At 39.1% G+C, this 72089-nt stretch overlaps 1 protein-coding gene across 5 annotated transcripts; it reads left to right on the top strand.

The window, feature by feature from the left end:
- The first annotated feature begins 16545 nt into the window (after positions 1-16545).
- LOC120472098 (NACHT, LRR and PYD domains-containing protein 3) lies at positions 16546-42394 on the top strand. 5 transcript variants are annotated; one of them, XM_089117451.1, is made up of 17 exons: positions 16546-16589; positions 18658-18733; positions 19262-19354; positions 19543-19630; positions 26752-26862; positions 26982-27092; positions 27210-27320; positions 27445-27555; positions 27676-27811; positions 28198-28417; positions 28496-30260; positions 32298-32471; positions 35386-35559; positions 35639-35812; positions 36283-36456; positions 36641-36687; positions 41265-42394. In XM_089117451.1, the coding sequence occupies exons 4-17, from the start codon at positions 19560-19562 to the stop codon at positions 41783-41785; spliced, it is 3900 nt and encodes a 1299-aa protein (XP_088973577.1). In that variant the 5' UTR covers positions 16546-16589; positions 18658-18733; positions 19262-19354; positions 19543-19559; the 3' UTR covers positions 41786-42394. The 5 variants fall into 5 exon arrangements, with proteins under 5 accessions (XP_088973577.1, XP_088973576.1, XP_088973578.1 ...); XM_089117450.1 differs by lacking the exon at positions 19262-19354; XM_089117452.1 differs by lacking the exon at positions 19262-19354 and having other exon boundaries at positions 18658-18739.
- Positions 42395-72089: the final 29695 nt, after the last annotated feature.

Here is a 72089-nt window from a genome sequence, read left to right as displayed (position 1 = left end):
CAGGCCACAGCTACTGATAGCTCGCGAGCGGCGTGTTGGATACCCCTGCTCTAAAACAATGTGAGAATAATCATTTTGAGCTTGTAATATGTGTTGTGTCTGAACGCGTTCAATGAACGATAGTTCATGAACTCGTTCATTTGGGCGAACGTGAACTGAACGTAGCCTACTGTATTACTGCCTGATGAACGTTACAGTGACTCGTTCATTCTAGTGTCTGTGAACCGAGGAGCAAAGAGGCGTCGTAAGATCATTTAAAAGGCTTTTATGAGATCGGTGAGGATGGGAAAATCTTACATGTCTGTGCAAACTCTGCCCGTCGATAAAATGATTGTTATCTGTGGTTGTATACTGTGGCAATAATAATAGCCTAATAATAAAAAAGAAGCTCGCAGCAACATATGGAAAAAAAGAACTAACTAGTTCATTTTTGAAATATGAACTGAACTTGTTCATTTTAAAATTTGTAAACTGAACTTTGAACTAATTCATGTAATGAACTTGGCCCAACCGTTTGATAAGAAGGTTTGCTTTGATATGTGCAAAGTCAGTAATTTGCCTGAGACACTATACATGTGTAGAAAGAATTATTTGTATTTCAAAAGCAGTAATTGTTTTTCTAAGTATAATAAAAGGAAATGTGCGGGGAAAAAACATTCAATATAATAGTGTTGTATAAAGAAAATAAAAAGCAATTATGACTATCACAAAGATGTTGTGTATAAGAAAAAGACAAAGAAAGTTTGTAAAATTAACTTCAACTGTCAGAAGGACAGCTCATGAAGAACCAATCATGTACAGAAAGGAATGTTTAAATTCAGAGGAACAGTTCAGAAGAAACATTAATAATAAAGATTGAGAAGATTGGATCAGTTGTGCTCCATTTTTGGAATACTTAAATACATTTTTTTTTTTTTTTTTTTTTTTAAATACTTGATGCGGCCCGGCCTGACCCAGACTCTATCTCCAGCGGCCCCCAGTTAATTTGAGTTTGAGACCCCTGTACCCTATATATATAAATATATATATATATATATATATATATATATATATACTGTATATATATATATATATATATATATATATACAGTACTGTGCAGAAGTCTTAGGCACACTAGTATTTTCGCCTCAAAGAAATGGTTTTAAGCCAGTTATTTATATATTTTGTTGTAGTGTCTCAGTAGGACATATCATATTCTGACAACAGCCAATGCTCCAAACGGAGGTCGGATCTCACCATCATCGTGTGCATCTGAAATTATATGAAGAAATAGAAAAAACAGAGACTAAGACCAGAAGAATTGAAGCAACGTTTCCAAAGACGCTTGAAAAAACCTGAAAAAAACTAAAAAGTACTATGTGCAATACCTGGACAAAAGTTTTAAACTGTTTTAAACGTAAATGGTACTAAACACCTATTGATTTGATTTAGTTAACTGTTAAAAGTTAATAACAGTTAATAATAGTTAACTAATAAAATGAATTGATAAAAAAAAATCTATTTATGATTATGACATTATTTTTGAAAACATTCTCATTTACATCATTTTTACACAAGTGCTTTTTCACAGTACTGTAGCTTTGCAGGCAGGCAGGCACTACCTTCGAGACGTTGCCGCAGTTCTTCTGGTCTTAGTCTCTGTTTTTTCTTTTTCTTCATATAATTTCAGATGCACACGATGATGGTGAGATCCGACCTCCGTGTGGAGCATTGGCTGTTGTCAGAATCCTTGTGCATTCAAAAATTTCACTGGATTATTATTACAATTAATGGCACAATTAATGTCTGGAAATGTAAACTGATATTTCCTACTGAGACACTACAACAAAATATATAAATAACTGGCTTAAAACCATTTATTTGAGGCGAAAATACTAGTGTGCCTAAGACTTCTGCACAGTACTGTATACAGTATATATAGTATAGTAAATAGTATATAGTACATCACTTACATGTTTGTTAATAAAAAATTCTGGAAATATGTGAAATAACTGTGTTTCTGTTAAAAAGCTTAATGGAAATTTCTACTTTTGTACTTTTTTTAAATTAGGCTGTTACATTCATTTTATGGTCTTTGTATGGCAGCTATTGCTGACAGTCATTGACTGTTTTTTACTATGTTGTTTTATGACTTTTTTACAATTGAGGCATTTGATCATAATAATGCATTGTTTTTACAGTTAGAGTGTTTGATCGTAATAATCCAGATAATAGCTATAAAATAACAGTATTTTTCTGTAAAACATTTAAGAAAAATATCTGTAAAATGTTGTTTTTGCGCTTAATTCAATTTACAGTAATTCAAAGGCATTTGTTTGGCACCATTGCTGCCAGTCATTTGACCCTTTTTTTACTGATTTTATTTTTTACAGTGTAGACAATCTTTGGCTGAGTTAGAACTATTTGAAAATCTGGAATCTGAGGGTGCAAACAAATCAAAATGTTGAGAAAATCGTCTTTAAATTGTAAAAAATGAAGTCCTCGATTTTGCTGCATCCACTCACAAAAACACATTTTTTATGTATTTATGGTAAAGTAAAGGTAAATGAAACATGATTTTTACTTAATATCCTAATGTTTTTTTGGCACAAAAGAAAATTTGATAATTTTGACCCATATAATGTATTGTTGGCTATTGCACTATAAAAACATATTGTTGGTTTAACTTAAAAAAATAAGTAACCTGGCTGCCTTAAAATTTTAAGTTCATTTAAATGGAAAAATTGAGTTAATGAAGGAGATTATTTGACAAAAGAAAAAATGAAAAAAATGTTGTGATTACAAATCATGAATATATATATATATATATATATATATATATATATATATATATATATATATATAAATTAATTAATTCATTTATTTTTTTTGTTAAAGTGCACAAATATACTGTGCGACTTATGACTGGTTTTGTGGTCCAGGGTCACATATTTGAAAGTGACACTTCATCAACAACTCAGTTCGCATTTTGTATTTCATGTATATTACTTTGTTAATTTTCTTGAATTATTGAGAAGTTCAAGCATCATTTGATATCAAGATAAATGTCAGTGTGCATGTCATTGTCATACACCAGGTATTAAAGTCCTGAGATCGTCTTAATGGCATGATATAATGGTCCATATCTCTACTCAGATATGGGTTTTCCCTCATATTAAATTTATGCTGGTTTTTAGTTTTTACCTCTGACGGCTGTATGGAGCAGTATATGTCTCGTGAATCAGCCCATTATACTATGTGTTTAATAATATGTTATTTACTGCCTGTGAGTGGTCGGATTGGACTTACGGAGGTTCATTTCACTCTCATTTGTGAAGGAGCATGTGGTCCCAAGTACATAAGTGCAAAATTTGCCACTGAAAATGGAAATTAGACCTGATCCAGTGGGCGTGAAGTAAGTCGTCAAATTTCCAAGATTGAGAGCCTGTCATTAAATGTGCAATTTATGGCAGGCATTACAGGCACACTTTCTGATTTCTGGAATGACATAAAGCAACGTACACGGGCAAACTGAATCTGGGTGAGCAGAAACAAAGGAAACCATTCAGAACCTTGTACAAAAATGTAAATACAAGTCTTAAATTAGACCTGGCTTCTAAAAAGCATTGTATTGTATCTCTGTAGCGTTTAGCCCTGTAGTGTTATTAGGAAGAATGTTTAGAAAGGACTTCTGGTTTGACGGACATGTCATTGTCAATAGGCAAAGAGAAGTTGAGCCTCCGTCATGAATGTGTTGGTTTATCTGTCATTGCTTTTTCTCTTTGCCCTCCCTTTTCTGACATTATCATCCCAGGAGGAATTGCTCTATTCTTCAAGCTGTCTATTTGTGCTGATGGTTCCTGATCCCCCTCTCTAAATGGAGGTAAGGAAAGGGCAGTAGAGTCACAAACAAAAACCCTATTTATACGGTACACAATGGTATCAGGCTAGCCATGCTGATGGAATGACCCTAACAGTGTGGAGGTGAGACATCACCGTCAGCAGCCTACGCCACACTCGTCTGAATCCAGCAGATGTTAGAAACCACCCATTTGTCTGTTTACTTACTTTTATAGTTATAAAAAAATTCTCATATTTGCATTACTGATGTAAAACAAAGTCTCAATATTTAAATCGTATTATTGAAACATGGGCGTATCTATAGCACAAATTTAATTTCTCGTACTATTTATAAGCCAAAAATAGTTTTTGTGTGAATATGATATGCACTTTATGGTGTGTAATACACACACACACACACCCCACACTGTCACAGTCCTCGTCTGCACCATTCTGTCTTCGTCATCTCACTACACTTCCCAGGATCCTCTTGTCTCCACACCTGAAGTCACTCCCTCAATCATCTACCTGTTCATTGTCCTGTTCATCTGTGTCACCTGCTTCACCTTGTTATGTTTAATTCATGCTTGTATTTAGTTTGGTTCTGTTCAGCCTGTCCTGGTTGGTTGTTGTGTATGTTATATGGAGTTTTGTGAGTGTACCTTCTGCCTGTCTGTACCTGTTTTGATTTTGAGTAAATCTTTGCATTGGAGCCTTTTGCCTCAGTCTCTCTTTACCTACACTACAACCGTGACACACACACCTAATCCTACCCAAATCATTTGCATGCAAAAACTATTTTTGGCGTATAAATGGTACGAGAAATAAAATTTGTGCTACAGATATGCCCTTTTATTTCATTCCCCCCCTAAAAAATAATAATAATTCACGTATTAAATTTATCAGAAGCTTTAGTAATATAGACATTTTATTTGATGTGCTATATTTTTATACACTGTCAGACTTAGAAAATTAAATCCAAACAACACTTTAATAATAATACTCAAGAACCAGGTAAATAGGCAGGAAAACACACTGAAAGTCTATGAGCAAAACTAATCCAAACTGGACATAACAGTTTCGATTATCTTTTTTTTTTTTTTTTTTTTTTTCAGTCTTCTTCATGTGGGAATGTGTGTGACTGATAAGGCCTATTCTGGATGGACCCACTTTAGAACACTAAAGGCACGAAAAGGATACTGGTAGCCATGACTCTTTCTCATTGACACTGTGTGGACTTTCTATGGGCTTGGTTGATTGCTAAGCACCAGTTTGATCTATCCTCAGTTCTGGAATTCACTAGCAATTTCTGTGAAAAAGGGGTAAGTGTAAGTGTAACTTTTGATAATTATTGTGTACCTATAATGTACGTATATGTGTAGGTGTAAGGTAACAATATGTAAAATTTGGGTAACAACCTAGCCTGGCTAATGTCAGACCACGTCTCATTGACATTGAGACATGGTCAGGGAACCACATGTTCATTTTCTTGTATTTGAGGCATGGTTTACGAATACCCAGAACCATTTATTGGGTGCTAAAAATGTCTATCAAATGCACCTGTATAGCTCATAGCCAATCGTTTCAATTATACCAGATGACTTATGTAGAACGAAATGAATTAGATGAGGAAGAAGTTAATGGGTCAGAGATTTATTTGCGTTGCGTTTGCTAAACTAAAATATAACAATATCTAAAGGCTGCATCGAAAGGTAACTTAGCGTCTGCGGCCATTTTTGATCCATAGGTATAAGCAAACTGCTTCGGTGTGTCACATAGACTTCGTCATCGTCTTGCTGCTCCCTCCTCATTATGTGATTGGTCCCCTCGCTGAGGTGAAAATTTGGTCTATGGTATCCAGACTGCCTAGCAGCGTGAATAAAATCGTGCTGCGCGAAGGCAGTATGTGTAAACCCAGGCTAGTAACAATCAGGAAAATTAACAAATTTATTCTGTAAGTATTTTTTCAGGAGCGACAGATGAATCAACCATCCAACACAATTTCAGATGACAGATGAATACAGAAGGATTAAACCTAACCTTAAATCTAGAAGAAACCGTTCTGTAGAGTGAATTGTTGCATGTGTACAAATGAACCTAGCAACATGTTTCGCCATTTTAGGAGATCTTTTTGCAACACCTACTGTTTGAAATCTATGCATATTTAATATTTAATACATGCATTGCATTTAAGTGTACAATAATTCAAATGCATAGTTTCCATATTTCACAGCTGTGTAAGTAAATGAAGGTTATTGTTTCAATGCACTGTAACTACTTTAATTGCCCTGCTTCCTCAGGTGATTCTATCCCTTTACTAGAAAAAATGAAACGTGTAGTGGAGCGCCAGCTATTGCATGTAGCAATTTGCAGCTGTGGATCAGAGTCAAAGACCAAACGTACTCCCTCCGGGGGTCTGCAGGTGAGAACATCTCAGGGCAAGAGAAACTGAAATTACAAATTCCCAATGAAATGAAATTTGCCACCTTTGTCAGTGATGGACCCTCTTGACTTTTTGAGGAAGACTTGTGAGACAGATGAAAAGATTCTTTGCAATGCAGAATTGGTAGAGACAGAGATGGTAATACATATTTCTAAGCATGGTAAACTGTTGCATGGCATCGACGATGGCAGCACACATAGAACATTAAAAATTAACATTGAAAAGTGCCAATTGTCTGTGACTTCTCTTATAAAATAGCATGTTTTTTTTCAGTGTAAACTCTAAAAATAGATGAATCTAAAATAACGTTTAAGATCAAACATGTTGAAGATTAGCTGATGGGCTGTCAATTCTTTAAATAAGCTATTCCCTCACAAAGTGGTTTATTCAGTGTAGTGAAGCCTCTCCTCCATTGACAAACATAAAATAAAAAAAAGGCCTATTGTCATTACGCTGTTTTTGGCCAAGGTTTCAGGCTTGCCATCAGGGTGGCTTATAGGATGTATGTGCAACAGCTGGAGAATACCCATAATGCAGTTTCTGTGCTGAATTGAAAATGGCACCCACAGCTGAATCATCCATCCCTCCAATTTCCAAACTGCTGGACCAATGTGTCATCTTTGCTTTGCTCCCGTTTGCCTGTGTTTTAATCATTGTCCTTGGTTACTTATTGCAATCTTGTGTGTTACTATCCATTAGTTCCCTTGTTACCTTCCAAAGGATCCTACTGCTAGGAATATTGTTATTTATTTTCTATTATGTTTCAGTTGAGCATTATTTATTTAATTTCACTGTGGATTATTTGGTAAATCAGTCGCAATTTCTTCCCAGGCTTTGCAAACAGACTTTTACGATAAGGACTGTACAGTAATGTCACTCACAACATTAATAACAGTAATTAAGAGATGGAAAAGGGAAGAGAAAGTGCAGTTCTAGAGAGAATCTTTAATTATTTTGCACAACCCCAGCCTAAGAATGTAAAAGTTTTTTATGTAATGGAAAAATACAAATACCAACAAAAAATAATGTTGTCCATGGTTTCAAAATGTATTGTGGCTGTATGAGATGGCCTGCCTGAATGAATATGAGATTTCCCGGCATGAAATTATGTTCCAATCCAGCCCTGTTGCACTTTGATTGGCCTATTACGTTATTAACGCCATGAATCCCGTCTCTCACGTGTGCATTCTGCATCCACAACACTGTGATCGACATGACACTTCCTTTTTTTAAAATATAGGAAATAATGAATACAAAATGGGATAATATGCAATCTTCTCACTTTACCAAAACACTTCTGTCACGGCAAATGATGGCCAGGAAGCAATGTGCAAGTAACTCAGTTTATTAATATATATAACTGGTCAGACAAGGGTGGACACAGGGTGGAGCGCAGGGACGTCGATGATCAACAGTGTGGTGATGAGAGGTGAGATGACGAGGTAGATGACTTGAGTAGATCCAGACACGGAGACGAGAACACGAATGGAATCAGGAACGAACCAAGGCACAAGGACGAGACGTCAACCAGGACACAGGAACTCACAACAAGAACATTAAACAACGATCTGACAAAGAGAAGACAAAACAGTGAGTATATATAGACCAGCAAACGAGCTGCAGCTGGTAACAGCAAATGAAACCAGCTGCGCGCTGATCAGCGCTGATAGATCAGCCGCGCCCTCTACTCACACACCCACACACGTATAACAACAAAGACACGAGACACGAAGAACACAATGATTTCGTGAAACGTGACAGTACCCCCCCCCTCCTAGGAACGCCTCCTGGCGTCCTCAGACTCTCTTACCTGTTGATTGTAATCATCAATAAGAGAGTGATCCAGAATGTCTCTAGCAGGTACCCAACTTCTCTCCTCCGGACCGTAACCTTCCCAGTCCACCAAGTACTGGAATCCGCGTCCCCTCCGTCTAGAGTCCAGAATACGATTGACCGAATAGGATGGTTCCCCTTCTACGAGTCGCGGCGGTGGGGGAACCAGGGCTGGCGGATTAATGCAAGAATAAAACACGGGCTTGACTTTGGATACATGGAACACGGGATGAATTCTCCTGTACGCCAGAGGAAGTTTGAGGCGGACTGCCACCGGACTAACGATTTTGGTGACAGCAAATGGGCCAATAAATTTAGGAGCAAGTTTATTCGAGACGGATCGGAGAGGAATGTTCTTGGTTGAAAGCCACACTTTGGAACCGACGACGTATACGGGAGGCTTCCGCCGGTGGCGATCGGCTTTGGCCTTGGTGCGTGCCCCCACTTGGAGTAGAGTCTCGCGGGCTCTAGTCCAAGTGCGGTGACACCTCTGGACGAAGGCGTGAGCGGAGGGGACCGCGACTTCGGATTCCAGACTAGGAAAAATTGGTGGCTGGTTACCTACACTACACTCAAACGGAGTTAGGCCCGTAGATGACACCGGTAACGTATTGCGTATTGTGGGCGTACTCCACCATTGACAGTTGCTGACTCCATGAGGAAGGATTCTTGGAAACCAAACATCGCAACGTTCTTTCCAAATCTTGGTTGGCTCTCTAATTGCTCATTGCTAATCTCTCATTGCTCTGGGGATGAAACCCTGAGGACAGACTAACAGTCGCCCCCAGTAATCTACAAAATTCTCGCCAAAATTTGGACACAAATTGGGGTCCTCTGTCGGAAACCACGTCTATCGGGAGGCCATGTAAGCGAAAGACGTGGTCTACAACGGTCAACGCTGTCTCCTTGGCTGAGGCAAGGGAATAAAATGGGCCGCCTTCGAGAACCGGTCCACCACGGTCAAAACTACCGTGTGCCCCTGAGAGGGTGGGAGGGCGTTAATGAAATCTAGCGCAATATGGGACCAGGGTCTCGAAGGGACCGGCAGCGGTTGAAGTAACCCATCAGGGGGCCGATTGGAAGTCTTACCAGTGGCACAAACTGAGCAAGCCAAAACAAAACTGTGAATGTCGCGAGCCATAAGTGGCCACCAGAATCGTTGCTTCACTAAAAATTTAGTACGACTGACTCCTGGATGACAAGCTACATTGGAAAAATGCCCCCACTGGATGACGTCGGACTGTAGTCCCTCCGGCACAAATAAGCGGTTTGGTGGACACCCGGGCGGAGGCGTTACCCCTTCTAAGGCCGTCCTGACCTTCGACTCGAGCTCCCATGTGAGTGTGGAGACAAATAGATTCTCGGGTAAAATGCACTCGGGAGTAGACGAGCGTTCGGAAGGATCAAAAATGCGCGATAAAGAATTGGGTTTTATATTTTTGGAACCCGGGCGGAACGAGAGAGAAAAATCAAAAAAAGTGCCCACCGAGCCTGCCTGGAGTTCAATCTTTTGGCAGTTTGAATATATTCCAGATTCTTGTGATCAGTCCAGACAATAAAAGGTACCCCCGACCCTTCCAGCCAGTGACGCCATTCCTCCAATGCAAGCTTGACTGCCAACAACTCTCTGTTACCAATGCCATAGTTACGTTCAGCAGGAGATAAACGATGAGACAAAAACGCGCACGGGTGCATCCTATCGTCTAAGGGAGAACGCTGGGATAGTACTGCACCTACCCCCACCTCTGACGCATCGACCTCCACCACGAACTGCCGTGAAGAATCAGGGGTAACAAGGATTGGGGCTGAAACAAAACGGCCTTTGAGTTTGGCAAATGCATTCTGGGCTGCGTCTGACCACCTGAACGGAGCTCGGGGGGAGGTCAAGGCGGTCAGAGGCACGGCTAGTTGGCTGAAATTGCGAATGAACCGCCGGTAGAAGTTAGCGAACCCCAGAAACCTCTGTAGGGCCATACGGGAATCTGGACTTGGCCACTCCACCACAGCCTTAACCCTCTCAGGATCCATACGCACTCCCTCAGCCGAAAAAAAAGGGACAGAGTGTGCATGAAAAGCGCATTTCTCCGCCTTGACAAAAAGCCCATTCTCTAGCAGCCTCTGAAGCACTCGTCTGACATGCTGCACATGTTCCTGGAGAGAAGAAGAAAATATCAATATGTCATCCAGGTAAACATATATGAACTGATCGACCATATCTCGCAGCACATCATTGACCAGTGCCTGAAAAACCGCCGGGGAGTTGGACAAACCGAAAGGCATGACCAAATATTCAAAGTGCCCCCTAGGGGTGTTAAAGGCGGTTTTCCATTCATCCCCCTTCCTGATGCGGACCAAATGGTAAGCATTACGTAAGTTGTGAAGACCGACGCTCCCTGCAACCTCTCGAAGGCTGAAGACATCAATGGCAAAGGATAAGTATTCTTTACCGTTATGTTGTTCAACCCTCGGTAATCAATACAAGGTCGCAGAGAACCGTCTTTCTTCCCCACAAAAAAGAACCCCGGAGAAATATATTTCTCCATAGCCTCCCTTTCCGGAACCGAAAGAGAATACAACTTGCCCTTAGGCGGAGACTTACCTGGCAATAAGTCTATAGCACAGTCATAGGGACGATGCGGAGAAAGAGAAGCAGCACGAGACTTACTGAACACTTCCTTCAAGTCTTGGTACTCTGCGGGCACGTTTGACAAATCCACTGTCTCCTCCTGCAACATAGGAACAGAAACAGACGCACAGGCAGACACAAGACAAGACTGATGACATTGATTGCTCCAGGACACGACAGTGCACTGCTGCCAGTCCACATGGGGGTTGTGCTGAATGAGCGACGGATGTCCGAGAACGACGGGTGCTAGAGGTGAGTCCATAATATAGAATGACAGTCTTTCAGGATGATTTCCAGAAGTGATGAGAGTGATGGTTTCCGTGGTGAATTCGCTAGTGGGGAGCTCCTGACCGTTGAGTGCATTAACTGAAATCTTGTGTGAGATGGGTTTGATGGGAACATGAAACTTAAGTGCAAACGAATAGTCCATAAAATTACCTTCGGCTCCCGAGTCCAACAGTGCACGACAGTTCTGGGTGTGTGTTGACCATCTAAGTCTTACCGGGAGGAGCGTAGATGTTGATGAGGTCTTCTCAGCAGAGATCCCACCCGATAGTAGCCTCATAGTTACTATCGGGCTTGGCCTTTTACCGGGCAGCTGTAAGCATGATGACCAGTCCCTCCACAGTAAAGGCATAGTCCATGGGACCTCCGCCTTTCCTTCTCCTCCCGGGAAAGATGAGCTCGCCCTACCTGCATGGGCTCATGATCGTAAGTAGCGCTGACCGCATCCGCTCCGCTGTACCGCTGACTCTCGGAACCACTGGCCAACCGGCTGGGCAGACTTCTTCTCTCCGCTCTGGTCACACGAGCATCCACCTTTAAGGCCAGATCAATGAGTCCATTAAGAGATGTGGGTAGCTCCAGTGTATAAATCTCTCTCTGGATGCGGTCAGCCAGCCCATGCAGGAACATGTCCCACTGCTCCTCTTCGTTCCATTGACACTCAGCTGCTAAAGTTCTGAATTCAAAGGAAAAATCTGATACAGACTTATCTCCTTGACGTAGATCCGCAAGAATTCTAGCTGCCTCTCTCCCGGCCACCGCCCGATCGAAGACTCGCTTCATCTCGTCGGCGAGTGTCTGGAACAAAGCACAGCATGGGTCTTGGTTTTCCCACACTGCCGTCCCCCATAGTGCCGCCTTCCCAGACAATAGCGTCAAAACGAACGCCACTTTAGATTGTTCAGTTCAGTGCTGTCGACGAAATCCTGAAGAGACGCTGGTGATCCACCTGCTGCTTCCATAACCCACACCCTCTACTCACACACCCACACACGTATAACAACAACGACACAAGACACGAAGAACACAATGAATTCGTGAAACGTGACAACTTCATGCTTGCAATTAGTGTTCTTTTAATTCAGTCAAAGGCCTATCTGTGGTGTTCAGATTTTCTAAAGTCAGGTCAAAGTTCACCATAATTGAACTTTCAGATGCAATAAAATAATAAAAACTTGTCTGCAAGTTACTAGACATTTGATCCATAGACTTTCATTCTGGATGCGGGAGACCAGACACACAAGCTCAAACTAAGAAGTTAGTAATTTGTCGTCATCTAGAGTCATCTAGTTTTGCTCACCACTAAAGTAAAAGTTTATCTGCACATTGCACTTTGTTATAGGAACTCTTGTTACTTTAAGTTTAATAACCAGTTGTCTTTCTTGTCTAGGGGGAAGCATTTCAATTATCCTATAAATGCATTAAAAAAAATATTATTCAAAGCCAATTCATTTCCAAATTCAAAAGCTGCTGTTTGCAAGTTCCAAATAAATGTTCAACTCTAAAAGGGCACTTCAGCACAGCGTCTTTACAGTTTTTTTCGATTGCTAAACGACAGTGAGCACAACTGGAGATAAATGTGCAAACTATAACTCCAGTCTGCATTACCAACAGTCACCTGAGCACAACTCTTAACACACGGCTCAAAACAGGCTCAGTGTGCACAACACTATGCACAACCCTCACTGACAGCCCATTCTCACTCCCAAGGCGTCACCTAACTGACGCCTTGGGAAGCATTTGGACATGCTTCAATATCTGATGCTTTAGGCGCCCTTTAGCGTCAGTTAGATGACGCCCTAGGATCGCGTGTACCCTACCCCCACCCACCCCACACCTAAACCTAACCGCGTCCTCTAACTGACGCTTTCCTTTAGCGTCAGTTAGATGACGCTGTAGGATCGCGTCATGTAAGTGACGCTAAAGGGCGCCTAAAACGTCAAATATTGAAGCATGGTCAAAGGTGACGCCTTGGGGTGAGAATGTGTTGTCACTGAGATAACACACACTGTCACTCAGAACACACTGAGAGAAAAAACACTAGCATCAAACACCAATACAGAAAATACTAACTTTTCATCTTTACAGTTTTAACAATTTCAGTGTCTTCATACAAAGTAATATTTTCTTCAAAGAAAAGAGTGACATTTATATGATTTATTTAAATTTTTAGAACATAATTCTTTAAGGTAAATGAAAATTAGCAGTTTGCTTCAATAATCTGTAGTAATTTACAGAATTACAGTAATGAGAAAAAAGAAAGATAAACTAAAAGTACACACTGTAATACTTTAACCCTGCCTCTCTCAAGCATCAGGCCACAAGTTTTTAGACTTTCAGCTGAAATTGTTTGAAAATCAGCAGTGTGTGAAAGGCACAAGGCTGAAATTTATTCTGTTTTGAATGTGTGGTTCACAGTTTTGACAGCAGTGTGTTAGCATTTGAACAAAGTGTTGTAAATCCACAGTGTTGTGCAGGTTGTGGTTAAAGTCATGGGATAAGTGTGTAGAGTTTTGAAAACTATGTTCAAGCAATGAAAAACAAACCAGAGTTTGGCACCTGAACTGCTGCTGTACAGACTGTAGTTAGAGTTTTACACATGTAGCTCCAGTTGTGCTCACTGTGGTTTAGCAATCGAAAAAAAACCTGTAAATAACATGCGACTGCTTATACCTGCGACTGCTAATAACTTCCCGTTTGAATTTAATGCTTTGTCACACATAGCCTAGGCAGGGTTGCCAACTCTCACGCATCTGGCGTGACACTCACGCATTCAGCCTCAATCTCACGGTCTCACGCTCAACATAGAAATCTCACGCTAAATTAGACATTCTTCTGGGCTGTATTTTTTTTTTTGTATTACTATAAGCAAGTTCAGGCTCTTAACTACTGACTGGACGCAGAGAAAAATCGCGGAAAAAGATGACACCGACACCGACAGACTAGAGAAGTTTACTCCTGATATGGAGCGTTTTGGCGCTTTTAAATGTGACAGAACGCAGTAGCGCGTCAGTTCAAACGGCACGTGATACAGTTGCCTGGGCTACAACATCCACAGGGCACGAGCAAAATACTGTATCTGGTAATCTCCCGCTTTATATTAACAAACTGTCAACACGGGCTTTTGCGATGCACAGAGAGACGCTGCGCTGCCTATGACCTTGAACGTGAGTTGAGAGCGTACATTTGCACTACGTGCCTGTCTTTTTAGCAAAAAAGATATCTTTCACTAAATATCTACAGTGGCGTAGGGCGAGGGCGTGAGGTGCTGATAGCAAACTTTGACGCGTTCGACCCGAGTTCGAATCCGGCTTTACTCTCTCTTCTCATCTGGTGTTTTCTCCAAAATAAAAGCTCAAGGGTTTATTTCTTGCAAGTGAAGAAATTAGGACAAAACTATTGTAATTTTCCTATACAATAGTGTAAGTAAAATGTACTTTTGAAATATTCATTTTCATTTATACAGCAGCCTACATTTATAAACTAGGCCTATATGGATTTTACGTAATAGGAATAATTATATAAATCATTATTACATTATTATAATAATCGTTTATTGCATCCTAAAAGAGACTGAGACTTTATATCATAAAGTCTTTATATCATAGACTTAATATCATAACTAAAAAGATGTTTGATCCCTCTTTAATGTCCAGGTACAAGTCGAGGCTTTTGCTTTGTTGAATGTCACAGTTCATGATTTGAAGCCGGTTAAAACTCTTAATTTTGAGCTCTCAAAGTGCACCAGATTGATGCATTTAACCTTAAAATGTACAAAATTTTCTTCCGGGGGAGCATGCCCCCGAACCCCCCTAGAAGAACAGAGGTGTCAATATAGTTTTAATAAATCAAATGGGAAAGAACAATAATTTATGAACTTTACTCCCAACTGTTTTTTTAATCAGTAAAACTGTTAGTCTAATGCCAAATTAAAATTGGACAAACTATACATTGTGCCCTACAAGATCTTGTGACCCCCCCCCCCCACCCCCCCACACACAAAAAAAAAATCTCACTCCAAGCAAAACTCAAAAGTTGGCAACCCTGGGCCCTAGGTGACAATATAGGAAAAAAAATTAGGAAATAATACATACAAAATGGGATACTATAGAATCTTCTCACTTTGCCGAAACACTTCTTGCAATATAAAGTTTGTGTTCTTTTACAGTTTTTCTCAATTGTTTACACACAAATTCTGGTACCTGAGACACAATGACCACAACATGTAACTCAACAACCCCCTGAACCAATTCTGCTGAACTACAAGCACAATTCCTGCTTTACACTCAAATTGCAGTTCTAAAACACACTTTTTTCAAAACACTACACACAAATTCTCTGCATTTGGCACAATTTTCATGCAGAAAATCTCGTTTTCACAAGGAACACACTGCCATTCAGATATGCACACTGATTCGTCACATGGGCAAACACATGTCACACAATTTTACAATTAGCAATCAGAGCTTTAGCATAAAATACCAAAACCGAAGAGAGGATGCAGCATAGGTATTTATTTATTTATTTTACTGTAACAGCATAAAAAAAATTCTGTTGTTTTGTATGTAGACCACTGTATGTGCAACTTTGTGTTGGGGTGTATGAACTGTGCGATCTATCTCCCATTGTTTTTGTGGGAAAAATAAAATATATTTGTTACCGTGTATTTGTGTGTTCTGGGTATAAAAAACAATATTCTCAAATATTTTACAACACACTTATGTATGTAATGTCTGTAGTAAGTGTAACACTGAACAAAAAAGGACCAAGTCTGTCATTGTGATGAATGGAAAAGAAGTGTTTTCCATTCATCGTAGTGTCTTACATGAGCACTTTAGTGTTCAACTGGTTCTTATAAATGTCTATTCATATGATGGTTTGTGTGTGTCATTTGAAAACAAAATAACATTTTGAGAATATATAACATTGTTTTGAATGTAAAGTTTAATTTTGCACTAGAATTGAGGGGTTTTGCCGATTGTGTGTGTTTTTAGATTTGTGTGTAGAGTTCTGAGAGTATAAGGCATACTTGCAGGAAATGTGTGTAAACAATCGAGAAAAACTGTAATGCAGTCAAACGCCAAACTGTGGTGTTCAAATTCTATTGGTCATAGATATTCTCGTCATGCAAAGTCAGGTCAAAGTTCACCATACTTGAACTTTCAGATTCAGTAAAATAATAAAAACTTGTCTGCATTACTAGACTTTTGCTTCAAGCTGAAACTAAGAAGTTAGTAATTTATCGTCATCTAGAGTCTTCTAGTTTTTCTCACTAAATCTGCACATTACACTTTGTTATAGGAATAACCTACTTTAAGTTTAATACACAGTTGTCTTGTCTTCCTTGCCTAAACCACATGGGAAGCATTTAAATTATTCTAAATGCATTTTTAACAAAAAAATAGTCAAAGCTAATTTCCAGCTGTTACTGTGAGCAAGAGTCTCGAATAAATGTTCAATAAAAGGGCACTTCAGCGGGCCTACTGCGTCTTTAATTAACTCCTCCCCGTTCGAATTTAAAACTGCGACACACTATAAGTGAAAGTGAAAGTGCCAGTACCGCGAGCCTAGCCTACGTGTCGGTGAGTTAAAAAAAAAAAAAGTGTTTCTATTGAATCATTATTGGTTTAATCTATTACTAAACTACTAAACTACTATCCTCTTACTAAACTACTATCCCCGCTGATGTTTTTATGCTTGAAATGACAGTCAGTAACCTATGTTTTTAAATAAGCCAACAATGGCTGCATATTACATCTTTCGCTTGACGTGCATTTTGTAAAGATTCAATAAGTAGGCAACATATTTGGTAACCTTTGTGTTGTAATGATAGCCTACAGAAAGAGGTCACTACGCGCCCTCAGTTGGTGGAGACCGTAGGTTTATTAATATATTATTAATTAAGTTATAGGCATATAGGCTACAACGATTTAGTAAAAAATGTCAAATATATTTGTATTCATGGCCATGCATGTCGCATTGAGAGACCAGAAATGATCGCATAGGGTCCGTTATTATAACCAACAGTTTAACTAGGCCTACTTTAAATTGGCTCGTAAATGTAGCCTAGTTTAGATAGTCTTCTGTTCAGAGATGTAACAGTCCTACAAACCAGTAGCGTGAGATATATCCAGCTGCAGACCCGCAGCACCACCAGTTTCAGAACCCCAGTGCCAGAACCGAAAGTGAAAGAGGGGCGGAATTATTATTGCATTATAGTTATTTTTGCAAGAATGTAAGGACAAAATGGGCCTGAGAGTGAGTTCCTTATTTGATATATTGTAAGTTAAATTTATACAAGATTGTTGTGATAAAACATAGTGTTGAATTGGTCATTTGTTGTATACATTTGTATTGTTTCGTTTAAAACAATGCCGAATTTTCTCTCTCTTTTTTAGATTTTGATTTTATTATTTTACACGAAAAAAATGCACGCTGAACATGTTCTTGTGAAATAAACTATATTTTATAAAAAAAAAATGTAAATTAAACAATCAAACCCATCTTACAAATACATATCTTCAAAATCAAAACAATTTAAGATTTTTGTAAACACAATAAATAAATAAATAGACATAAAATAACACAGAGGTCTAATCAGTTTGTGTCGAACCGAATTGTGTATAATTTTGAAAACCTCCAATGCTTGTCTTGTTTTATATCTTTCAAAGCTTTATTATACAGTTAACTCCTTCATAAAAACCAAAAAACAAAGGTCTTACCTTCATAAATCTACACGTATGTATGAACTGCTTAGCTAAAATAATTAAACTGTTATAGGCTACATTAAAATGCCCAAAAGTTAAAGTTTCAAGTATTATTTTTTCACCATCATGATCAGAAAGTAACTCATAATACAATGAAACAGATAACTGAAACTATATACAATTGTATTACACAAAATCAATGTTTTAAAATGCTTATTGTACTGTAATGTAGCATAACATACGTAGAGAATAGGATTTTTCGTGTTCAATAAAAGCTGTTTCATGTGTAAAATACCCTCCAAATTATGTTAGGTGACGTTATTAGGTTTCGAACCTAAGCTCCGCTCCTCACGTACGACCCTGGCGCTGATGTTAGAACGTAAGCTCCACCCCTTACTTCCGGTTCTGGCACTGGGGTTCTGGCGTTGGGGTTCTGAAACAGGTGTGCTGCAGGTCTGCAGCTGGATACTATTGGGTAGCATAGCCAGAAAAGAGACTTTGGTTGTGCATCTGAAAAACTGGGTGTGCCACATTTATTGGCAGATTATTAACCATAACCATGCCCCATAAAATAACCATAAAACTATATTAAAATATAACTATAGATTACACTCAGGATCACCAATAACATAAGTTAAAGGGATAGTTCACTTTAAAATGAAAATTCTGTCATCCTTTACTCACCCTCAAGTTGTTTCAAACCTATGAATCTCTTTCTTCTGCTTAACACAAGGGAAGATATTTTGAAGAATGTCAGCAACCAAAAGTTAACTGGAACCATTGACTTCCATAGAAGGAAAAAAAAATGCCATGGAAGTCAATGGTTCCAGTTAACTGTTAAGAAATTCATACAGGTTTGAAACAAATTGAGGGTGAGTAAAGGATGACAGAATTTTCATTTTAAAGTGAACTATGCCTTTAACATAGTGCCTATGTGTCACAGTGTGTGTTGGAGTGCAGGCAGAGGAAGACAGAAGACAAATGCTCCAATTCAAGTAATTTACTGAAGACTCAAACAGGTACAGGTAAACGAATACGGGCAGGAACCCGTATAGTTTATATATATATATATATATATATATATATATATAAACATCCATTATTAGGTGTGCCAGCTGCCACTGTGGGTGGCACCGGCACACCCGTGGCTATGCTAGTGCTACAAACATATAGGCATAAAGACCATTGTTTAAAGTTAGTTTAAATAATATATTTAACAACTGTATGGGCACAACAGCAAATTAGGCTACTCAAAACCGCCATGGCTATATATATATATATATATATATATATATATATATATATACTTTATATATATACTTTATATATATACTTTATATATATTGTATTTTTTAATGACTGTCTTAAAATTCTAAACAAAAAACAACTGCGTTAAAATGTTGCAAGTGCCAGATCTACAGATGAGGTTTTTGCCAATACCTCTATTTTTACACGTACTTATACCGTTATAGACTACTCATTTATTTTAGAAACTTTACATAATTTATATTTTCACATCCCAATTATTTTTGGTTCCTTGTGGTCAGACGGACTCTTAATGGGACATTTTGAAAAATCACTACAATTTGCATAATGTCACACTTCAGAGGAAGTTGTTCCTAGTGGCCACATTACTGCAGGTGAGCTTTTACCAAGATCTTTATATAGTTTTTTTACATTACAGTTTTAATGAAAAGGTTTTTGTTGTTTTATATGTTGGTTTCAAACAGGAGAATACCAAAATATGAATTTTCAGTCAGAGTTCCATAAACAAAAATGCAGCCAAAAAAAGGTTATGTTTTGGAAAATAACATTTGTTTCTTGACAGGAATCCATTAATTAAAAATGAGTGCTGGAGAGAATGAGGATTGCTCTGTCCCTATGAGCAGCCCAGAAGAAGACCTTCAGTCTAAATGGTGAGGACAATGAGAAAGTTATTGAAAGTAGAAAGAATTTATTGACATTTATTTTAAAGATAGCACAAATTCATACCTCACAAATAAGAGATGAATTAGAGAGACTCATTTTTTTTTTTTGTAGGTGTAAGTGCGAGTGTGAATGTGTGCATGTTAGGGGTGTAACGGTACAATTTGTCCTGAACCGAAAGTTAAGGACACTAGAGATAAGCATTTTGTATATGCACTATATTTACATAACCTGTTACCAATGTCTTGATTATTTAAAGTATGTTTAAATAAATTTGTCATGAAAACTATTTATGACAGTAACTGTAATATTTAAAAAATTTAATATTTAAGAAATTAATTGGAGAAGAAAATGTACGATTTAGTAGTTCTTGCAAAACCTGCCTCTTTTGCAATTCTGAAAATCTAAAAATAAATAGCAACTGAATTTAATATTTGTGCTCTGTTGTTCATTTTAATCTTAAATAATATAGTAATAATGTGTAAGTAAGGGCTCCCTATAATTTACAACATTAGCTAATATATATATTTTTTAATCCCTAAGAAAAATTTAATAATAATCAAATATATTTCAAGACAGAGTTGTGACTTCTAAATCGAGGTGCGTACCGAACCATCATATTTGTGTACTGGTACACCCCTAGTGTACAGTATGTGTGTGTGTTGGTCCTGGGATGGACTGGTCATTCAGATTGTTTCCCTGCCTTTGGGTAACACTTTATAATAACTGCACGCTATTAATCATTAGTTAAGCATGAGTAAACAGTTAATTCATCATTTATAAAACATTAATAGACATTAATAAGCAGTTTATAAATACAGCGGTAAATGCTTATATATACATATATATAATGCGTTTAATAATTGTATTTTCATACTTTGTTAATGATCAATTACTCATTTCTAAATGAAGTATAGCATTATTTACAAACCAGTTATTTAAGAGTTGTCAGTCATTCATAAGATCACTTAGAAAGTGTAAGTAAATGTAGTAAATACAGGTAGTTATAAAGCATTTAGTAGTGGTCAGTTAACTATTTTGTGAGCTCATCTAAAGTGAGGACTATTCATGCCTTGTAAAGGAGATTTAAAGGCTAATCAATCTTCTAAACTGTAAAAAACACAACACATTTAACAGACTTTAAATCTCCTTTATAAATGCTTTACAAGGCATGAATAGTCCTCACTTTAGATGAGCTCACTAACACAGTTAACCGACCACCACTAAATGCTTTATAACTACCCGAATTAACCCTGAATTACAGCATGAATACATGTTAATAATAAATCATTTATTAACACACTAAGTAACCATTACTATATGTCTGAATAATAAGATGTATGAATGTGCATTTAAATAGTTTATTGATAATTTGCTTACACGCTCTAAGTAATCGCATGAACCACTGAAAACTTTTAAATAACTGGTTCATAAAAAATGCAATTCTTCATTTAGAAATGATAAATTGATCATTAATAAAGGATGAAAATACAATTATTAAACAAATTATAGATATGCTTTTAATTCAAAAAGAAAGCATTTATAGCTTTATTTATAAACGGCTTATTAATGTCTATTAATTAATGATTATTAGCATGTAGTTATTATAAAGTGTTACCAATACATAAAGTGCACAAGTTTTATAAACTAAATCATAACATGAATAAACTAAACAAACCTACATAAATACATGTTTAAGAAAAAGGAGTGAGAGATGGAATGATGTAACGAAGGAGAAGATCCATCTAACTCCGAGAAGAACCAACAGCATTTCATTTTCATATTTAATTGAATTGAATACTTGCCTTTGTAGTGGAAACAATTCTTGAAGTTGTGAAAATTGAAGTCGTTGAGGGTTCCGGCAGTGGCAAGTGGAAGTTGTTTAAAAGTTATCTTTTTCCCTGACCACATGTCTAGTTTGGTCTGGAAGGCCTGGGGCTCTGGGGCCTGTTGAGGCCACGCCGAGCACCCAGGAGAAGTGAGGAAGTCAGAAGAGTGGGTGATTGGAGTCGTTGTTGGTTGGAGTCCTTGTTCCAAACTCCTGAGATTGTCCTTGGTTCTTTGTTAGAGAGTCTTCTCTCTCCTCCATGAGGCCGTATCTGGTTGGAAGCAAGGCCTGTTGGCCCCTCAGGGCCCCCATGGAGGGGGAGAGGGTTCCCCAGAATCACCAGAAACAGTGTTTTGCAGCTGGATGAAAACTAAGAGAGGGAGGTCACTGTGGACTGTCTCTAATAAAACCTGAGAAAGATCCAACCCCTAAGGGTTGACAGGACCAATAAGCAAGGTGACATGTCAGAGTGGGAAGATTGCTCTAGTTAATTTACGAGTCCTTGTCCCAAGCCTGGATATACCTTCATTAATGCTCAGATAGATATAACACATCCACACTGCATTCTGCAATTGTGTGTTGTTAATTGAAGATTAATTTAGGTAGGAGGCAGAATACAGGTGAGGTTTACATTGATTGTTAGTTGATAAATACATAATAGTACACAAGACAGTAAACCATTTACACTGTTTCTTTCACAGTTTTATGCATGTTCATTTATACAGTAGATCAGTTGGTCTATGATTAATGCAGAAAAGTCTGTATTAAAGATTTTTTCCTGTCTTCCAATTGTCTCTCTGTTGCGCATGCATAAAATCTCCCTTTCAGCCCTGGTGTCCGTTTCATTGGGGATTTTAGTTGTGGAGTTTCATAAAGCTTTATAATGAATAATTAGCGTGTATCTGATGGGTCCAGACCCTACACAACTGACTAAAAGAAGTTTAAAAATGCTAAAACAATAGAGTAAACAACACAGTCAGTATTGTGTTTGTAAGTGTTTGTTTGTGGTAAGTGGAAGATGTTGCAAGTTAATGTGATTCTTTACACCTGGGGTTCCTCTGTAGGACACCTATTTAAATTTGAGGAGAACTGACTGCATACATACACACACTAACAATCATCCAAACGCAAAGCTGATTGAACACACACTTAGACTTTAACAGTTATGAAGAATGTTGATGCGTGTGAAGAGATAAGATCGTGCAACATTTGAGACACACAAGAGACACTTGCTTTGACATTTTTTTTTTGCAGTACAGCTATACATATAGCTCTATTGCTTTAATATTATACACAGGCAGACACCAGTACATGTGACCCTTAGCTTATACGGGGCAAATTATTTAGGAAAACTTAACTTAAAGCATTTATGTATAATGGATTATAAAGGTAGTCATTATGTGCATTAAAATTCTAACCATAGCTAAAATGCATCATAATGTTTGTTTGCATATTCCTTGTGAAATTAGTTGTTTATCATGTGTTTAAATGCTATATACTTTTGAAAGGTGTAACATTGAATAGATAGTTAAAATATTAGTTAAAATGATTGATGAAACCATAGAATGCATTTTAAGGTGCATTACAACAAGGCATAAATTAATGCATTAAAAATACTTTTATAATGCAATATATATAAAGGCTTTAAAGGAGCAAAACACAAGTATCTGATTTTTGCAGAACTACGCCCCCTCTGGTGACAAGCGAAACTACGTGCGCGCTCACACACACATACACGCACGTTTGCACGAGCTGTTTATAACTAAAGGAGCATCAGCCGCACACTTGTGCGGCACACATCTTTGGTTACAGTCATAATGAGGTAATACAGTTATAAATCTGCAGGTCATTTAAAATATATGAAAGGAAAGGCATTCGAGTACACACTTATGTGTGTGTGAGGTGAAAACGGGTAGTAGAAAACTTCGGTTTTTGTTTCCATCTATCTCCATATTGAACTGTTTTATGTGCTTACTGTATCCACATATTGTATAATTATGGAAACACGTTCATGAACAATATAAGTTATTACTTTGTATAGGACCCGTTGAGCCCTAGAGCAGACCGGAGATCTCTCCGTTTGTTGAAAGCCTTCCCAATGTCGACTCTCGTCTTATTCTGACGACTGGCACTGGACAGACAGAAGTTGTATTTTCTTTGTCTCACGTGGAGTTTGCGTTGGGGTTTGGAATGAACTACAAGCCGGTCTCTTTGGGCTGTTTACACCTGGCCACAATGCGTTTTCTCAGATCGTATCCACAAGTATCTGAGGGGCGCTCCTGTAAAAAATAAAGTGGGTGAAACGTCCGGTGACGCGGCGGAAGTAGCATTCCAATGGTATTGTGTGTGTTAGTTAGCGAAGAGGCTAGCTGTTTTTCGGAGAATTATTTTACTATTTAAAGACGCAAACCTTTATGAGAGATGTCGTTACGGAGCTCAGGGACAACATGTGCTGTTTGCGGTAGTATGTATAACCGGACTAAACTAATTCAGTGGCTTAAACGTGATTGTTTTGAACATAAGCTGAAAACGAAATCACAGTGATCCTGCCAGAGCCCGTCTCTGATCCTGCCAACGACTGTAGTTTCCATCACCTCCCAAAAGACGACGAATCTTCCTGTGTACATTTGTTTAAATTCTTAATATTCTATTAACTCTATCAGCATGTGATTGGCTGTTCGCTACTGATGTTACACCTAAACTCAGGAGTTGACAGAATTCCAAATCTGCCAGTAATGTATTCAAGTAGCACATTCATTTATAATTTTGAATAAACTCCAAAGCACAATGACTCAAGCCTGTTTTATGCTTCTGCGTCGAATCGACGGCGTACCCCCGCAGACCCCTATCCGTCGACGCGAACCCCTCTCCGACCCCTCCGCCGTAGCTCGACGTGCACCTCCAAAAATTTGTAACTACGTGTCGAGGCGACGCAGACAGCAAGGGCTTTGATTGGTCAGATTATACATCAATTCAGGAGTGTAGCTTTTCCGATTTCCCCCTCCCGCTATTAGCGCTATTTTTAACATTTGCACCCTCGTTCTGATAATTATAATACTCTTATAAAGAAAGTAAATAAAGAATTAATCTAAAAATAAACTGTTTTTTTATTTCATTGTTAATATATGTCTATATTCTTTTCTTTCTTTTTTGCTCGCAATAAACTTCAATCAATCAATAAATCAACGTTTGTTTTGAAACACAGTTTGTTGTTTATTTTCAATACAATGTTCACGGTTACATCATTGATAACAGTACTAACCAAGTCTGCCACTGGACACATTATATCCTGCCATAGCACAGTTCCACGTGGAGACTGAAAAAATCATTTAAGTCATTCCGAACAGGTATCGTTATGGCAGCTCGGGTGGAACCTTTATTTTATTGTCTATGGGTGGAACAGGCCCTGGACATCCGTGTTGATTCTGTGGGGATAAAGTTTGTGTCGTCTTGTTATTCAACGTCGATTAGCTCCAGCTGGCAGCTGCTAAAACAACATTCTCTCTCCTTCGCTCGCGGCGCACGGAACCAAAGAGATTCGCGAACCCCCCTAGCGTTCTGGCGGTGAAATGCACCGCGACGCACCACAACCTCACGCAGAAGTATAAAACGGCCACGACGCCGTAGCAGTGACGACGTAGCTACGCCTTGGAGTTGACGCAGAAGCATAATGAGGCCTTAAGTGTGTATTTTTTATTTTAATTGTTTGTCAGCTCGCACAACTGTCTGTCAACATGCCTTGATGAGTATTGATTATTAATAATGTTATTATAATACTCCCAGTCAACTACTGCGGAGGGTAAAGGTACTGTTATTTCACCCTTTTGAATTTCGTTGAGGTTGTGTTCCCACATCGTTAGCTAGTTTGGATCGCTATAACTTGAATGACTGTCAACTGTTGAATGAACGAGTGTCAAGCATGTCAAGTAGTGCTTTGTTTACTTCAAACCGGAAGTCGCGCCCACTTTTGACGCAAGGCCTCATGGGGCGTAGGAAACTTGTGGATAGCTATCTGATTTATCAAAACGATTCCATTACACCTGGTCACATAAATGCGTTTTTGCAAAACGGATATAATCTGATCTTCAATTCCCGCGCTATAAACAGAATTCATGAAGTGCACGTCACCGAATGCAACAGATATGAGCTGCATTTTATTAATCATCGGCTAATTTCAAAATCAGCAAAGACGGCAATAAGAGAGAGCGGCAACAGCCCTGGTAAAGATCAGTTCATTTCTTTACTTTTAATGAAAATGGTAGTGTTAAGAGTCTGCGACTTTCTTTCACTTTGATTTGCGATAGATTGCGGCGTGTTGGCTTGATGAATAGGGGCTCAGCTGCTCATCTGAGGTGATGCGCTTCATCATACAGTATATGACTAAAATAACATGACATAACCTATAGCCTGCTTTCAACAACCAGATGCTTTCAATAAAAGATGCTTTCTGCTTTCAATAACGTTAGCTATCCGATCACAGAAAACGCATGAAGTGACCAGGTGTAGGCTAAACAGCCCCTTTGAATCCATCTTCTACTTTTGTGGAAAGTTGACTAAAGTTGTGTCGCTCGAGTTGTCTTCTCTGATAAGGAGAATGGCGGCGAATACACTACCTGCAAGACATAGGCACATAGCCAGGCGAGCGTGAACGCGTGTGACGTCACGCCCAGTCTCAGATTCGAGCCCGAATCCCTCTTATTTATTTTACAGTACAGGATTATAGAGGCGATCTCAGTGATCAGAGAAGGGCTCATTCAGCCCATCAGGCGATTGTTTAAGCATGTTTGGTATGGGTTAGAAAACGGCTATTTTTAACATGAAATGTTGCGCAATGCACCTTTAAGTAAAGTGTTACCATTATCTGTTTAATGGACATGGAGATACAATTTATTGTTTATTACATTTTATTGAGAAATAGAAAAAAAAAAACTTGGTAGTTTATTTGTGTCAAATATTCAGTATACAGTTTTTAAAACAGTAAAAATCAGACTCGCCAACATCACATCCGTCTCTGAAGAGTGACAGATCAATCCCTCTACCACTGAACTTCAGTGATGATGCACAGAGAAAAACAGAAAGGTTTGATCTAATGTAGCATTTACAGTAAAGGTAACGAAAGAGGAAAAGTATAAACTCTTTCATGTGTAAAGAAAGATAAACATACCATACAGTATATATAGCATAAAAAGAGGAAAAGTATAAACTGTCTTTCAAGTGTAATTAACATTAGTGTGATTAACATACTTGTTTACCTGTTACAAACGTTCTGTGTTTTACTCATAGCACCAAACAGGAGAGATCAGACTCTCCAACATCACATCTGTCTCTGAGGAGTGGCAGATCAATCCCTCTACCACTGAACTTCAGTGATGAAGCACAGAGAAATACAGAAAGGTTTGATCTAATCTAACATTTACAGTAAAGATGAAAGAGGAAAATGATAAACTGTCTTTCAAGTGTAATGATTAACATACTTGTTTACCTGTTACAAATGTTTTGTGTTTTACTCATAGCACCAAACAAGAGAGATCAGATTCACCAACATCACATCTGTCTCTGAGGAGTGGCAGATCAATCCCTCTACCACTGAACTTCAGTGATGAAGCACAGAGAAATACAGAAAGGTTTGATCTAATGGAACATGTACAATAAAGATGAAAGAGGAAAATTATAAACTGTCTTTCACAAGTAAAGATAAACTAATGTTTCCTTGTGACAAACATTCTGTGTTTTACTCATAGAACCAAACAGGAGAGATCAGATTCACCAACATCACATCTGTCTCTGAGGAGTGGCAGATCAATCCCTCTACCACTGAACTTCAGTGATGAAGCACAGAGAAATACAGAAAGGTTTGAACTAATGTAACATTTACAGTAAATATAACATGGAAGTGGAAAAGTATAAACTGTCTTTCAGGTGTAAGGATAAACGTACTTGTTTACCTTTGATAAACGGTCTGTGTTTTACTCGTAGAACCAAACAGGAGGAATCAGACTCATCAGCATCACATCTGTCTCTGAAGAGTGGCAGATCCATCCCTCTACCACTGAACTTCAGCAGAGGACCACATAAAAATATAAAAAGGTCTCATTAAACATTCACAAAGAAGTTAGCATTAGAAAGTTAGAAAACATGCTGAAATAGTTATAATAATGCCTAGATAATCCAAAAAAGACAACAATATATTGTTGAATATTCCTGCAGGAGGTTGTCTGTGGAAGAGACCCAAGACCAGGGGGAGTACAAACCTGGTAAAAGAGTCTGTCAGCAGCAATATGGAGATCCAGTGGTGTTCTGTATGGGACAAGAGCACCAAGGCCACAGCAAATTCTACATTGTGGTTAGTTTCCCATTGAAATACATTTTTGTAAAATATAAAATGAAATCTACCCTACTAAGCCATGTTGTTCAGTTTTTCAACAGACAATTGGCTTTATGCACAGCTTCACTACTTCCTGAATTTCAGCCAGCTCCTTGTTTCCTGTCTGCCATTATTGGACACATTGATTAATTCAGGTGTGCTTGTCCTCAGTAGTCATGGCAACAATAATCAGACACACCTGAATTAATCAATTTTGCCCAATAATGGCAGACAGGAAACAAGGAGCTGGATGAAGTTCAGGAAGTAGTGCAGCTGTGCATAAAGCCCATTTAATTTTAAAACAAATATTTTTATAATTTATGGTTAATAAACATTTTTCTGTTGGATACTCTATTTTACCACAGAAATCGAATGTTCCAGGAAGTCAAACCATACTTCATGATAAGATGGAAAAAATGGAAACAGAATTCTTCAAAACCTTCAAAAGAGAACTATCTGAGGATTACCCAGAATGCTTAGGGAATCAGCCAGAGAAGCTCGGTCCCTCTGATACTGCTAAGAAACTAGTGGAGAGCTTTGGAGGAGAGGCAGCACTGAGGATCACATGTCACTTTGTGGCAAATGGTAGGATTATTATTTAATTGAAGTTTAAATAAAGATTTTTTTTTTCATTTCATCTAAACATCTCTTACTTTTGTCTAGCTAATCCACTTCAAAAAATCATAGATGCCAATAAAGCAATGCTTAAGAACAAATGTCAACATTTATACGAAGGAAATTCATCTCAAGGTCAACAATGCTTTTTGAAGGATATCTACACAGATCTTTACATGACAGATGGTGGAAGTGGAGAGATAAATAATGAACATGAGGTGCTGAGGATTGAGGTGATTTCACAAAACAGAAACGCGCAAGGAAATTTATTAGCATGTAATGACATCTTCAAGACACTGCCAGGACAAAGAAAACAAATCAGAACAGTCTTGACGATGGGCATAGCTGGCATTGGAAAGCATGTGTCAGTGCAAAAGTTCATTCTAGATTGGGCGGATGGAAAATCAAACCAAGATATAAATGTTATCATCCATCTACCATTTCGTGACCTCTTCCAGAAAAAGGAGAACTGTAGTCTTCTACAGCTGATTCAACAATATGCTCCTGAGGTGAAAGAAGAACATCTTTCAAAACTGAAAGTGCTTTTTATTTTAGATGGTTTAGAAGTCTGTCAGTATCCTCTTGATTTCTATAAGAATGACTACTGCTCTGATATAAATAAGAAAGTTCATTTGGATGTGCTGCTTACAAACCTCATCAAGGGTAATTTGCTTCCCTTTGCTCTCATCTGGATAACTACAAGACCTTCAACAGCCAATAGAATCCCTCCTGAGTGTGTCCACCAGGTCACAGAGATTCGTGGGTTCAATGACCATCAAAAGGAAGCATACTTCAGGAAGAAAATCAGTGATCAGAAGCTGGCAAGTGAAATCATAGCACACATGAAATCATGTCAGAGCCTCTACATCATGTGCCACATGCCCATCTTCTGCTGGATTTCTGCCACTGTGCTTGAAAATATGATGAGTGATGGAAACTCTGATGAAATACCCAGAACTCTAACTGAGATGTTCACTCACTTCCTGCTCCTTCAGATCAGTCTCAAGCATAAGAAGTTCAATGGAGCTGATGCCAATAATCCAAAGAAACTCTCTGAAATTGACAAAACATTGATTCTGAAACTGGGAGAATTTGCTTTCCAGCAAATGGAGAAACACAACTTTATTTTCCAAGAAGAGGATCTAAAGAAAGATGGCATTGATGCGAGTAAAGCCTCAGAGTACTCGGTGTTCACAGAGATTTTCAGAGAAGAACTGGGATTGTACAGGGAGAAGGTCTATAGCTTTGTACACGTGAGCTACCAAGAGTATCTGGCAGCGATATATGTTCACTTTGCATGTGTTAATGATGGGAAAAATGTTCTTGAAAAAGACAAAAAGGAAAATCTTTCAAATGTACATCAGAGTGCAGTGGACAAAGCTTTGGAGAGCGAAAATGGACATCTTGACCTTTTCCTTCGCTTCCTTTTGGGTCTTTCTGTTGACTCTAACTGCAATCTCCTGGAAGACCTTGTAACCAAAGACGGTTCATGTAAACCCTGTGTAGATAAAAACTTGACAGTGTATTACATCAAGGAGAAGATCAAACAGGAACAATCACCAGAGAGAATCATCAATCTGTTCCACTGTTTAAATGAGCTGAATGACAACACTCTTGTTAAAGAAATTCAGACTGCCATGGAATCAGGATCACTCTTGGGTAGAGAGCTGGAGCCAGAGCAATGGTCAGCACTGGCTTACGTCTTGCTGAAATCTGGGGAGGTACTAGAGGAGTTTGACATGAAGAAGTTCAACACATCAACAGAAAACCAGATAAGATTGCTGCCAGTGCTCAAAATCTGCAAAATGGCCAGGTCTGTTTTTATTATCCATTTTGTATACAAATAGTTTATAATATGTTGTACACTGCTACACCTCCAGATATTTCAAATATAATTAAAAGGCTTTCCAGCCAAGAACTAAGACTTTAATAACTTAAAGGTGCTCTAAGTGGTGTCACGTTTTTTTAGGCCAAAAGATTTTTTTGTCACATACAGCAAACATCTCCTCACTATCCGCTAGCTGCCTGTCCCCTGAACACACTGTAAAAAATACGGTCTCGGTTGACAGTTTAGGCTCCACAAACAGCAACAAACATAACAAACATTGTTCCAGCCAATAACCGACAAGAAGGGCTTGGTGGGGGGGGGGGGGGGGAGAAGCAAGAAGAGTTTGATATGGCCGACACAGAAGTTTGATATGGCTGACACACGATTGCAAAGAAGAGGGAAAAAGAGAAGGAATGCCCAAAGTCCCGAATTTACATTGTAAAAGCCTTCGAAAGGTGGCAAGAATTCCGCCAGCAGAAGGGCTTCCAATCCGACATTCAGGGAGCTCTGTTTTTGCTGGAACGGTGTGTAAATCCAGTTTGATTTTTCTAAATAGACGCCCATGTTCACCCAACAAATAAAAGGATATAATTAGCTTGAACTATGCAGTCAGCGTTAACTTTGGTCAATACAACATATAGGGCCCTATTTTAACGATCTGAAACGCAAGTGTCAAAGCGCATGGTGCAAGTAACTTTGTGGGCAGGTCCGGGCGCTGTTGCTATTTTCCCGGCGGGATAAATGCCTCTTGCGCCTGGCGCAAATCTAAAAGGGGTTGGTCTGAAGTAGCTTCATTATTCATAGGTGTGGTTTGGGCGTAACGTGAAATAAACCAATCCGAGCGCCATTCAACATACCCTTTAAGAACAGGTGCACATGTTGCATGACGGATTGTTGTTACAACAGCGGGTTTACCAGGCGCACGCCAGAAGCGTTCACAGCTGATGAGACCGACGTTCTTGTCAGGACAGTGAAAGACAGAGAGGTGACGTTGTATGGGGATGGGAGAAACCCTCGCACATCAGTGTCGGTTAAACATTATAGCCTATACGTACCTGTATGTTTCTTGCCACTATTGGGCAAACAGGTCTGATCCTTCAGTACTACAATTAGCCTTAAAAAATGGGTAATTCGGTTTTTTCATCTTCATGTAAACATGTGTTATGTGTTAATATTTTTCCTTGTTATAATGTATGATTGGCAAAAAAAAAAACGGCATCTGTGTTGATAAGAGAATCAGTGTATGTGCGTGGAGTACCCGCTATATGGGCAAGCATGCGCGCTTAAAATAGCATTAAGAACAACGCGCAACGCGCCACTGACTTAAGACCAGGTTTTTTCTGGTCATTGGCGCAATTGTGTTCTGGAAGTGTAAAATAGCACCAGGGAATGTTTGCGCCGAAACACGCCTCCTTTTTGTGCCGATCCGTCCAGGGAGCGCAAGTTCATTCCCTAGTTTACCGACGTGCGACTGTGGAAGGGAAAATCCTGCTTTGCGCGCGTGCAAAATAGGAATGAGACATGCGTTTGTGTATAAAGTCATTTGCACCGGGTGCAAGATAGGGCCCAATGGTTTCTATCAGCTAACGAATCAAAATAGACGCTCATATTCACATAACAAACACAAGGATATAATTAGCTTGAACTATGCAGTCAGCGCTAACTTTGGTGAATACAACATATAGGTTTCTAGCAGCTAGCGATCGCTGTATTGTAAATGATAATTCACACTCACAGTAAGGCGACAGTTTGTGGGAATGATTGTTTTCACTCACTGTGGGAACGCGAAGCTAACGTTATCTTGCTATTATTGCGTCCTTGTATTGGAGCTAAAGTTATAACCTCAGTTGGCAAAACGTTTTATCTTGTGTCTAAACGTCAACAAGAAATGACATCACCCAACATCACTTAGAGCACCTTTAACCTTATCTTGTTAGAATGTTTTTGTTGCATTGTCACATTTAAATGCACACAGTAGCAATCTGAACATTTGTTTGAAAAAAAATGCACTCTTGTTTACAGACTAGATTGTTGTAATCTCTCCTCTGAGTCCTGTGGAAGAATCGCCTCAGCTTTACAGTCAGTCAACTCACCCTTGAGAGAGCTGGATCTGAGCAACAATAAACTATGCAAGTCTCCAGCAAACGTCCTTCTTTCTGGACTAGCAAGTCCACTTTGTCAGTTACAAAAATTGAAGTAAGTAGTCTTAAGTCAGTGGTTCTCAAAGTGGGGTCCACGGATCCCTAGTGGTCCGTGAACTAGAGCCAGGGCGTCCGCGAAATAATATATTACAGCCTACCATTTTTTCCAGACTACAAGTTGTGTTTTCTTTATCATCTGAAAACATGATATTTATTCCAAAATGACTTATATAATGCATTTAACGAACATCGAATAATGAAAAGTAGACACTTAAAGGTTTCTATAGATAGAGCATCTGTATTTCTTACGTCTGTGCGTCAAGTAGACCATTCGCTGTGTTTTGGTTGATTTTGCGGAATGTACGCCAGAAAGGAGACAGAGACGGTATGAACCCACATCCTGTTGTTTTCTTTATTTTTAAAAGGTATGACATTATACATTTAAATATGGTAACGTTCAAGACCAATGAACAGGGAAAACCAACAAACAAAAGGACTACAAAGGACTACAGAATGGCACAAGGAACAGGAAACATTTTTGTTGTCTAGGGGCAAGTCCAGGGGTAAACACAGGCAGCATGTAACAGTTGACATGTACAGTAGGTGCTTAAGTCAACAGAATGTGTAAAAGGGACCATTAAAATAAAATGTTACCCATTTTTTTTAGATTGAGACAGTTACATAGCAAATCGGCATGCAGGGCACAATGTTTCCACAATAAGGTTTTGAAAAAGTGACCTAAACATTGAGAAATTTGGTAACACTTTAAAATAATGGTCCGTAGTTAACAAGTAGCTATGCAGGAAGTAATAGGTAGTACTGCATTAACACCGAACTTAATACTATTAACTAATATGGAAGCAATATTAACTAAGCATTAAGTAATAGGTAATTTAGTACAAAGGTAGTTCCTTGGTAGGTATTTGATTGTTACTAAAGAATATATTCTCATTGAGAACTACTTGTGAACTAAGAAATAATAACCAATTAATTACTAATCACAAAAGTAACATGTCTAAAAAGTGAACAATTGTGGGGGTTTTATACTCTTAACATGGTCATAACATTTCAGAAGCATGTGCCTCAGATGGGTTCTTTGTGGAAACCAGTTTATGAAGTTTATATATCCTCCCAAATACATTAGCTAGGTTGAGATTGTGACCACTACTCTTATGGACGCATGTTCTCTGTTTATTTAAAACTTAAACATAAAATAATCCTAATAAAGACAGTTTTTAAAAATAAATCTTAAATAATTGGGAAGTGATGCTGACACTCTCATGATTGGATTAGTTCACTATTATGAGCTCTATTGAATGTCAGTCACATATATATCAGACTCCAAAGACCTATAACTTTATGTTACAGTAGCTGTCTGAGGAGGACATCTCTTTAGGACATGAATACAAACATTGATGTTCACTTGTCAAAAACAATTTGTATCTTTAATGAAGAAATTGGCTGCATTTATGTTACGATAAGCGCAAAACCATATCTTCCAGATTACAGTGTTTGTTAGAATATTAGTGCCTCACAGAACCTGTACAGTATGTGTCAAATATAAAATTAAATTATTTGTATCATTTGTGAAAAACATGTTAACTCCTCAATAACTACTTAAGCGTTACCTTGTCATCCCGCAGGAACTACTAGTGATGTGGCCCATTATTTTAAAGTGAAAAACATGTTAACTCCTAACTAACTACAAGCGTTACCTTGTGTAAACATTGCGGGATGACAAGGTAACGCTTGTAGTTAGTTAGGAGTTAACATGTTATCCCGCAGGAACTACTAATGATGTGGCCCATTATTTTAAAGTGAAAAACATGTTAACTCCTAACTAACTACAAGCGTTACCGTGTCATCCAAGGTAACGCTTGTAGTTAGTTAGGAGTTAACATGTTTTTCACTTTAAAATAATGGGCCACATCACTAGTAGTTCCTGCGGGATGACAAGGTAACGCTTAAGTAGTTATTGAGGAGTTAACATGTTTTTCACAAATGATACAAGTTATTTAATTTTATATTTGACACATACTGTACAGGTTCTGTGAGGTACTAATATTCTAACAAACACTGTAATCTGGAAGATGTGGTTTTGCGCTTATCGTAACATAAATGCAGCCAATTTCTTCATTAAAGATGCTAATTGTTTTTGACAAGTGAACATCAATGTTTATATTCATGTCCTAAAGAGAAGTCCTCCTCAGACAGCTACTGTAACATAAAGTTATAGGTCTTTGCAGTCTGAGATATATGTGACATTCAATAGAGCTCATAATAGTGAACTAATCCAATCATGGGTGTCAGCATCACTTCCTAATTATTTAAGTATTATTTTATGTTTAAGTTTTAAATAAACAGAGAACAAATGCCACCATCCTGGCAAAGGTAGTGGTCACAATCTCAACCTAGCTAATGTATTTGGGAGGATATATAAACTTCATAAACTGGTTTCCACAAAGAACCCATCTGAGGCACATGCTTCTGAAATGTTATGACCATGTTAAGAGTATAAAACCCCCACAATTGTTCACTTTTTAGACATGTTACTTTTGTGATTAGTAATTAATTGGTTATTATTTCTTAGTTCACAAGTAGTTCTCAATGAGGATATATTCTTTAGTAACAATCAAATACCTACCAAGGAACTACCTTTGTACTAAATTACCTATTACTTAATGCTTAGTTAATATTGCTTCCATATTAGTTAATAGTTTTAAGTTCGGTGTTAATGCAGTACTACCTATTACTTCCTGCATAGCTACTTGTTAACTACGGACCATTATTTTAAAGTGTTACCAGAAATTTGTCAATAGCAATTGGAAAATAAAACTCAGTTATTAGACAAAAATATTGACTCCTCATAGTGTTGATACAATTACTTAAAGTAGAATACAGTGAATAAATGTGAGTTGATGTTTACTGTTAATTCAGTAGTTGTGGTGTCTCTTGTTTCTTCATCTCAGACTGGCTGGCTGTGATTTTCCATCAGTATTGTGTACAAATCTAGCCTCAGCACTCAAATCAACAAATTCACCCCTGAGAGAACTGAATCTAAGCTACAATACTATACCTAAAAATGGAGTAAAACAACTCTGTGCTGGACTTGTTAGTCAAAATTGTAAACTTCAGAAACTCAAGTAAGTATTGCCTTTGTGAGAGTGTTTACATTTATCATAAGCTAATTTGGTAGAATATGTAATTGACCTCTTTCTACAGGTTAAAGCGTTGTGGTCTCACAAAGGCAAGCTGTGAACTTCTAGCATTAGTTCTGAAATCATCTTACTCAGACCTAAAGGAGCTGGAGCTGAAAAACAATGATCTGGGGGATTCAGGGGTAAATCAGCTCTCAACGGGACTACAGGATCCACAGTGTACCTTAGAGAAACTGGGGTAAGCCCAACTATGATGACATAATATTGTGTTAAAATTAATATTATAATTTATAACCAAAGGTCACCACTATTATTAGTGGTCCTCCTTGCAAGCATCACTATTATTTATGGTTTATCGTTTGGGTGAGGGAACTGAAATAAAACAATTAAACTTTAAACTTTATGCTGTGAACATGATTGATACATCCTGACAACCACTTACAACACCCTAGCATCATGACAGGGATTTTTGCACAGGCAAATACCAATACAGTATCTTCATGAAAATGTATTTAAACTATTGTTAATTCTTCGGCAAAGTGTATAAAATAATAATAATAATATATATATATATATATATATATATATATATATATATATATATATATATATATATATAATATTATTATTATTACTATTATTATTATTATTATTATTATTATTTTAAATGAGATGCTCTATAAACACTTTTTGCAACATTACCTGCAGTCTGTCGGGGTGTATGATCACAGAGGAGGGCTGCAGTTCCCTGGCCTCAGCTCTTGACACAAATGGTGGTCATCTTAGAGAACTGGATCTGAGCTACAACCACCCTGGAGCCTTAGGGGTGAAACTGCTCTCTGATAAAAAAGATGATCCAACCTGTAAACTGGAGAAACTAAAGTATGTACTTATTTTGCTATTATCTAATACTCTACATGTTGGAATCTTGATTAATCATGGCATGACACTATGATCATAATACATGATCATAAGATTCTACAATACCACAAGCCTCTGTATTTCAAATGCTGCTCTTTTAACAGTTGATTATATTTTAAATCTCAGTGTTTGTATATTCCCCCAGTGTTGAGAAAGGAGGAGAGTGTCGAATGAAACCAGGTCTGAGAAAATGTAGGTATCTTATGCAAAGACACAAATTGAACTGTTAATTATGTTTTGAAAGATGTTAAACTATGTAGTTCAGACTTTGTACACTGACGCATGTATCATTCCTATTTTGCACCCGCACAAAGTGGGCTTTTCCCTCCACAGACGCACGGCAGTAAACTAGGAGATGAACTTGCGCTGACCCGTCCAGGGTGTTTCGGCGCAAACATTCCCTAGTATTTTGCAGTTGCAGAAAACAATTGCGCCACTGACCAGAAAAAACCTAGGCTAAAGTCACTGGCGCGTTGTTCATAATGCTATTTTAAGCGCGCATGCTTGGCCAACGTGCATATACTTTGATTCTCTCATCAACACAGATGCAGCAGTTTTTATTTTTGCAAATCATACATTATAACAAGGAAAAATATTAACACATGAGGGAAATCATTGTGGTGTCCATGAAGATGTAAAAAATGTAGGCCTAAATCTAGCTTACACATTTACCCAAATTGTTCAGGCTAATTGTAGTAATAATGGCTCAGACCTGTTTGCCCAATAATGGCAAGAAGACACATGTGTATATGGACATCTGACAAATTAGTTTGTCTGTCAAGAACAATGAAAAAAAATCTCCCATCCACATACAAGGTTACTTCTCTGTCTTTCACTGCCCTGACAAGAAGTCGGCCTCCTGGGTTGTGAACCATCCTGCCGCGCACCTGGTAAATTCGCCATAATAATAACAATCCGTCATCCAACATGTGCGTCTGCTCTTGTTGGATGACGCTCTGTTTGGTTTATTTCATGTTACGCCCAAACCACACCTATGAATAATGAAGCTACTTCAGACCAACCCCTTTTAAACTTGCGCCGGGCGCAAGAGTCGTTTATCCCGCCGGTAAAATAGCAACAGCGCCCAAGACCCACCCACAAAGTTACTTGCGCTTCGCTTAATCTCTCTCTCTCTCTCGCTCTCTCTCTCTCTCTCTGTGGGCATGTTTACACCTGGTCACTTCATGCGTTTTTGCTGATCAGATTTATCGGTGAGCTGGATTTTATTGATTATCAGCTAATTTCAAAATCAAAGACCGCAATAGTAGAGAGCATGGCAACAGCACTTGTAAGACCATTTAGTTTCTTTACTTTTAGAGGGGTCTTGAACTGGCTTTTATTTATTTATTTTTTTATATTGTTGTCTAAGGTCAGCTTATGTTTTTACACTTGGTTTTACAGGCACTGCACAATATTTTGTAACGGCGTGTTTATTGCTCGGTAGCTCGATCCAGTTTATCATCATGGGGTAGGCCTATGTTATTTATATTATTTGCGTGTAATGCGCGAATCGGTGGCCGTGGCTAAACCGGCCTTGTTGAAGTAGGCGTTGATCTTCTTCTGCGTAGGTGGTGTTTTATCCTCTTTGACGTCATAGTTCCCCACTTTAAAAAACGAGTCGTTTGCTGAGCCTGGTGTCAATAAAAGCTTTTATTGGACTTAAAAGGACGTTTTCAGTTTTGAAACTTACATGATATTCTTATAATATGATGACCTCTTAGATGTCAAAAGCGACTTTCAGTTGTTTTTTTTTTTTTTTTTTTTTGCGGTAGTTTACATGTTGGCTTAATGCAGTTACTCGCAGTGTAAAACATCCAATAATGCAGAATATGCAATTTTACAAATTTAATTGATGAGTTGTTATAATATATAACATTACAAAATATACACCTAAATTCAGCATATTGGCTAAATTGCAGGCTCCAAGTACCATTGATGCACCAAAAAATAATCAACAATTAATTTACAGAATTAAATTAGAACAGAATATACCTTTCTAATAAATAAAAATACAAAACGTCATAATGAAGTCACAAGATGCAGGAGTAATGTGTACAAAATGCCTAAAGTAGGAGAACATTATATTCAAACCACAAGTCTTTTTAGCTAAACATGTTCACAGTATCCAAAAATCCAATTAGAGCCAGATGAAATGTTTTGAAATCACTACCCTTCCTTGATCAAGAAAAAAAAAACGTCTGTCATGCTGTGTCCGTTTGAGTCTTTTCAAAATGTCTGTGCGGATAAAAAACATTCTAAACATAGACAGTAAAAGAAATGGACAGAGCGATCTCATTGGAACTCCATTGAGACGATTGAAGCCCATTTTTGGCGTTTTTTTATCAATTCCGTCCCTGACGCGCAGACTCAAACAGAGCTTGACTACGTTGATGTGACGTGAGTGACCCGTCTGTCTTCTAGTGCTGTGGCATGATAAATCTCAATCATTCCCTTCCGAAACATGCAGAGGCGGAGAGTGTGAATAGGAGTTGTCCATGAGCTAGGAGAAGGAGACAATTTTGCAAGGTATTCTGATGAATTATTTTGTCATTTTTCCTCCACGTTTCCCCGATTGTGCGCAAGCTTCTTCTCATGTCCATACGGTAATCTCTCTACTGTGCTCTCTTATCTGTATTACCCCCTTGATTCTAAAACGCGCTTTTCCTAAGACAGTTATATTAAAAGATCAAATTCTTCAAACGCCTCAGAGAGTCGCGTGGGTATGACGCAATCGTTAGCCTACTTTCACTAAAACTGCTTCTACGTGGCCATAACATAAGCTACAAGCTAATGGAGCATTTTATACATTATCGTGTTTCTTTAGAAATAAAAGACAAATGGGGTCTTCAAACGCCTCAGATATAAACTTATTCGCTGTCAAAGTGACGCCAAAATGAATGGGAGTCAATGGGAATGCTAACGCAAGTGAAGTTCTGCTACAAGATGGCAGCTCCCGTGAGGCTTCAACTTCCGGTCGCTGTATTACCCCCTTGATTCTAAAACGCGCTTTTCCTAAGACAGTTATATTAAAAGATCAAATTCTGTAGACACCTTATTTGCAAAGCATATAGCTTACAGAAAAGAAGATTACCCCTATATAAACACAACGCGTTTAATCACACATCAAGCATTTTCCTCCTATTGAAAACCATTATTATGAAAGAAAATGGTTTACGTGACTTTCTATAGGAGGAATGCGTTCATATTCTGGGTTCATCTGCTTAACATTTTTAAAAGCTTTTTTCACGTTAAGGGTTTTAGACTTGATGTCTAGACTTAATGTTGGCCAGAGGAAAGTGTGATCATGGTTTTCCTGATGACAAATCCAGCCTTGGAGAATATCCTTTCTGATGCTGTGCCAAAATGCTCCTATGTCAGTCAAGGATCGAAAGTGAAACTTAAATCTGTCACAGGGTTGTTTGGATTTATTCATGCACGTTAAAAATATTTATTAAAATCTTCTTTCTTTTGAACATTTTTATTTACAGCATTATCAAAATAGGCTGTAAATTAAAGTAACACCAGGTAGTTTTTGCTCTCGGGGTCCCCCTACAGTTAGGAAACAGTATTGTCCTCTACTACTCTCGTAAACTCTGTCATCCTACATGTACGCGCATTTGTTGACAACCATGATAGCCCTGAACACTTTAGGAGGAGGTCACATGCAGGTGTTCTGCTTGCGTCGCGTGTGAAATATCTTCATCCCAGGTACGGTGGCATATATTTCAGCATGTCATGTGAATATAATTTCATGGGTTTTATTTTTTTTTTCTAACGACAAATGATCGCGATGCTCATGTTTCCAAGCCAGCGTCATTATAGTAGCCTAGTCTATTGGTTACCGTTTTACTGAATCTATATGATACTTCAATGCAATGTTTGAGTGCTAGATAATGACCATATATTATAATATCAAGCTACCATAAATGAATCTGCAAATTTTACAAATCGATTTGCATTACAGCTTGAGGCAAGAAAAATAAACAAATATCACAGACATGTTAATAGGTATCCTAAAATATGATTTTGTACATCTTATATATTTCCTTGCAAGAATGTAGCCGCTACCAAAACTTGTACACGCCGTTTAGAAGTTAAAACACCAGTTAACTTTATTTTGAAGATAAACAGAAGATAAGATAGCTTCCGTAACATAGTAAGGCAGACAAAAAAACGAAGAGAAGGTATGCAAGCAATATAATTTACTTAATAGTACAAAAGCATGATAGCCAAGTACTCATCGATTCAACCCCTTCTCCTCCTTCAGCTCACGCCAGAAAACGTTGGCCCAAAGTTGATCCTCATTCTGTCTTTAACACGATCACTTTCTCTTTTTCTCTTTTTGCTATCGTCCGATAAAACCTTTGCTTTCTTGTTTTTCTGTGCTGTTTCGGCCATGACTATAACATTTGGCTCGCACGTCCGATTTTAAAGAAGTGGGGTGGTGGTGGAAGTGACGTATATGCCATCAAGCAGTCGAATTTGTAGTTCTCTTTGTTCGCCGGGTTACTACCCGAAACCCGACGTTTAAAAGTACAATTAAAAACGCTACAGACCCCGTCAGGCTATGGCAGACGTGTCATTCAACCTATTTTAAGTCGATGTATCATCACAAGAGACTTGGAAATATATTATGAAGGTTGAAAAGTTCCCTGGTGTTACTTTAATTGACAAAAAAAAAAAAAAAACAACAACAAAAAATGGTAGTTCTATGTGAAATCAGACATTGAGCACCCTCCAAATGACAACAAATCCCCTGTTTTCTGCAGATGCATGTCAGCTCACAGTGGATCCAAACACAGTACATCCACTTTTGAAACTCTCCAAAGAAAACCAGAGAATATCGGAAACTACAGAGGAGCAGAAATATCCTGAGCATCCTGAAAGATTCAAATTGTACCCCATAGCCTTATGCACAGAGGCTCTGAATGGTCGCTGTTATTTTGAGGTGGAGTGTGATGGTGGAGTTGGTGTGGGTGTGGCTTATAAGACCTCAGATAGAAAAGAGAGTCTAATGGGAGTTAAAAACACTTTCCCTTCTCTCCTCTGTCTGAATGGCAAATCAAAACTCTTGCAGAATAATGAGATTACTTGTGCATTCCCAATGGTTACTCGGTCCAAAAGAGTTGGAGTTTATGTGGACTTGGAACTTGGAAGTCTGTCATATTTCAGTATTTGTAATTACACACCCAGGCACCTACACACACACCACACTAAATTCAATGGTCCCTTATATACAGGGTTTACTCTTCTGCCTGAATCCTCAGTGACACTGTATAATCTGACATAAATCGTAAGAGTGAGCAGATATGTTTTTTTTCTTCTTCACAAACTCCAATGGTAGATGTTAAATAATGAATCACTCTGTAAATTTTAACCTTTACCTAAGTTCGATGACAATATTTCAACATTGGGTCAGACTAGGCCTATATATTATGTGTCTTTACTATGTACTTGCATACACACTGGTTAGATATGTACTGATTGTGTTGATGTTGTATTATATAACATGTCATGTACACAATACGTGCATTGTATAAAATTATTCATTTTAATGGTAGTACAGTAGTTAGATGACAAAGTTGTTTCTTTTAGCTTTTTATAACTTTATATAAAAATATATAAAAAATGTAATCTCTAGTCTAATCCTATCCTAGCACATTGTATAATACCATGCTTTAAAGCTGCATTGCATATGTTTTTTGGTTAAAAAATGAATTAAATGAAAAAATTTGGCATTTGGTAGCCTTGTCCCGGCTTGCTTCACTATGGTAAGCCTACAATATTGATTTTAGGTCATGTCTGTGTGGACAGAAGGGGGTCTGGGTTTTTAGTTTTTTGCTGGATTAAATAATGTTTGATGACACTGATGTGAATAAAATTACTTTAATATTTTAAACGTTTTGTAATGTTTAATTTGTTTGTTATGAGACCCAAAAGGCATTTTCTCCTATAGAGTGACTGCATAAAGTACACCAAAACACAACATAAAGTCACAAAAGACACATTTTATTCACTAGCTGTAATCCAAATCCAGATCCAAAATCAGCCATTTATCCAGCGATCTTCATCTCCATTCTCAGCAGTGACCAGGGGCCTCATGTATAAACGTTGCGTACGCACAAAATGGGCATAGAAATATGCATACGGATTTTTCCATGCACATATCGTAATTTATAAAAAAAAAAAAAAAAAACTTGGTGTAAATATGTGCTCACCGTAAGGATGCTCTTGACCATGCGTACGCACACTTTTAGAAGAGTATGTGTTTTGGCGACACCGATGGTGAGCTGGAGTCAAATGTCTTTTTGCTCACTATTAGACAGAGAATCTAAAGAAAATTATACATCTATAGAAATATAATTTAAATATAATTTCACAAACCTATCATCACTTGAAGCAAACACGCCAGACCGCGTTGGGCCGTTTAGTGAAACTGGCGCACATATAGCCTATAATCGGCAGATGAAGTAAAACCGTGAATCTTCATTATGAGACCAAATCATAAATAGATTGCATGTTCTCAGTACCAGTTTAAATAAATAAAAGAATGATTTAAACTTTGTTTTACTTCTGATATAAACATTTAGATTAAATATGCCATTCTCATTAATGGAATTAAACACTTAAACTACATGAAATCATTACTGAGAAGTTACAAAAAATATATATTCAATAAATAGAAATAGAACTATCTGTTGTGGATGCAATGCTTTTGAACACTTTTCTTCTGGCATGCTGTGTTTTAATGTTTTAACTACAGATAATTGCTAATCATGATAATAGCAGATTGTCTGAGAAAATTGTTTCATGCAAATAATGCACAACCATGTCTATCTGTTTCCATTAAAATATAAATCTATTAAAAATACTATTTGGCCAGTGGAAAAGATTGAGAAAAACTTTCTCTGAAATGTTTATTTGATTTATTCATTCAAAAACAAGGCAAGGATATAGGCTACTAAAAAAGTTTTGTTTGTAATAATGTAACGGCACATCCGCATTTCATATTTTCCCAACGTCTTGTTAAACTTGGTATCACGTGGATGCATAATCATATGCAAATGATATGTAGATGAGGATATGCATATTTAAACTATAGGCATTGTAATCTCCATATAAGGTTATTTCGGGGAGTTACAACTCTGTAAGCCCCCAACAATAGGCTATCTTAAAAATAATCAACAAAGGCTATAGTACAGTAGCCTATGTTACACTGAGATTTCATGTCGGAGCTGGATTTGAGCGCTTGGGCCGTGAGCGACTGAGTGAGCTCATTGGCATAGAGCAGAATATTGAGCAGAGCTCACATGCTGAGTTATTTTTTATTTATTTATTTATTTATTAGACTTTATTGTCCACCTTAGTGGAAATTTGTCTTCGACTTCTCAGAACAAAAATACATTAGTGACACCACATTTAAATTTGCATTACAACACACAATTTATAGTACAGTACTACCACCATCAACATGCAACAACAGAAAAATGGAAAGCAGCGCAGCAGATTATAAAAAAGGTAGTTTCCAACCTACTATAACACATTCTCAAAAACGATTTCAGTTTAAATTAAGTTCATGTATGGCATGGGGAATAAAAGATCTCTTATAGATGTTCCGGCTCGCCCTTGGGACCCTAAATCTCCGGCCAGATGGTAGCAATTCAAACTCTGAGTTTAGTGGGTGTAGGGTGTCTGTTTATATCCGTCGGGCCTTTCTAAGTACCGCCTTATCAAATACATCCCCAAGCTGCCTTTGTGACTTGCCAATCACCTTCCCAGCCGTATTAACAATTTTAGAAAGTTTGTTTTTATCTTTAACATTCAGGTTACCATACCAGGCTGTTATATTGTACTGTAAAATACTTTCTACAAGGCCCCTATATGCCATCTCAAGAATATGTTGACTGACCCTGAAACTCCTCAATCTCCTAATTAAAAACAGTCGCTGGTTAGCTCCAGTGATGTAGTGGTGCCTGGAGAAGTGGGTATACTCTTAATTTATGCCTCCAATATTTTTTTAAGCGTCCCAGCAAAGGATGAACGCCCTGTGTTATACTACTAGTCTTGCATTAGTATTCAATATGCAAGACTATAGAATAGAGTATAATGAATACAATAGAACACATAGAATCAGTAGTATTCTTGCATATCAGGGCCGCACATATAGTTTTCTAAATACCCAGGTGCCATGTCCCATAAATTTTATTGTTAGGGGGGTTCGAGGGCATGCCCCCCCGAGAAAATTTTGATTTTCCTGATCTCGAAATTAGCATTTTAAGGTGTTTTGATGGCCAAAAAAATTGACAACAGTAGCTTTAAAAGCATGAAGTAGCCTATTTGATCAGATTCTTAAACATGAGAATCAGTTCCAGTTTCAGCGACTTTTCTTTCCTAAATTAATCAATGTTTTTTGGAATAATCTGTTAATTTAATTAATGGTTCAATTGCTCACTCAAAAAGACAGTCACTCGTCGCCACCCTCTGGCTTAATGATGCAATTGGCGCAAACGCAGACAAGTCAAACACATTCGAAAAAATGTTATACAAATATATATTTATACAATAATAATGGCAATATATTTAATAGGGTGCTTGTGTTGTTAAATTGAGCTTGTAATTTCCACTGCCTTTAATCAAACTGATTATTTCTGTCGGTCATTTAAAACGTCTATTGAAAAACAGCCGTAAATTTGAGCTACTTGCATCTTATCTCGCACTGTATGATCGTTAACTGAAGTGAAGCGTCGCATTGGGATTCGCGCTCGGCTCGCGCTTTTATGAACAAAAATACTGCATTCTTTGATTGGTCTCACGAACATTTTGACATTGACGAGCAGGTGTTTGAGTGCTGAAGCAGATCAGATGAGAAGGTCAGTTATCGTCGCGATGGGAGAATCATTGCAGCAACAAATTAGAGTTAATATTACGGGTACAACTCTAACGGGGTGTTTTTTTTATTCACGAAATTGGATTAGCAACTAAATGATGCGCATCAGAGGGGATTTAGAAGTGGGTATACGCAATGCCGACTGAAAAGGAAGTGGGTATACGCCGTATACCTGCGTATACCCTGCACTACACCACTGGTTAGCTCTCTTACAGATACTTTCTGAGTTAGCATTAAAACTTAAGGTGCGATCAATGATTGTACCCAAGTACTTAAAATTTTCAACTACTTCCACTGACCGGCTATTAAGTACAACAGGATTGATGTTACTGGCCCCTCTGGGTTTCGTTTGTATTATAAGTTCTTTGGTTTTAGTCACGTTAATTTCCAATTTAACAGTCTGACACCAGTCCTGTAGTAAAGTGACTTGGCTAAAGTAAGCTTCCTCCTGTGCTACATTATTTTCTGTAAGAAGTCCTACCAAGGCCATGTCATCAGCATATTTAAATAAACTAACATTAGTGCTGTGCACAGTCATATCATTTATATATATTGAAAATAACAAAGGTGACAGTACACAGCCTTGCGGTGCTCCAGTATTTATAACAAGCTCATCTGAGTAAACCCCATTCATTACGACTCTCTGAGGGCGGTCAGTTAAAAAACTTCTGATCCAGTGAATGAGCCCGCCATTCACATTCATCCTATGAAGTTTTTTCTAAAAGAATGTCAATTTGCATAGTATTAAAAGCAGAAGTAAAATCAATCAAAAGAACCCGAGCAAATGATTTTGGTTGTTGCAAATGTTTGGCTATTTGATTTACAAGAGTAAGAGTTGCGTCCTCTGTGCCCCTGTGTGACCTATAGGCAAACTGAAGGGGGTCTAGTTGATTCTCAACAAAAGACATAAGATGGGTGCTGACCACTCTCTCCATACACTTAGCTAAGAGTGGAGTGAGTGCCACTGGTCTAAAGTCTCCAAGGACTATAGCCTTAGAGACCTTAGGCACAGGTATTATTGTGGACTTCTTCCATGAACTTGGACAAACATCACAATTCAGCAAACCTTGTAACAGCTGAGTGAGAACCCCTTTAAGCTGTTGAGAGCATACCTTTAACACCCTTCCTTGTAGGCCATCAGGCCCAGGGGCTTTATTTGGTCTTAATTTAGAAAGACACATGCCTACTTCTTCTTCAGAGAGCTGTATATGTTCATAGCTATCAATCTGATCACAGGTAATACTATAGCCTATTTTTGGGTCTCTCACATCATATCTTCCATAGAAGATGTTTCAATTATTCACAAATTTACCACATTCTGCTACGTTTACACTTTGTTTTTTTCCTTCCCTACCCATTATTGTGTTTAATCCCTCCCATGTGTTTTGCGTTGCCTGTGCATAATCTTTTATTCTTAAAATCTACTTTTGCTGTAAAAACCTTACGCTTAAATTCCTTCTTTCTCCTTTACTACATCATTTTCTCCTCTAAAAAATGCAGCCCTTTTCTCATTCAGACACGTTTTAAGATCCTTTGAGAGGTAGATATCTTAGAGGTAATAACAGTTTCTTCACAGAACTTAATATAGCATGTGATTGTGTCTGTCAATTCATGATAATCAGAGCATGCATCAAAAAACATGTGCCAGTCCGTAGAGTCAAAGCAATGTCTGAGCTCCTCCTCCCCATCCCCAGTCCATTGACGTACAGTTTTCAGGTGACAGCTGACATGTATTGAAATCCCCCAAAATAAAAACCGGCTGATCTGCCGATCGGGAGAGAGCAGCATTGAAACTGTCAGTTATCATTTCCGCAGCTTCTTTGTTATTAGGCCCTGGAACTTAGACAAGAATGATGGTGATTTGCCCGAACTCCCGCGGAAGGTAAAACGGCCTGATAGATATAGACAACAGTTCGTAGTCGCTGGTGCATACTCTCTTGAGCACTTTAAATTGTGTGGCCCAAGCGCTGTCAATAAATATACAGAGTCCCCCGATGGATTTCTGAGATGACACCTTATCACGATCTGCTCTTATAACTGTAAATCCCTCCATGTCAATGCATGTGCTGTCCTCGCGAAGCCACGTCTCTGTAAAACAGAGCAAATTACTCCTCCTAAAATCCTCATCATACTGGAGGCGTATTGTGATCTCATCCAGTTTATTATTTAATGATCTGACATTTGACAGAGTTATGATGGGAAGCGGGTGTCTGTTTTCTCGCCTTCTCAACCTGTTGCGAACGCCCCCCCTCGAGCCTCTTTTCTTCCTTTTCCTGTCCTGGGCTTTTCCGTGAAAAGTTGATGGTACATGACTTAAATCCACAGACCCAGCTTCATTTCGTAGGGCAAGAAGAAAATCCCTCGAGTATATAATAACTGGCGTCGTTCGTATCTGGTGTTCACTTCCCTCATTGTTCCTTGCTAGAGCAAAGTTCTCTCTTATGACAGCATATAGAGTAAAAAAAATCACCACTGCGCGCAAGTAATCCATTTCCATGTTGATTAGCTCCAAGACGTTAACAAAAACATAAATTGACACGCGATTAACGCCAAAAATTCACAAAGCAAACAAACAAACGGAGAAGCACTGGGTCAGCAGCCGTGCCGCGCCCCCTGAATATTATAACTATATATTCAGGATTTACATTTATATATTCAGAGTTATAACTATATATTCAGGATTTACATGTATATATTCTGAGTTATAACTATATATTCAGGATTTACATTTGTATATTCAGAGTTATAACTATATATTCAGGATTTACATTTATATATTCAGAGTTATTACTATATATTCAGGATTTACATTTATATATTCAGAGTTATTAGTATACATTCAGGATTACATTTATATTCTCAGAGTTTTAACTATATATTTGGGATTTACATTTATATATTCAGATTTACATTTATATATTTAGAGTTATAACTATATACAGTATATATATTCAGGATTTACATTTATATATTCAGATTTACATTTATATATTCAGAGTTATAACTATATATTCAAGATTACATTTATATATTCACAGTTTAAACTATATATTCGGGATTTACATTTATATGTTAAGAGTTTTAACTATATATTCGGGATTTACATTTATATATACAGAGTACAGAGTTGTAACTATATATTCAGGATTGCATTTATATATTCAGAATTTTAATAATCAGGGCTCTATCTTGCACCCGGCGCAAATGACTTTATACACAAACCCATGTATCATTCCTATTTTGCACGCGTGGAAAGCGGGATTTTTCCCTCCTCAGACGCACATCAGTAAACTAGGAAATAAACTTGCGCTCCCTGGGCGGATCAGAGCAAAAAGGAGGCGTGTTTCGGCGCAAACATTCCCTGGTGCTATTTTACACTTCCAGAAAACAATTGCGCCACTGATCAGAAAAAAACCTGGTCTAAAGTCAGTGGCGTTTTGCGCGTTGTTCATATTCTAAGCGCGCATGCTTGGCCATAATGTAGCGGGTGCAGCGCGCATACACTTTGATTCTCTCATCAACACAGATGCAGCAGTTTTTATTTTTGCAAATCATACATTATAACAAGGAAAAATATTAAAACATGAGGGAAATCATTGTGCTTTACATGAAGATGAAAAAACCGAATTACCCATTTTTAAGGCTAATTGTAGTACTAAAGGATCAGACCTGTTTGCCCAATAGTGGCAAGAAACATACGTATATAATGTTTAACCGACGCTGATGTGCGAGGGTTTCTCCCATCCGCATACAACGTCACTTCTTTGTCTTTTAACTGCCCTGACAAGAACGTGGGTCTCATCGGCTGTGAACGCTCCTGGCGCGCGCCTGGTAAGCCTGCCATTATAATAACAATCCGTCATGCAACATGCGCACCTGTTCTTAAAGGGTATGTTGGATGGAGCTCTGATTGGTTTATTTCACGTTACGCCCAAACCACACCTCTGAATAATGAAGCTACTTCAGACCAACATCTTTTAGATTTGCGGCAGGCGCAAGAGGCATTTATCCCACCGGGAAAATAGCAACATCACCGGGACCCGCCCACAAAGTTGCGTGCGCTTTGACACTTGCGTTTCAGATCGTTAAAATAGGGCCCTCAGCCTCTTTGGCCCCCCATAATATATATGGCCCCCCATAATATATATATATATATACTGTATATATATATGTATATATTCAATAAATAGAAATATATAGGCCTATTTCTTGTGGATGCAATGCTTTTGAACACTTTCCCTCTGGCATGCTTTGCTAATCATGATAATAGCAGATTGTCTGAGAAAATCAACACATTCTCACCCCAAGGCGTCACCTTTGACCATGCTTCAATATTTGACGTTTTAGGCGCCCTTTAGCGTCACTTACATGACACGATCCTACGGCGTCATCTAACTGACGCTAAAGGAAAGCGTCAGTTAGAGGACGCGGTTAGGTTTAGGTATGGGGTGGAGATAGGGTACACGCGATCCTAGGGCGTCATCTAACTGACGCTAAAGGGCGCTTAAAGCGTCAGATATTGAAGCATGGTCAAATGCTTCCCAAGGCGTCAGTTAGGTGACGCCTTGGGAGTGAGAATGGGCTGAGAAAATAATTCCATGCAAATAATGCACAACTATGTCTATCTGTTTCCATTAAAAATATAAATTAATTAAAAATACTATATCGGGGCAGTGGAAAAGATTGAGAAAATCTTTCTCTTAAACGTATTTTACACTATTTGATTTATTCATTCAAATACAAGGCAAGGAAAAAATATATAGTATAGGCTACTAAAATATATATATATATATATATATATATATATATATACTGACACGGCACATGTGTGTGAATCACTGTATTTCATATTTTCGTAACGTCTTGTACCTTAACATGTATCACGTGTATAAATAATCATATAGAAATGATATGCAGATGAGGATATGCATATTTAAACTAGGTGTTTTAAGCTTCATATATGGTTATTTAAGGGAGGAGACGCATGTGCGCAAAATCTCCCGCTGACTGGGATTTATAAAGTGAATTCTGCGCAGGTTCTGGCGTACGAACGGTTTTATAAATATGAACATTTTTTGCCGTACGCCATTTTTGGCTTTCGGGCGCATGTACAAGGGTCCTACGCACAGTTTAATAAATGAGACCCCAGGAATGTCAAATCCTGTGCTATTTATGATGAATTCAAATTAAAAAAAAAATGGCACCCTCAAGAACTTTTATGTGATGTTTTACCTAACACTCATTGGCTCTTGCCTGTTTCGTCAGTCCTTAACACATGCCGTGTTTCAGTCGATTTACATTTGAAATTGGGAAATGCCTTTGCGGAGCGAATCCGCATTAACATTTTCATAACATAATTTCAACATTATCATCTTCAATTCTACATACAAAACTATTATATATCATAATTTGAACGACTTTTGTCACTGCTTTTTCCATTTTCACAATCAATAAAGTATTGATTACACTTGTCTGTCTGTTACGTTTCTCTTCATAACTGTACATCATTTAAAGAAATGGAAGGGGTGGTGCAAAAGCTGGCTCTGTGTTAAGCTCGTGTACGTTGCTTGTGAGTTATTTGACCAAAACTCTGTTTTACTTTACTATGTGGTGAACTTTTTTTATTATAGTATAATGGTGTACTGATTTATATATATATACAGTAATTTTTGTTTCGTTTGGTTGCATTATGAGCAAAAGTTCTGCTAAAAGTCCAAACAGAAATCTCTCGAATTCCCCCTCGACAAATTAGATGGAAACTATGGCACACTTCACAAACGTAAGAGATGGACACGCATACCATATGCGAAACCTCTCGATTCAATTTCTAATCTTGACATACCACTACCTAAACTCCTGACAAACACCCATTGGTGTAACAGTGAACAAAGATGATGTACCGAACTCTGTTATCTTGGTGGCTATTAAAAAAATAAGCAAACTCCAGAATCTTTGGCGAGGAATTTGTGGGAAAGTCTGTTCAAAAGAACACTGCTTCCGTTCGCACCCTCTCCTCATCCATGGAGTCCTTCATCAGTCTTGTCTGTAACTGGATGAACATAAACGGAGATATTTGCGCATTGCTGGTGTTCCCAATCTAACATTGAGAATGTAAAGAAGATCATCCTGGATGTCTTTGGAAATGTTTTACTGGAATCTTCCTCATCTCTTGCTAATTCTTTGGACATTGTACATAGACTTGGTCTGAAAACAGCTACGGATCATTCTCGTCGTATTATCATCCTCACTCAGAGACAAAATCTGGAAAAATGCAGAGTCCTCCAACTACCGAGGTCAAGTTCTCATAACAAAGACATTTTTGTCTTTGTTAATGTCATGTTGTCATAACAAAGACATTTTAAACAATGTCAACTTTGCATTAAAAGTGTCATAATTTACCGAATGACGCTTAATTACAAAAGTCATAAACATTCATAAAGACTCATTCATGTTCATGACAGGTGTCGTGTCAGTATTATGCACACCCCTTCAAATAAAGTGTTACCCCTAGGGGGTATCTCACGATTCTAAGGAAAAGTAAAGTCAGAATTGTGAAAGATAAACTCACAATTACCTTATACTTTTTTTTATAGTAATTCATTCCATAGTAACCAAAGGCCATGGTATGTTGGATTTGTTGTTGATCAATTGCAGAAATTTCATGTTTTCATTTCAGTAAAATCTTCATGAAAAGCATTCCATTACCACTGTTCCGTATATACAGAATATTCTTTCTGCGTAGGGCACTAACTAAGATGGCACCATCAACACCCCACCCCCTGAAAACAAGCGAGGGGGAAACTACAGTTCTGTATAGGGAACCCAATGGCTTCCCTGAGCAACTATGGATTTCATATTGTCTATTACAGGTAGAACTAATACATGACAAGTAATGCAGTTTTCATAATGTCATCAATTGATGGTATTTTTGACAGTAGTTGCACTTTGACTATATGTCCACGCTGGATAGAAAACTAGTGATAAAGTTTTGACAGAATGATTACATTTTAAGTTGAGTTTGCTGTGCTTTTATAGAGTTATACTCTACATTTCAAAATGCTAAAAAAAAAAAAAATGTTAAAAAACTTTTTCCTACATACCATAACTTATAGTATATCGTCGCTCTCCGATGAAAACGTCTCAGGTTACGACTGTAACCTATGTTCCCTGAGAAGAGGGAGGGGGACAATACGTCGAATGACGCAATGGGGAACGCCTCAGGCGTGACAGGTGTCTGAAATCAAATATCAACTCACAGTAATCAGGTTGACCGGTGACAGCCCGTGCATCATCAGCTTGTATGATGAGCGCGTCAATCTGGATGTATAAGAAGGGCGCCTTGAAACCATGACAACATCCTATCGTATGAAGGGACTGTTGCAGGCAGGCCCCGAGGCATGGCAACGAGACATATTGTCTCGTTCCCTGTTCTCAGGGAACATAGGTTACAGTCGTAACCTGAGACGTTCCCTTTCGAAGGGAACTCAACAATACGTCGAATGACGCAATGGGGAACGAAATACCCACTCCGCCATGCTGAGGGGAGTGCATGCCGAAAAGGCAGTGACAACTGCCAGAACCAGTAATTCCAAGGAACACTGAAACCACTCACCCTATGTTACATCGGGCTGTCAGTGACAGCACTCCCTACCGGTCATAGCCCAAGCTAATGAACCAAGAAAAACCAGAACGTAATAACGTGGGTAAATCTGGGCCAGCTCAAAGGCTTTAGGACCACAACTTCAAAAATAGAAGGGGTCCCTTCTAGGGAGTGTGGCTAGGGGCCACAGGGACCCCCCAGCCAGTCACTATTCAGGAGAACACTCCTCCTGAAATGCCCCCAGGCTGGCCTGGTGATCCATACTAAGACACACAGTCTGGCCATAGCCTGTCCGTCCAAGACAGAGCCTCTGGAAATTGCCTAGGAAAGACATCCAAAAACTGAAGGCCCGCGAAGCTGGCGGAACCATCGAGTTTCGGATCACAGAGACGGGATCCTCCGGAGAGTGTGACTCAACCTCAAAACAACGGGAATCGTACACTCAATCCACGAGTTTCCACCCAGTGCTCGCTTTGAGCACTGAGGAAGTAAGAGAGGGATCAAAATCAGGAAGGTCAATGAGACCTAAGACCTGATGACCCCCTGTGTGGGGAGCTCTGAAACATGAGGGCTCATGTCAGGAAGGCCGTACACTGTGCGGCCTGAAACCCAACGACCACAGCATGTGGAAGCTCATCCTTCAGGAAAGCCAGAGGCTAGAAACCTGACAGACCCACAATATGGGGCTACCTCGAAACAGGTCTAATGAGACCTTAAACCACCAGTTGTGGGAGATAGCTTGAACAAGGGAAGTGCCTGTCGTAATGTATTGCGACAAAGATACATCTAGAGTGGGACCCAAAGTGAAGAACCGGAGTCTGAACCACATAAGAAGGGACCGAAGCATACTGCGCGTGACCCTCACCATAAGAAATGGATTTTAAAAAGTGCACAAGACATCTCGTCGGGTGACTTACCACAATAATAGGTGAAGTATGGGTTGTACTTCACTCTGAATTCAGGACGGCCTGGTGAGGCCTGTAACCCAGAAACCACAATATGTGGGAGCTCATAACCAGGAAGGCCTGTTGAGGCCTGTAACCTGCCGACCACAGTGTGTGGGAGCTCATGACCAGGAAGGCCTGGTAAGGCCTGTAACCTGGCGACCACATTGGGTGGGAGCTCGTACTCAGGAAGGTCAGTGAGACCCAGCCTGGTGACCACAACCTGTGGGAGCTTACTCCACCAAGTGGAGGCTACTTCTTCCAGAAGTTAGCCGGAGAAGGGCGTCCCTGTAGCCTACTTAAGTGACAGGACGCCTCTTAAAGTGGGACCCAAGGGAAGACCGGGGTCTGACCCACATAAGAAGGGACCGAAGCATACCGCGCGTGACCCTTACCATACGAAATGGATTTTAGAAAGTGCACTAGACATCCTGTCATGTGATTTACCACAATAATAGGTGAAGTATGGGTTCGTGTACTTCACTCTGAATTCAGGAAGGCCGAACTTGAGGCCTGTAACCTGGCAGCCACAACAAGTGGGAACCCATAATCAGGAAGGCCTGACAAGGCCTAACACCCGATAGTCCCAATGCATGGGGAGCTCACATTCAGGAAGGCCGCTGAGGCCTGCAGCCTGACATGTGAAGACTCACCACTACAACTTAGCGACCACGAAAAGTGGGGGTTTCACATTCAGGAAGGCCTGGTGAAGCCTGCAACCTGACATGTGACAACTCACAACCAGGAAGGCCAATGAAGCCTGGTGACCACAGAGTGGGAGCAAAGTGCTCAGGAAAGGTGGTGAGGCTGTAGTCTGGCTACCGCAGCATGTGGGAGCCCACATTCAGGAAGGCTGGGTGAGGCCTGTAAACTGACTACCACAGTATGTGGGAACTCATAACCAGGAAGGCCCCTTTGAGGCCTGTAACCTAGCGACCACAATGTGTGGGAGCTCATAACCAGGAAGGCCTGGTGAGGCCTGTAACCTGGCGACCACAATGTGTGGGAGCTCATAACCAGGAAGGCCTGGTGAGGCCTTTAACCTGGCGACCACAGTATGTGAGAGCTCGTATCCTGGTGACCACAGTATGTGGGAGCTCATAACGAGGAAGGCCTGGTGAAGCCTGTAACCCAGCAACCACAGCATGTGGGAGCTCATAACCAGGAAGGCCTGGTGAGGCCTGTAACCTGGCGACCACAATAAGTGGGAGCTCATAACCAGGAAGGCCTGGTGAGGCCTGTAACCTGGCGACCACAATAGGTGGGAGCTCATAACCAGGAAGGCTTGGTGAGGCCTGTAACCTGGCAACCACAGTATGTGGGAACTATAACCAGGAAGGCTCCTTTGAGGCCTGTAACGTAGTGACCACAATGTGTGGGAGCTCATAACCAGGAAGGCCTAGTGAGGCCTGTAACCTGGTGACCACAGTATGTGGGAGCTAATAACCAGGAAGGCCTGGTGAGGCCTGTAACCTGGTGACCACAGTATGTGGGAGCTCATAACCAGGAAGGCCTGGTGAGGCCTGTAACCTGGCGACCACAGTATGTGGGAGCTCATAACCAGGAAGGCCTGGTGAGGCCTGTAACCTGGCGACCACAGTATGTGGGAGCTCATAACCAGGAAGGCCTGGTGAGGCTTGTAACCTGGCGACCACAGTATATGGGAGCTCATAACCAGGAAGGCCTGGTGAGGCCTGTGACCTGGCGACCACAATCAGTGGGAGCTCATAACCAGGAAGGCCTGGTAAGGCCTGTAACCCGGCAACCACAGTATGTGGGAGCTCCCACAGATGTCTCTCCGTGGCCACCATAGCACCGACGGAACAGCAGATTGCTTGGTGGCCCGGAGTCCCGCAGCAGCTCAGCCTGGTAGGCCTGAGGACCACAAGGGTGTGCAGAACCACACCTGCCTGACCTGCTGCCGTGTACGCTCTGTCATTCAAGCATGAAGATGTCTTGAGCAGCTTGGATGACAGGGTCAGAGCTCTTAGTGAAGAGGACCAACCAGAGACGAGATAGTTAGCCAACGTCTCGTCCACTGGCGGCATCGACACATATCCGTGCTCCACGGCTCCCTCCACAGCAGCGAAACTAGCCCGCTGATGCAGATAGAGACGTGAGGAGAACGGATTCTTCCATACCCTCTCAATCCCAGCGTGGAGATCAGAAAGGAATGGAAGGCTCATCCGGGCTGGTGGCTTATGGGTGGGGAGGAACCAGCCATCCAAAATACCATGAGCGGGTTCCTCCCAGACGCGCCTCCACTGCAACTGCAATCTGTCTGTGGCGCGCCCCATAATGTCAACCAGCTCAGCGTACACTGGGCAGGAGGGCTGAAATGGTTCGGTCTCAACCAAACTGACATCCTTTTCTATATACACTCACCGGCCACTTTATTAGGTACACCTGTCCAACTGCTCGTTAACACTTAATTTCTAAGCAGCCAATCACATGGCGGCAACTCAGTGCATTTAGGCATGTAGACATGGTCAAGACAATCTCCTGCAGTTCAAACCGAGCATCAGTATGGGGAAGAAAGGTGATTTGAGTGACTTTGAACGTGGCATGATTGTTGGTGCCAGAAGGGCTGGTCTGAGTATTTCAGAAACTGCTAATCTACTGGGATTTTCACGCACAACCATCTCTAGGGTTTACAGAGAATGGTCCGAAAAAGAAAAAACATCCAGTGAGCGGCAGTTCTGTGGGCGGAAATGCCTTGTTGATGCCAGAGGTCAGAGGAGAATGGCCAGACTGGTTCGAGCTGATAGAAGGGCAACAGTGACTCAAATAACCATCCGTTACAACCAAGGTGGGCAGAAGAGCATCTCTGAACGCACAGTACGTCGAACTTTGAGGCAGATGGGCTACAGCAGCAGAAGACCACACCGGGTGCCACTCCTTTCAGCTAAGAACAGGAAACTGAGGCTACAATTTGCACAAGCTCATCGAAATTGGACAATAGAAGATTGGAAAAACGTTGCCTGGTCTGATGAGTCTCGATTTCTGCTGCGACATTCGGATGGTAGGGTCAGAATTTGGCGTCTACAACATGAAAGCATGGATCCATCCTGCCTTGTATCAACGGTTCAGGCTGGTGGTGGTGGTGTCATGGTGTGGGGAATATTTTCTTGGCACTCTTTGGGTCCCTTGGTACCAATTGAGCATCGTTGCAACGCCACAGCCTACCTGAGTATTGTTGCTGACCATGTCCATCCCTTTATGACCACAATGTACCCAACTTCTGATGGCTACTTTCAGCAGGATAATGCGCCATGTCCTAAAGCTGGAATCATCTCAGACTGGTTTCTTGAACATGACAATGAGTTCGCTGTACTCAAATGGCCTCCACAGTCACCAGATCTCAATCCAATAGAGCATCTTTGGGATGTGGTGGAACGGGAGATTCGCATCATGGATGTGCAGCCGACAAATCTGCGGCAACTGTGTGATGCCATCATGTCAATATGGACCAAACTCCCTGAGGAATGCTTCCAGCACCTTGTTGAATCTATGCCACGAAGAATTGAGGCAGTTCTGAAGGCAAAAGGGGGTCCAACCCGTTACTAGCATGGGGTACCTAATAAAGTGGCCGGTGAGTGTATATATACTGTATATATATGTATATATATATATATATATATATATATATATTACAGCCAACTCCTGCCCTGCCCGAAGAGAACAGTTACAGATTCACCAAAGAGAGAGAGCGCTCATTTTCTCTCTTCTTAGATGTTCAACGTTAATCTGTAACTCACCCTCGTCAGCTGGTAGATCATCCGCGAGGTTAACGCCCCTCTCCCGATAATCTGCCAGCTCCATCTGAAAGCTCCACGAGCTCAACCGCCACTGAGCCTCAGCCCGAGCGGGAACCGGAACCGCGGGGTTCAGATGCCGCGCCCACTTCCCTCGAGAAGTGGGTCAGACGAGAGCAGAGAGTTCTGAAAGGAAAACTCTCAGTTCGTGCAAAAAACTCCCTCGAGAGCTTCCCGCGAATGCTCTTCTCTCAGGCAGAACACGCACAGATCGTGTGAATCCTCCGGTGTCAAATATCTGGACACAAGTCGGCACACTCGCGCAAAGTGTTTCTCCACGTCTCTGCGCGCTTAACCGTTGATACTATCACACAGACAAACAGTCCCTGAAGACGAAAAGATGTTGTCATGTTTTCAAGGCGCCCTTCTTATACATCCAGATTGACGCGCTCATCATACAAGCTGATGATGCACTGGCTGTCGCCGGTCAACCTGATTACTGTGAGTTGATATTTGATTTCAGACACCTGTCACGCCTGAGGCGTTCCCCATTGCGTCATTCGACGTATTGTTGAGTTCCCTTCGAAAGGGAACCACGTATGTCCATTTTGCCGATTTTTAGATTTTTTGACGGATAGAATGTCCAGGTTCATTTCCATATACAGCATGCTTCACATTATCTAAATGACCAATGAAAAGTTGTGAAATCATTTCATCTGATTTCCACGTATTTCCATTTGCTGTCAAAGCTGTCAATCACGCAGCGTATCTCCCCGCCCTGTGGAGGCATCTCGCCGGTCTCATAAAGTTTTTCGCCGGTCTCGTCTGAGATCCCATTTACACCTGGCGTTAAAATGCGATCTGTATCCAGATAAGTTATCCGGATAATAAAAAAGGCCTGTTAATGCAAGGTGTAAATACGTTGTGATCGGATTGTGATCGGATCTGCCTGACCATCTGGAGGTAGTCTGGCTCACATTGTGTTCGGATCTTTACTTGGTGTAAACGCGAACTGGTTGTTGAAACCATGTATAATTTACTCCTCCCAAAAATGCTAAAAAATAAACGAGTGAGAGCGTGTTATAGGCTATATTATGGTCAGATACTGTATGACGGCGCTACTGCGACATGCATCACCGCAGATGAGCAGCTGAGCATCTATCAACAAGCCAACGAGCAAAATAAAATTGAAAGTAAGTCACAGACGCTTCATCATCTTCACAATCACACAATCATCTTCAAGTAAAGAAACGAAATGATCTTACCAGGGCTGTTGCCACTCTCTCTTATTGATGTATATTGATGAAATTAGCTGATGGATCAATAAAATGCAGCTCATATCTGTAATAAAATGCAGCTCATAACCGACAAAATTACGGTAGGATTGTGTAAATAAAGTATCAGTCTAGCATCGCCATGTCAGTGTATTGATTCATTGTCTCTTTCATAGTTTGCTAGAGACATTTAATAAACTGAGCGTATTTGATAAGTATTCATCTGTCATGAAACACGATTTGGTCATTCTAATTAATGATCGGAAGAACGCGTATCAACCACCATGTCCATTTAAAAACTAGTGATGGCCGGTTCGTGAACGAATCGTTCTTTTGAACCGGTTCTTTTTAGTGAACCGGTCGAACCAGTACACTAAATCGGACTGAATCGTTCGAAACAGTTCGCGTCTTGCGTCAGCGCTAAACCACAAGTTACTAAAGTTACTCACTTTCAGACATGCCTGACAGTCCCTCCGAATTGAAATAAACCAATATCCATTAGTACATTTTATTCAATAACTCAAAAACTTCACTGAACGGAGACATATTGGTGCTGAGAGAAGTGATGAGCACGAGCAGCTGATACTGCGCATGCGTGTACTACCGAACGTACAGGTACAGCAGTCGGATAACCAGTACAGAACCGAGAACTGTTTCTTTCGGACACGTTCGACATACTGAGAACTGATGAGTTGATGAGCTGAGCATGCGTGCATTGTTTTTCTGAGGGACGAAATGTACGTTTCCATGTCTTTAGTTGAACATCAGTAAGTGTAACAAAATAAAACATTTTGGAAACATGTTTATCACATTACTGTATCACTGTATTATTTTAACGATTGGAAATAATGATTGGATTCTAAAACTGTCAAACTACTAAACATTTATTATTAAATAATATTTTCAGGAACAGCTAGCTAATTTAATTTCTAAGTAACAATATAAATCATTGATGTAAACTCTTGCCAAGGTTTGGTGCACTAGTAAATGTTTATAATGTGTTAACATAACGAATTAGTTTAATTCGTTATGTTAACACATTATAAACATGATATATATACACTGTATAGGCTACAGAAGGCTATATTGGAGACAGACATGCATCGATTTTTTAGTTTTGTCGACTGTATATTCAGGTTTCAGCTCAGCACACAGCTATGCTATGGTTCTCGAGTCGAGAACTGGTTGTTGCAGGTCTTGAATCACTAGTACAGAACTGAGAACTGTTTCTTTCGTACACGTTCGATACGGAGAACCGATGAGCTGGAGATACTGCGCATGCGTGATAGCACCGTCTCTGAACAGAACTTTCTTTCGGCCGGCTGATCCTGTGCTGATACATGAGCACGCAGTAGTACGGGTGAACCCAGGACTTAAATGAGAGGGCGAATTGGCGAAATGTAAGTTTATTTAATAACAAATAAAATGATGAAGACCATTTATGCATTTTATATATTTAAAACATGTAAAACATCCGCGTTAGCATATCGCCTAGGCTGCAGCAGGGTTCGTTTTCAAAATGTAAATGTAAGAAACTTATCCAAGATGATTATGACAATGCATACTATTATTTAACTGAAGTTGTGATTACAAATGCCCTTTAATTTGAAGTATTTTTATCCACCGGGATGATAGAATTGACGTCATTACGTGATGACGTAAAAGAACTGGTGAACCGGTTTTTTGAACCGGTTCATTAAAACGAACTGTCCGAAAGAACCGGTTCGCGGAAAATAACCGGACTTCCCATCACTAATTTAAACTCGATTTTGGGTCAAATGTGGATTATATCATGACACTGGCAAGAATATGGTTACATTTAAAGATGTTGTACCAAGCATGACACGGCTACGTTCAGCTGCTTTTGAAATTACGTCAAACGTGAGTTTCATCGGGCAGCGACAATATGTAGAAAAAAGTTTTTTTTAGCATTTTGAAATGTAGAGTTTATATTTATTTAACAAAATGTGGTTTTAGGCAGAAACGTTTTACCTTTAACGTCAGTTTGATGACGCGGGTAGGTTTAGGTCTGGGGTAGGGTCATAGACAGTAAAAGAAATGGACAGAGCGATCTCATTGGAACTCTATTGAGACGATTGAAGCCCGTTTTTGGAGATTTTTTAGCACTTCCGTCCCTGACGCGCAGACTCAAACAGAGATTGACTACGTAGATGTGACGAGAGCAAACCGTCTGTCTTCTAGTGCTGTGGCATGAGAAATCTGAATCATTCCCTTCCGAAACATCCACAGAGGCCGAGAGTGTGAATAGGAGCTGTCCATGAGCTAGGAGAAGGAGACAATTTTGCTAGGTATTCTGATTAATTATTTTGTCATTTTGCCTCCACGTTTCCCCGATTGCGCGCAAGCTTAATTCTTCTCATGTCCATATGGTAATCTCTCTTTTGTGCGACCGAGAGTCACGTGGGTATGATGCAATCGTTAGCCTACTTTCACTAAAACTGCTTCTACGGGGCCATAACATAAGCTACAAGGTAATGGAGCTATTTATACATTGTCGTGTTTCTTTAGAAATAAATAAAGGACAAATGGAGTCTTCAAACGCCTCAGATGTAAAGTTATTCGCTGTCAAAGTGCCGCCAAAATGAATGGGAGTCAATGGGAATGCTAACACAAGTGAAGTTCTGCTACAAGATGTCAGCTCCCGCGAGGCTTCAACTTCCGGTCGATGGATTACCCCCTTGGGTAGGGTTAGGATTAGATAACGTCATCTAACCGACCTTCAAGGGTACCCTAAAACGGCGGATGTTGACGTATGGTCAAAGGCGTCAGTTGTATGTCGTCTTGGGATGAGACTGCGCTGCGCAGCCATATATTGCTTGTGTTATCTGTATGTGACATACATTTCTCTTAGACATGTGGCAGTACCAGAAGTGAGAATAGGTGAGCGGGATGGCATATCCTTGTACAAATAAAACCATGAAGTCTCTTCAAGACAAAAAAAAAAAAAAAAATCGCAATAGCTTGATGCTTCCAGGAAGTCCTTACTACCTGTTCTACTTATTTGTGAAACCCACCAACCGCAAAATGATGGCCCGCAGCGAGCAATACCTGAAGCGAGACGCAGCTAGAGCGTGACACCTGCTGAGCTGCATAATGTGTTATCCATACAAATACATCATACGTTTGAAATAACCCCATGAATGGCTCTTGCACACCTCAAACACAGGGCTGGAAGAGCTTCCTCAGTATGGGGCAGAGCAGAAGTATTAAACCAACCCTGCATTCAGGCTTCGGAAAAAATAGTATTTCCCCTGTGTATTAAGTGTGTTTGGTATGTTTGGACACACCTATCTTTACGCAGTCAGCACAGGGTGAGCTTCAGACCCCCAGTATGGAGCTGAGCAGGCTTCAATCTTGTAGGGGTTCAGCTTGGGCAGCAGCCTGGTGTGTGTGAAATGCCAATAGCAACACAATTACTTACAACAGGAAACTCCACGTTCTCACCAATGCTGGACTGTGGAGGTTATGCTTTGTCTGTTGGCATGCTGCTTTGGCATGCCACAAATCTACACTGGATAAAGAATACAGAATAGATGTTCTGAACATAAATGTTCAAATTACAAAAAAAAAAAAAAAAAAAAAAAAAAAAGATCTCTTCTGTACACAGAAATAAACATAAATGCCTTTATTGGCATTCATGCTTCCATGAAGTTGCATTGCACAGAAGGTTCTTTATAGTGGAACATGGGTTATTTTGATTTAAAATGCTCGTCACACTAAGACAAAACCACTAAGACAGGTTTGTTTTAAGAACTGCACACTGAAAAGATCTTTGAGGAACCAAAATGGTTATTCTCTGGCATCACTGATAAAAATAAATAAATAAATAAAATAAAAATAAAAACCTTTAGGAAACTTGATTTTGAAGAGTGTGAATGTCCAGTAATCCATACAAGATTTGATAAAGCACTTGCAAGGCAGCAGACGAGTAGTGTTAAAGATTTTTAGAATTTAATCCTGCATAAATTAAACTCAGTTCTGCCTCTCATGTTAATGTTAACACAAATATTAAAGACAATGACAATATGCAAATATATGCAAGAAAAAAAAAAGATTGGTCTACAAAACAGAAGCTTTGGATGAAGTCTGTACAATGAAGTCAATGAAATTGATTATGGAAGTAGGCCTTTGTGTCAGAGGTTTAAATTAAACCTTAAGCAGAATGACTGAAGAACTATACAGTGCAGTTGCTCAAACACTGTAATGACATTCTGCCATGTGATGATCAGTCATGCTGTTATTCCAACGTGTCTCCCCTCATGCGAAATCCAAAGTTATTCAAAAACATTTTCTGAACAATCCCTTGTGTTTTGTTCCAGCCAAGTAAATTAGTGGTTTACTGATGTATACTAGTCAAACAGAAAAAATGATTAATACATAAATGCTCTGACACCACATCTGTGATTCTAAAGGAGGCTGTATCTCATACACTTTAGACACAGCCAGGAGATCAGTGTATTGCATAGCAGTACGAGTCTGAGTGACGGCAGCCCTCAGTGGGAGTCACACATGAACTCTGTTATTGAACCTTTCATGGCTGTAATCTGCATCCATATGAGTAAGGAGCTTGTACTATAAGCAATGAGAATCATTAATCTGGCCCCTATCTGCCCCTCCTGGAGATATTCATCATGACAGTGAGTTATGGCCTGACCAGAGCCAAGGAAGGAAACCTGCTGTCTTACTAGTGGAAACGTCACCTTCACACTATTGATCATAACAAAGGGCATTGAGAGTGGGGGCTCATGGGAAGTGACAATGAAAACAAAGGACCTCGTAAATTATAATGTAGTATTTCAATAACAATCTCTCTCCATGAAAACCTGTCTTAATGTTAAAGGTACAGTCACACTCTGTAATAACTTCCACTGCTTTGATAAGTCTCGAACATAAATTATAATATCATATAATGCTTTGATGGGTAATTCACTGCTGGCAAAATGGGCTTTTAATAAAACTAGGCTGTCTATGCTGAAAGGCAAAACATTTTTGAAATTGGTGCTAAAGCTGGAGAAAACAGAGAAAAGTGGCTGTTGTATTTCCTTTCATCAAATAGGTAGGAAATCTTCAAGACCTATAATGCACTGGGCAAGTTGGCATCCAAGCGCATTCTGCAATCTGTTCCGAGGCTGCGTTCAAGTACAATTTTAGAAAAATGTCAATTTCAAACTGGATGACTAGGAATACAGTGTTTGAGTCCAAATTGAGCGGAAAAAAAATCTGAAAGAAACTTCCAATATGTCAGTTAATTGGGAATAAAATTACTGAGAAGCACCTTCTCCCCAACTCCCCATAGCAAAACGCTGTTGCTTACAGATACAAAAGGCTGTTATAGAGTTCCATTTTTACCAAAATGCTGTTTAAAGAGTACACAAAGTGCCCTAAAGTAAAGATTAATTTCCAACATAATTTTTTTTTTAGTAATTCTGTATTGTTTTAAACAGCCTATATCTGGATTTCGATCCAAAATGTTTCACATTTGATTAAATGTTGCCAGGAGACATTGCATAAGTGCAATAGCATCATGATAGTAGCCATTCCTAGTCCATATACCATACCTAAAACAATTCAAGAGCAGATAGCGTTGAGAAGACTCACTTTAACGGGCAGTTGAGTAAAGCGTGTTTGTCTGAAGCCACATTTGAAGAAGCGAGTGTATTGGCAGCCCAATGGGAAAACATGTCATCAGTTATGCAAATAAACTCTTATCATCACTGCACATACAATATTAAAATGCAAAACTCTAAATAACCCACATATGCCTAGTGCATTAAATGCTTATGTGAGAACAAACTAATCCATTACGAAAACTCACTGTACAAATAAACCTGTAACACAATTTAAAAACTGAGTCACTTTAAAGCATTTCCATCAAAAATGTATTAAACCTACTCTCAAAATATGTATAAAAAATAGTTGGAGAGAGATTTTTTTGGACACAAGCGTGTGTTAAATGTAAAATAAACTGTGGGCAATAAAGTACATAAACAAGTCGTTTTAAGTATTGACTAAAAGCCATTGAATATGTAGAAAGTGACTGGGGGAAGAAAAGAGAAAAAAAAAAAACCTGAGAAATATTGTGAAATAGCCCTTCAATGTAAATTGTTAAAGGAGTAGTTCACTTAAAAAAAACAAAAAAAAAAAACTTTTGCTGATAATTTACTCACCCACATGTCATCCAAGATATTAACGTCAGTCTTTCTTCAGTCGAAAAGAAATTAAAGGGCACCTATTATGCCCCTTTTTACAAGATGTAATATTGGTCCCTGGTGTCCCTAGAATGTATTTGTGAAGTTTCAGCTCTAAATACCCCACAGTTAATTTATTATAGCCATTTGAAAATGTCATTTTGGGGCCTGCTTAAAAATGACCTGTTTCGGAGGTATACGGCTTTAAATGCAAATGAGCTGCATATCCCCGCCCTGCCTTTGGATGAGGGCGTAACTTAATACCTATGGCAGTCGGTAAGCAGAAGGGCTAAGAGAGTGAGAGACGCGCTGTTTTGAATGTCATTCAGCGTACGTTTGAATCGGAATATATAGACGGTTTCATCAGACGCGTTGCCATGGTGATGAGCTGGCCCAAAGTTAACTTCCGTTCTGTTCGTTTATTAGTGTTTACTGGATAATATGGCATTGACTACAAATGCAGTGAAATTTAAGGTGATGAGCAGGTTATTGAGCTGTGGGGTGCAACCTGACCAAGGGAGCAAACGCAATTTTTAAAAACAAAAAATGTCAAGGTTTTCTATGAGGGAGACGGCGGTATTAAAATACCCTATGTTTATCTGAGTGATAACCGGTACAGTGTTTCCCATACATTTGTGGCAGCCCACCACATTATCAGCGCTGACCGCCACATATTGATCTCCGTGTTTTTAACAATTTAAGATGGGAAAAGTTGTAATTGACTGCAGAGTTGCGTGCAAGTCTGCCGGAAGTTAAGTTTGGGCCAGATTAATGCACATGCGCAGTACCGTTTGTTTATGTTGTCACTGCTGAAAGCGTCTATAAATAGTATGCAGAGACTAAACAACAATAACAACAGAATAAACATAAATGAGAATGGACCAGTACGTCTCGGTATGGTTATTTGATAGATTTATGTACTTTAGCGTTGTAATCGCATTCCCTTTGAAATGATGGGCATGTGCAACACACACACACAGACACACATAAACACTAATGCTGGCGCAATTTTTTTGAAATTACATACACATACTGTGATAAAGTTTGCTACGTACAAGCGAAATTACATTTATGCGAGGGACGGGGACCTGTGGCGTCATGTTTACTTGTCATACGGGTGCTTCTGTGGCAAATGTGAGGAGATCGCTAACATACAGAACAACAACATATATGCAGTTTTTAATACAATAACTTTAAATATATATAAACGTGTGGTTACACACTATACAAACAAGGTTTAAATTATATTGCCTACACAGACATCCTACAACGACAACAACTTTAGACGCATTTGTTGTTGAATTGGCTGACATTGACTGAAAAGACTATTTGCTCAAAAATCATAAAATACACTTACTGTTACTGGATGTGACGGTGGATCGCAAACAGTAGATGACGATTAACAGTTGAGGATTAACATTTAAACTACAACAACAGGATTAACTCACGACAGAACATTTATGTTTCCAAGAGACATTACCGGCTGTCGTTGAAACAATGGAGGATGATGTGTGCAGATCACCGAGGGCGGGGTCTAGGCCACAGCCACACTGTCAATCAAACCCCTTTCTCACTTTCTACGTCACAAAGAGCTGGATCTCAGAACAGCTCGTTCTGAGGCAGTGCATATGATTTATTGAGATTGTAAAAAAAAACACTGGGTGGATTTTTATCATTCTAGGGTGATTTTGCTCACACACTGCCAACACACATTTATGTTCAAACACCATGTAAAAGTGAATTTTCCAGAACAGGTGCCCTTTAAACGATTCCAGACGATGAATAAGGGTCTTATCAAGCAAAACGATTGCTCATTTAAAAAATAAATAAATAAATAACAAAGTTTAAGTTTTATAAGCTTAAATGGTCACCTTGCTCTGTTCTGTGATGCACGTTCGTGACTCTCCTATTCAAACTCGTTCATAAAAATGAACAAGTCTTTTCCAGAGTCAACTTGTTCATTTCGTTCGTTGAATGAACCAAATGACACGAAAAAAGATTTGTTCATTTTGATAAACTGTTTGATAAAGTTCATTTCGAGTTCGAACAGGAGAGTCATGAACGTGCATCACAGAACAGAGCAGAATGTGCATCACAGAACATTTTTTTTAAAATGAGTGATTGTTTCGCTTGATAAGACCCTCATTCATCATCTGAAATCCTTTAAAGCCCTTTGAACAGTTTGCAGTTTGCACTGAAACTGTCTTTTGGACCTTGAACCGTTTGGTTCCCATTGAAGTCCATTATATGGAGAAAAATCCTGGAATGTTTTAATCAAAAACCTTTTTTTTTTTTTTTTTTTTTTTTCGACTGAAGAAAGAATGACATGGATATCTTGGATGACATGGGGGTGAGTAAATTCAGCAAAAGTTTTTTTTTTGTGTTTTTTTTTTTTTGTGAACTACTCCTTTAATCACTTTTGATGGAAAGCTGTTTTAAAGTGTACACAGTTTTCTGAAATTACCTGCTACTGCATTTGAGGAATACATTATTTTTTGTGACTAGATTTCAGACTGAGCTAAAAAAGCAAAGCATTTGTAAATTAAGATTCTAACAGAAATACATCAGTAGTGAGTGACATTCAAGTGAAGCATCATAAATCATCCTAAAATTACATCTAGATTTCCCATATCCTCTATGCTCACTTTCAACCAGGAAAAGAGAAAAATAGAGAAGGATCATGATTCTTATGTTCTATCCTCGATTATTCCAGCTTTGGGCAATATGTTTTAATAATGAGCCGCTTCTCTCAGAGAAGTCTGGAGCTTGCCAGTAATGCCTGTTTCACATGTCAACTTGGGCTGGTTTAATCCCAAGCTCATTATAGAGGAGCGGGGCTAGCAGAACACAACACAAGCCCGTGGCGTTGAATTACTTTTCCACAGACCCACATACTCGTCAGGACCCATGAGACGTTGCAGCCACACATACGGCTGAGTTCAAGCTTAGTGGGCTTCTTTATTGAGTTTGTTTCCCATTGTGGGGAGCAAATTTACTGGCAGGTCAAACAGGGCAGAAAAGAAGACCAGCATCTTTTTCCCTTCCTTCATCTTTGCGATTTATAGCATGAACTATGGGGTGTTAGAGCTTGCAAATTGTGAGGGTCTCTTGTAGAGCACTGGAGTACATGAAACCTACAATTAACAACAGAACTTTGCGATGGTTTTCTGACTGCAGATTATTGCAGAAAGTACATCATCTCCTGCCCTCTTTAGTACAGATTGATAAAAAAGGGGACTGGGAGACCACTGTCGTCATGTTGTATATAGAATTATTGGAGATTTATAGCCGACCATTTGCATGAATCGCTCGGACAGATAATGACATGTAACCAGGGTTGCACTGTAAAAAAAAAAAACAAACAAACAAAAAAAAAAAAAAACAAATTAATTTACAGGTAACGGCCTGTATTTTTCTACAGAATTTTGCCATTTTGTCATTATACAGTGAATGCCTGTTATTTTACAGATATTTGCTGTAATTTAAAGGTCCACTATTAAATGTACAGGCAATTGCTTGTATTTTGGGTTTACATCAATTTCATGTTTTTTTTTTGTTTTGTTTTGTTTTTTTAAAGGAAATTGTCAGTGTTTTTTACAGGGTTATGTGTAATTTTACATAAAATATTAAGTAATATTTTACAGATTCTTTCTGTGAAATTAGAAAACAAAGAAAATAAGGTATAACTACAGAAATTAGCAGTCATTTAACATGTTTTCCTTGAAGATGTGGGTGTTAAAGTGAGTTTTCAGGTTAATAGTATACATACAGGCTACATACAGTACAGTAGGCAGGCCTATTGAATCATTCTAGTCTTTTAATCTTGTCTTGCAAATAAGCTAATTTTGATCATCATTTGTATTATTCTCCCCTAATTTCATGTATATTTTATGTCTTTTATGAATATTTTTCCAAATCTGCGTTATAGCACATTGCGTGGCTTGGTGTGTGTGTGTGTGTGTGTGCGCGTGTGCGCACACGCGTGATAACTCAGATTCAAATTATCCGCCATTACTTTTCCGTTTAGTCCCACCCACAATGGTTTGCTAATCAACCATTTGAATTCAGTCTACGCTCGTGAAATAGATGAGGTTCAAAGCTACAATCGTATTCGTCTGGACTCAGGAGCAGCCGTGAGCAGGAGCGCGAACACATGAGTTATGGTACAGGTGACAGTCAGTCCGTTCGCAAATAACGCACCCTTTTTCAGTGAGCCTGGTTCATTACAGCGGACATCATTCTAACAACCGATCACCGTCTCAGTTATCTAACAACTGATCACAGTCTCATATACTAACGTGTCATCGTCCAGCTCAGTTCATTTCTCATAATGGTGTCAATGCAGGCAGATAGTGAATGATACATCCTACGGATGTGCTGTGACGCATCATCATTGATGTGTCTCCGTGTCTCCACTGTGCCACCCCTGCCTCCAGCATTCTTCCACCACAAGTTCCTGGTACTTGGCATTTCTTCCTATCAAATAGTTCTTCCAAGCGGTCTTCCCAGGGCAAAGTCAGTTCTAAAAGGGCAAAGTGTTTCATGGCCAGATTGCAAAGATGTCACTGCGATATGTGCCGGGAACTTGAGTTGTCTGCCTAGATCAACATGGCCTGTCAGGGGGTCCCTGCAGGAGAGGTTGAGAAGCACTGGCCTAGATTGACCATCAGCTGCCACTCCTGTGCTGTAGTGAGGAGACCTTCAGCAACTCTTGGCTGTGGTTGAGAATGAAAATGAACGAATCTTTTCTGAGTCAATTCATTCATTTCGTTCGTTGCATGAACCAAATGACACGAAAAAAGATAAACGAGTTTGAACAGGAGAGTCACGAACGTGCATCACAGAACAGAGCAAGGCGACCATTTGAGCTTATAAAACTTAAACTTTTTTTTTTTAAATGATCGTTTCGCTTGATAAGACCCTTATTCACATAGACAGTATAAGAAGTGGACAGAATCATCTCATTGGAACTCCATTGAGACAAGTGAAGCCCGTTTTTGGAGATTTTTTAGCACTTCCATTCCTGATGCGCAGACTCAAACCGACTCAAACAGAGCTTGACGACGTAGATGTGACATGAGCGACCCGTCTGTCTTCTAGTGGCTGTGGCATGAGAAATCTGAATCATTCCCTTCCGAAACTTGCAGAGGCGGAGAGTGTGAGTAGGAGCTGACCATGAGCTAGGAGCTGTCCATGAGCTAGGAGAAGGAGAAACTTTTGCTAGGTATTTCTGATTAATTATTGTGTCATTTTGCCTCCACGTTTCCCCGATTGCCCGCGAGCTTCTCCTCCTGTCCATACGGTAATCTCTTTACTGTGCGACAGAGAGTCGCTTGGTTATGACGCAATCGTTAGCCTACTTTTACAAAAAAACTGCTTCTACGGGGTCATAAGATAAGCTACAAGGTAATGGAGCATTTTATACATTGTCGTGTTTCTTTAGAAATAAATAATGGACAAATGGGGTCTTCAAACGGCCCAGATGTAAAGTTATTTGCTGTCAAAGTGATGCCAAAATGAATGGGAGTCAATGGAAATGCTAACGCAAGTGAAGTTCTGCTACAAGATGGCAGGTCCGCGAGGCTTCAACTTCCAGTCGATGGATTACCCCTTTGCTTATTCATCGTCTGAAATCATTTAAAGCCCTTTGAACAGTTTTCAGTTTGCACTGAATCTGTCTTTTGGACCTTGAACCGTTTGGTTACCAGTAAAATGCATTTGCAAATGCACTGCAAAAGTAATAGGTATGAATTATTAAATTGCAGACAAAGATTTTGTTGTTTTTGGTTATTGGGAAGGGGTTACCACCACCAAATAATGCCCCTGGATTAATTAAAACCATTTAAAAATCCTAATATAGCATAGCATAGTGCTATTATTTATAAATCTATGCTTAGGAGAATACATCGATATGTTTTTTTTTTTTTTTTTTATTCAACCTGATTTCAAAATAAAAGTTAAAACAGCAACCACTGCATTAGCTTTATATGTTTTGATGTCCATTGTGTTCTTGCTCAAGAAATTAGAGTGGCTGTAGTATTTATCGTAAAGAATTAAATGTCAATTAAATGTCAAAATGAAATGTTTAATTAAACGTCAAAAAAAAAGACTTGCTGTAAAGTCTGCTGTAAAGCGTAATCAACAAATCATTTGCATATGTATGTACCCCCTTAAACCTCTTAAGTGATAACCACATTCTTACACTGCATCAAACAGTGCGCATCAATGCTACACATCAGACATTTACTGCCTTCCTCCAGCTGTTACATAGGCACTGAATGGAAACTATGCTGAGGTTCTCATCATTTCCCTGCTGTGGCTTCACCACATCCTACAATCCCACAATCCCATACAATCTGGCAGCCAGCTCAAAGCCACGTTCAAAAGACTCAATGATCCCTTTGAGAGGGCTTATGGTCTATAGGGTTTCAATGACATTGCTCATTATCCTGTGTGCTGATGATACATACTAGCTGTATTTAAAGATGACTTGTTTTAAATAGCCTTTCTAACCGCCAATTTTACATGTACGCAAATTGGCAGATTAGTTTATCCAAAGCGACTCACATTGCTGCTAGTGCCATTCTTTACTGTTTGATGTTACACTGTTCATCCAGATGACAACTGATTGTTACTCATTGTCACTGCTAGAAAGACATTTAATTAAGGGAAACAATGCTTATAATACATTATAGCCCCATTTATACTTATAAGTATTACTATTCTATAAATATATTTAAAAAAAAATCATTAAGACCTATACTGCACAATATGAACAGTTATAGGTACATTTATGTTATTTTTATAATTACTTATAAATCATGCAGTTGCTTGGATGCTCATAATTCATGATGCACTGATACATTTTTTACAACTGTTTGCATTAATGATTTGTTTTATTGTTCATCAGTTATTTACAAATTAA

The sequence above is a fragment of the Pimephales promelas genome, chromosome 12 (genome assembly GCF_988280905.1).
Source record: "Pimephales promelas chromosome 12, fPimPro1.hap1.1, whole genome shotgun sequence".
Classification (NCBI taxonomy): domain Eukaryota; kingdom Metazoa; phylum Chordata; class Actinopteri; order Cypriniformes; family Leuciscidae; genus Pimephales; species Pimephales promelas.
The sequence above is the reverse complement of the archived record's forward strand: the minus strand, read 5'-3'. Positions and strand labels throughout refer to the sequence as shown.

Bases quoted from the DNA above. Each gene is read 5' to 3' on its own strand.
- LOC120472098 (XM_089117450.1), top strand. From the start codon at position 19,560: ATGAGTGCTGGAGAGAATGAGGATTGCTCTGTCCCTATGAGCAGCCCA. The intron at 19,631-26,751 runs GTGAGGACAATG...TTTTACTCATAG, and splicing joins GAAGACCTTCAGTCTAAATG to CACCAAACAGGAGAGATCAG. The intron at 27,556-27,675 runs GTCTCATTAAAC...ATATTCCTGCAG, and splicing joins CCACATAAAAATATAAAAAG to GAGGTTGTCTGTGGAAGAGA.